Raw genomic sequence first — 71,360 nt, 5'->3', positions numbered from 1 at the left:
GTATTATTTATTTGAGCATGTATATGTGCACACGCATGCACACACACACACACACACGGAGAGAGAGAGAGAGAGAGAAGGGAGACACAGAGAATGGGCACTATGACCTCCAACCACTGCAAATGAACTCATGAGCCACTTTGTGCATCTGGCTTTGCATGTGTTCTAGAGAATCGAACCTGAGTTGTTAGACTTTGCAGGCAAGTGCCTTACTACTGAGTCATCGCTCCAGGACCCCTGACCCCCATAAATAAATATGTTTTTATTAAGGGTATGCTTTGTATGGATACCTTGTGTGTTGGTACCATCTTTTCTCTCTTCCCTGCCTCCATTCCACTAGGGGCCCTCCTCAGTGGGGTTGTGGGTTATGTGTTGTGAGAACAGCATTCAGTTTTTTTAGGAGTGGGGGAGAAATGCCTCTGGGTATAATGTTCCCAACCTGTGGCTCTTAAAATTTTTTCCACCCCCCTCTTCTGCAAAATGTCCTGATTCTTAGTAGGTGTGGTTTAATGGTTTAAGTCGGCTTCAGTGATTTCTGCTTTGGTATGTGTTGAGTATCCTCAGCGTTTGTCTCTTGCACCCTGGCGCTGAATGTCAGGCTCACTATGGATGCTCCTCTCCCCAGTTCCTCTGTGGTTTCTCACCTGGGCCTTGGCTGCAGTGTGAGGGGGTGGTTTATCTCCTTGGGCCTTGCTATCATCTGAAGAAGAAAAATAGATTCCCAGGAGCTGAAGCGTGGTTAGGAGGCTGCCATCTTGACTGGTCCCCCAAAATAGATATTTTAAAAGGAATAATGTAACTTGAACTTTTTTGGCCAAGCATGGTGATGTATGCCTGTAATGCCAGCTATTCAGGAGGATAAGGCAGGAAGATCTCAGGTTCAAGACCAACTTGTGAAACCTAATGAGACCCTGCCTTAAAATAAAAACAATAAAATAAGAACTGGGATGTAGCTTAGTGGTAAAGCACTTCCCTGGCAGACACGAAGCCCTGGGCTCAGTCCCTAGCATTGCAAAAATGAAAACAAAAGTTTAAAGACCTTGTTTCTTCCTTGCAAGATTAAAAACAAGCAGAGTAGAGAATCTGAATGTTCTTATATTCAGATGTTAAGGGCTTTATCACTATTCAGTTCTCAGAGAATAAGCTCGTGGGGTGGATGTCGGCTGTGTCTCCAGGAGGTGAAGTGTGATCTGAGAGCAGGTTCAGTTCTTAATAGAAATGTGAGTGTCTAAACATTAAAATATCTGTGAATCTTGAGTACCTGAGTTCAGATCCTCAGTTCCCACATAAAAGCCTTGTGCCTATGGAGAGAAGTGAGGCAAAGGCAAGAGAATTTCTTGGAAGCTTGCAAATGGACTGGTGAATATCAAATGAAGTAGAAAGCAAGGACTGACCTGAACATTGTTCTCCGACTTCCACACGGACACCTGCACTCACACACACAATAACAACATAGGCACATACATTCATCCATACTTACCCCAACATGCTCTAACATACACATTCCATAATAAATAAATAGTATTAAAAGAAAAAAAGGTATACATCAACACTGGGAAGGATTGAGTCAATCAGAGGACTGGGGTAGAGTGAGGTTCCACATGTCAGGTGTGTTGAGAGAAGACTGGTAGCTTTGTCTAGAAGTCTTAAAACAGTTTAACTTTTGGAGTAAGAAAACAGGAGTTTGACACCTGGCCCATTCAGAGTCATCTCGAAAACACTTAGCATGTGGGAGAAGTCTGATGAGCTTTGAAATGGGAAACATAGCCTTCTATGAAGGGTCCTGGTTTGCTGCCACCATCTCAACATGTTCCTTTGTTCTCTCCTGTGAAGCCTAATAAAATTACACATGGCTGGGCATGGTGGCGCATGCCTTTAATCCCAGCACTCGAGAGGCAGAGGTAGGAGGATCACCGTGAGTTCGAGGCCACCCTGAAACTACATAGAGAATTCCAGGTCAACCTGAGCTAAAATGAGACACTACCTTGAAAAAACAAATAAAACATTACACAAATGTTTGTGTTTTCTTTCATACTTCCTCCAGGGTACTCAGTCCTGCTCCATATCAGGATAATTTTATGCACTTGTTCAGTTCTGCACAGAGTAGCAGGATGTGCTTAGCATCACTGATGTGAGATCCCCCCACCCCCACCCCCGTGTCACTGATGGCCTCTGTTAGCGGGAAGCAGGCACCCGGAGTAATGTGCTTGCCTGGTAGTCAGTGCCAGTGGATACTCAGAACAAAAGGCACCAAGTAGAGCGCTTCATGCCTCAGAACCCTCGCTGCTCCGAACAAGCTAACACACTTGGAGCTGCTTAGGTCAAGAAAGCTCTCACCAAAGGAAAAGCAAAATCCAGTTTCATTTATTCGATGGGATTTTAACTGGAACATTAGGGCATGGGTTAAATTACTTGAGGGTTAGCTAAGAAAGTCATTCCAGTAAAGTGAAGATAAGGTCGCTGCTGTTTGATTTCAGGCGTTTTGTAAAATGTTAAACTCAGCAAGACCGAGGGAAATCGCACCAGAAGTGATGAAGATCTCAGCTCTGAGGGGTGACTTTGGTCGTCCCAGCATCCTCAGTGTTTCATGACATGCACTCTACAAATAGAGACATCATAGTGGGCATGCTTAGAAACTAAGCCGGGTGCTGGGGGTGCAGCCACTTGGAGGCTCCGTGTGACTTTGAGCACAAGCACAAAGTGTCAACACAGTGGGACTCCCTGCTGGGGACTAGAGGGCGTGGAGAAGCAAGCCTGGGGAGATGGGCCTGTTTCTTCTGCAAATGGAGAGGCCAGCAATGGGGAAAGTGAGAGCAAATCAGCCCAAACAGTCCTACGTGCTTAATGACAAAAGAAAACACTGCTGCCTGTTAACTTTCCAGTTCATATGGGAAAATCAAGATTAAAACATCTCTAATCCTACAACCCCATTTTTTTCCAGCTAGAGTCTTATATAAGTAGGACTAGTCACTTGTTAAAGTTCCCCTCCCAAGTGCTGCTTTGTAATCCATAGTTTTTCATCAATAGGTTGTGAACAACAACTTCTATCATAAAAAGAGTATTCTTAAGTACTGGACATAATGGCACACGCCTTTAATCCCAGCACTGGGGAGGCAGAGGTAGGAGAATCATCATGAGTTCAAGGCCACCCTGAGACTACATAGTGAATTCCAGGTCAGCCTGAGCTAGAGTGAGACCCTACCTCAAAAAAAAAAAAAAAAAAAACCCAAAATGCATGTTTAAAACTTCTCAAATTTTTAATTTACTTACTAGAGAAAGAGAGAGAGAGAATGGATGTGCCAAGACCTCCAGCTGCTGCAAATGAGCTCCAGATGCGTGTGCCACCTTGTACATCTGGTTTACGTGGGTCCTAGGGAATTGAACCTCAGTTCTTTGCCTTTTCAGGGAAGTGCCTTAACCACTAAGCCATCCCTCCCAGCCCATACACATTGCATTTTAACCTATGTACTGCACATTACATCCCTTGCCTTACTGCACTTATCACTTCTCATTGCTGCTCCTCCCCTTAACTCCTAAGCCCCCCTTCTTTATCCATAACATATTAAACATATATCCCTAACTGTTGAGTGACTCCATCATTTTTGTATTTTTTTCTGTAATTGTGGACAGCCCTATGTGAACATACACATTACTAAATATTTTTTAAATATTTATTTATGACAGAGATTGAGAGAGAGAGAGAATGAGCATGCCAGGGTCTCTGGCCACTGCTTAAAACTCCAGATACATGCACCACCATGTGCATCTGGCTTATGTGGGACCTGGAGAACTGAACCTGGGTCCTTAGGCTTCACAGACAAGTGCCTTAACTGCTGAGTCACCTCTCCAGTCTTACCATATCTTTTCTAACTTCCTCAGGATAAGTGTCATATTAATAATTAGCATGTATTATGCATTGTGCTATTAGTATTTAATGAAAATACATGTTTAATATGTTTAATATTAAATGTTTAATATGTAATAATTACGCAGTAATATATACATATTTTCTATAAACACAAATACTATGATTTTATTGCTCTTTATAATAAATTTTCTTCAATTGGAGTCACATGAGTTAGTGTCTGAATTTTCTTTTTTTTTTTTTAATTTTTATTAACATTTTCCATGATTATAAAATATATCCCATGGTAATTCCCTCCCTCCCCACACCCACACTTTCCCATTTGAAATTCCATTCTCCATCATATTACCTCCCCATTACAATCATTGTAATTACATATATACAATATCAACCTATTAAGTATCCTCCTCCCTTCCTTTCTCCACCCTTTATGTCTCCTTTTCAACTTACTGGCCTCTGCTACTAAGTATTTTCCTTCTCATGCAGAAGCCCAGTCATCTGTAGCTAGGATCCACATATGAGAGAGAACATGTGGCGCTTGGCTTTCTGGGCCTGGGTTACCTGACTTAGTATAATACTTTCCAGGTCCATCCATTTTTCTGCAAATTTCATAACTTCATTTTTCTTTACCGCTGAGTAGAACTCCATTGTATAAATGTGCCACATCTTCATTATCCACTCGTCTGTTGAGGGACATCTAGGCTGGTTCCATTTCCCAGCTATTATAAATTGAGCAGCAATAAACATGGTTGAGCATGTACTTCTAAGGAAATGAGATGAGTCCTCTGGATATATGCCTAGGAGTGCTATAGCTGGGTCATATGGTAGATCAATCTCTAGCTGTTTTAGGAACCTCCACACTGTTTTCCACAATGGCTGGACCAGATTGCATTCCCACCAGCAGTGCAGAAGGGTTCCTTTTTTTCCACATCCCCGCCAACATTTATGATCATTTGTTTTCATGATGGTGGCCAATCTGACAGGAGTGAGATGGAATCTCAATGTAGTTTTAATCTACATTTCCCTGATGACTAGTGACGTAGAACATTTTTTTAGATGCTTATATGCCATTCATATTTCTTCCTTTGAGAACTCTCTATTTAGCTCCATAGCCCATTTTTTGATTGGCTTGTTTGATTCCTTATTATTTAACTTTTTGAGTTCTTTGTATATCCTAGATATTAATCCTCTATCAGATATATAGCTGGCGAAGATTTTTTTCCCATTCTGTAGGTTGCCTCTTTGCTTTTTTCACTGTGTCCTTTGCGGTGCAAAATCTTTGTAATTTCATTAGGTCCCAGTGGTTAATCTGTGGTTTTATTGCCTGAGCAATTGGGGTTGTATTCAGAAAGTCTTTGCCAAGACCAATATGTTGAAGGGTTTCCCCTACTTTTTCCTCTAGCAGTTTCAAAGTTTCCGGTCTGATGTTAAGGTCTTTAATCCATTTGGACTTAATTCTTGTGCATGGCGAGAGAGAAGAATCTATTTTCATCCTTCTGCAGATATATATCCAGTTTTCAAAACACCATTTGCTGAAGAGGCTGTCTCTTCTCCAATGAGTATTTTGGGCATTTTTATCGAATATCAGGTGGCTATAGCTACTTGGGCTTATATCTGGGTCCTCTATTCTGTTCGACTGATCTACATGTCTGTTTTTGTGCCAGTACCATGCTGTTTTTGTTACTATGGCTCTGTAGTATAGGTTAAAATCAGGTATGGTGATACCACCAGCCTCTTTTTTGTTGCTCAGTATTATTTTAGATATTCGAGGTTTTTGTGATTCCAAATGAGTTTTTGGATTGTTTTTTCTCTTTCCATGAAGAAAGCCTTTGGAATTTTGATAGGGATTGCATTAAATGTGTAGATTGCTTTAGGTAAGATTGCCATTTTCACGATATTGATTCTTCCAATCCAGGAACAAGGGATGTTTCTCCACTTTCTAGTGTCTTCTGCAATTTCTCGCTTGAGTGTTTTAAAGTTCTCATTGTATAGATTCTTTACTTCCTTGGTTAGGTTTATTCCAAGGTATTTTATTTTTTTTGATGCAATTGTGAATGGGAGTGATTCTCTGATTTCATCCTCTGTGTGTTTGTTGTTAGCATATATGAAGGCTACTGATTTCTGTGTATTTATTTTGTATCCTGCTACATTGCTGTAGGGTTTGATCAGCTCTAACAGCTTGCTAGTAGAGTCTTTAGGGTCCTTTATGTATAGAATCATGTCATCTGCAAATAATGATAACTTGATTTCTTCCTTTCCAATTTGTATCCCTTTTATGTGTGTCTCTTGCCTTATTGCTATGGCTAAGACTTCCAAAACTATATTAAATAAAAGTGGGGACAGTGGACACCCTTGTCTTGTTCCTGATTTTAGTGGAAAAGCTTCCAGTTTTTCCCCATTTAGTAATATGTTGGCTGTAGGCTTGTCATAAATAGCCTTTATTATATTGAGATATGTTCCTTCTATTCCCAGTCTCTGTAGGACTTTCATCATGAAGGGATGTTGGATTTTGTCAAATGCTTTCTCTGCGTCTAATGAGATGATCATGTGATTTTTGTCCTTCAACCCGTTTATGTAATGTATTACATTTATAGATTTGCGTATGTTGAACCATCCCTGCATCTCTGGGATAAAGCCTACTTGGTCAGGGTGAATGATCTTTTTGATATACTCTTGTATTCTGTTTGCCAGTATTTTGTTGAGAATTTTTGCATCTATGTTCATGAGGGAGATTGGTCTGTAATTTTCTTTTTTTGTTCTATCTTTGCCTGGTTTTGGTATCAGGGTGATGCTGGCCTCATAGAAGGAGTTTGGTAGAATTCCTTCTTTTTCTATTTCCTGGAAAAGCTTAAGAAGCAATGGTGTTAGCTCTTCCTTAAAAGTCTGGTAAAATTCAGCAGTGAATCCATCTGGGCCTGGGCTTTTTTTAGTTGGCAGATTATTGATAACTGTTCGGATCTCCATGTTTGTTATCGATCTATTTAAGTGATTAATCTCATTTTGATTTAATTTAGGTAGGTCATATAGATCAAGGAAATCATCCATTTCTTTCAGATTTTCATACTTTGTGGAGTATATGCTTTTATAGTATGTCCCTATAATTTTTTGAATTTCTCTGGAATCTGTTGTGATGTTGCCTTGTTCATCTCTGATTTTATTAATATGTGTCTCTTCCCTCTTTCTTTTGGTCAGATTTGCTAAGGGTTTATCAATCTTGTTTATCCTTTCAAAGAACCAAGTCTTTGTTTCATTAATTCTTTGGATTGTTCTTTTTGTTTCTATTTCATTAATTTCTGCCCTAATCTTTATTATTTCTTCCCATCTACTGATTTTTGGTTTGCCTTGTTCTTCTTTTTCCAAGGCTTTAAGGCAAAGCATTAGGTCGTTTACTTGCGACCTTTCTAATTTCTTAATATAGGCACTTAACGCTATAAATTTACCTCTTAGAACTGCCTTCATTGTGTCCCAGAGATTTTGGTATGTTGTGTTCTCATTATCATTTGACTCTATAAATTTTTTGATTTCCTTTTTGATTTCTTCATTGACCCACTCATCATTTAGTAGTGTATTGTTTAGTTTCCATGATTTTGTGTATGCTCTATAGCCTTTCTTGCTACTGATTTGTAGTTTAATTCCATTGTGGTCAGATAGAATGCAAGGAATTATTTCAATTTTCCTGAATTTGTTAAGATTTGCTTTGTGTCCTAATATATGGTCTATTTTAGAGAATGTTCCATGTGCTGCTGAAAAGAATGTATATTCTGCAGCCTTTGGATGAAATGTCCTGTATATATCTGTTAGGTCCATTCCTTCTATGACCTCATTTAGTCCAGATGCCTCTCTGTTTATTCTTTCCCTGGATGACCTGTCAATTGATGAAAGTGGGGTGTTAATGTCACCCACCACCACTGTGTTTGGTGTTATCTGTGACCTTAGTTCTAATAGTGTTTGTTTGACGAATTTGGGAGCCCCCATGTTAGGTGCATATATGTTTAGGATTGTAATGTCCTCCTGTTGGAGTGTGTCCTTAATCAATATAAAGTGACCTTCCTTATCTTTCTTGACTAACGTCGGACTAAAGTCTACCATCTGATATTAGGATAGCAACCCCTGCTTGTTTTCTAGGCCCATTTGCTTGAAACATCATCTTCCAACCTTTCACCCTAAGATAATGTCTATCCTTTGTAGAAAGGTGAGTTTCTTGGAGACAACAAATTGTAGGATCCTGCTTTTTAACCCAGTCTGCAAATCTATGTCTTTTCGTTGGGGCATTGAGACTGTTGATATTAAGAGATATTATTGAAAGGTGTGTATTTATGTTTGCCATTTTTTTTGTGTGTGTGTGTTTCTGGTTCTACCTGTGCTCTCTTCTGTTAACTGGTATTTGAGTATAGCTTGTTTTTTCTAGGTTCCTTATATGTGTGCTTTTCCTTTTGTTCAGCATGGAGGATTCTATCAAGTATTTTCTGTAGAGCTGGTTTTGTCTTCAAATACTCCTTTAACCTGCTTTTTTCATGGAATGTCTTTATTTCTCCATCTATTTGAATGGATAACTTTGCAGGATAAAGTAACCTTGGTTGACAGTTGTTATCTTTCAGAACTTGGAATATATCACTCCAAGCCCTTCTGGCTTTAAAAGTTTGTGTTGAATAATCTGCTGTAATCCTGATGGGCTTGCTTTTGTAGGTAACTTGATTTTTCTCTCTAACTGCTTTCAATATTTTTTCTTTGGTGTGTGTGTTTGGAAGTTTGATTATAATATGGCGAGGAGAGGATCTTTCTGGGTTTTGTCTGGCTGGGGTTCTAAAGGCTTCCTGTATCTGTATTGGCACCTCTTTCCCAATTTGGGGGAAATTTTCCTCTATGATTTTGTTGAAGATGCATACTATGCCTCTGGAGTGGAGTTCTTCTGCTTCTACTATGTCCTGAATTCTAATATTGGATCTTTTCATAGTGTCCCGAATATCTTGAAATTCCCACTCATACTTTTCTATAAGTTTGTCTTTCTCTTTGTTGGACTGCATTAGGTCTGCCACCTGGTCTTCTAGCTTAGATATTCTGTCCTCTCCCTCATCCATCCTACTGGTGAGTTTTTCTACAGTTTTTTATTTCATTAACTGTGTTCTTCATTGCTAGTAATTCTGACTGGTTTTTCTTTATTATTTCTATTTCCCTATTTATGTCTTGTATTGCCTTCTTTATTTCATTAAATTGGTGTCCTGCCTCTTCTTTGATTCCTTTGATTTCCTCTTTGATTGTTTTCATGTGTTCTTTGACCTCTTTGAACATATTTATAATTATTCTTTTGAACTCTTTCTCAGGCATTTCCTCTAACTCTTTCTCACTGGAGGACATTTCTGATGCATTAATACTTTTAGGTGGATTTATATCGTCTTGCTTTTTAGTGTTTCTTGTGTTATAATGTATATATTTTTGCATCTTGGATTAAGTTAATGCTTGGATTTTCTAGCTAGCTGTGTATTCTTAGCTGTATCAATTGATTTGATGTAATATATTTTCAGGGTAGGACCTTAAGGTGTTAGGTGTGGCTCTTAAGACTCTCAGAGTATCTACAAAGATGTTCTTAGGGGTTGAGTTTCCCTGCTATAGGAGTATTCAAGCAGGCAGAGTGGAATAAAATACAGGTAGATTCTAAAATTTAACTAAACACTGTACACATTCAATCAAAAACAGCCCCGAGTATGTATGCAAGAGTAGTTATTATAATGACCAGATCCTCTATCAACAAAGAGGTTTAGATTTCTGGTCTGTTGAGGGATCCAAGTCAGCTTGTGACCAAGTGAGACCCTTCCCTGGTGCAATCCCAGTTACCTTGGGTGATTTTGGTCTCAGTCAAGTTGCTGCCTGGGTTGTCGGGCTGCTGTTCTGATTTCTAGAGCTGGGCACTTGCTTTTCCTATGGGGCAAACTGAGCCGCTGCTGCTTGCTGCCTCTGCTGCTGCTGTAGCTGCCACTGCTGGAGCCACCACTGCTGCTGAAGCTGCTGCTGCTGTGTCCACTACCGCTTCTCCCCCTGAAGCTGCTGCTGCCGAGTCTGCCGCTGCTGCCACTCCTGGGTCTGCTGCTGCTGGGGCCGCTGTTACCAGTGCTGGAGCTGCTGATGTTGCTGCCGAACTCTGCTCCTGCTTGGGTCCCGTTGTCAGCCCAAGTTGGCGTGGCCGGGTCCCGGGCCGCTGCTGAGTTTGCTGGAGCTGGGCTCAGGTGGTGGGGGAGGGGAGGGAGCCGCAGCTGCTCTGGTTCTCTCGCTGCTCCATGTATTCTTCTACCTCGCGGTCTGCTCCTCCGCTGCTCACTGCCGCTCTTCCCTCACGTTTCCCGAGCTGCAGAGAGCGCGGTGTGAGGGGAAAATCCCGCACCTGGCTTTTCCTGCGGCTTGAGCCGAGTCTTGCGGCTTTCTGCCGAGCTGCCGGAGCCGCTTTTCCCGCCTGTGCAGGCTCTGGATGCTCTGGAACTCTTCTACTTCTCTGCTGCCACTTCAATTTCCTATACACCTCACTTTTTAGTAAGAGTGTGTATTTTGCTGAGTTTTTTGGTCTTTTTCCCCCCTAGGCTGCTTTGGCATGGTACCTACGCCGCCATCTTAACTGGAAGTCCTGAATTTTCTTCCAAGAAGAGCAACTGAAGTAGGTGTGGGAACCAAACAAGAAGACCACACATGGATGCAATTTAGACTCACTAACAAATGAAGGACCATCTCCATCTGGTAGGATGGGTTTCATAGTTAAACTGGCTTCTGGGTTGTGACTGATGCATTGAACATTGGCATCATCTGGGCCAAGTCTCCCCACCCTTCCCTATGGGTAGCCTACCGTGGGATCTGGAGAGATGAGAGACACGACTGATGTCCTCTAGAGCTCTTGGAGAGGATTTTCTTTCCTTTTCAAAAATCAGGATAGGGTTGGGGAAATGTTTCAGTGGTTAAAGGCAGTTGCTTGCAAAGCATGCTGGCCTGGGTTCAATTCCTCAGCACCCACATCAAGCCAGATGCACAAAGTGGTGCATATAACTGGAATTTGCTTGCAGTGGCAAGAGGCCCTGGTGTGTCCATTGTCTTCCTCCTCCCTCTCTTTCAAACGAATAATACCTTAAAAACAAAAACAAAAACATAAGAGGCTGGAAGGAACTCATGTCTAGTACTGAAAACCTAGTCAAAAAGCATATGGCCGGAGAGCTCATAAGCCCTAGTGGGGAAACTACTACTGTTGTCTGTCTAAATGCATATATTCTGCCCACCAAACTACCCTCTAAACACTTAGGTTTGTGCCCATGTATTAATGTTACTCTCACTTTTGATGAGAGAAGCTTCTCTTTTCAGATGGTGGTAACCATTGGGTGACTAAAAACTCACCAAAGTGCTGAAAAGAAGTGACAGTGGTATGTTCAGTACGGAATGAGACATCTCTATCACACCCTCCAAGGCTCAGGGGCCATTGTGGAAGAGGTGGCAGAAAGATTTATGAGACAAAGGTGTTGGGCCTTGAGAGGCCTGGACGCGAGGCCTGGTGGAACTTCCTGATCTAGCTGAAGTTTGGCGACCTGTCTCTGGCCAGCTAGGACTCAGCAGGGCGCCAAATTGCCTCTGGCCTGCCACTTCTGCAAAAAAGTTAGAGTTCCCACGCAGGCTTAGAACCAATCACTTCAAAAGTCGCGATATGCTACTGGCCCTTACACCGCATCCTTTTCTGAGATCTCCGCCTTCGTTCTCAATGCTATATAAACACCCGCCTGTTACAATAAAGTGAGATCCTGCTTTGACAAGTCTCCCGCCTCGGTGTGTTTCTCTCTGGTGACTAGGAGGGGGTCTGGGTCGTGGACACTCACCGAGACCGGCGGGACCGGCTCTCCTACAGCCCTCCCTGCCGGAGGACCCGGCAAAAGGAAGGGTGGGACTGCTTACAATACCGTCTTCCAGACACAAAGTGGCCTTGATCCTTGTAACCTCACAGTTGCTGATGCTACTACACAAGACTTGCATAATAGGAGGGGAAAATGATGACATCAAAAAGAAGAGAGATGGTTTAGTGGTTAAGGTACTTGCCTACAAAGCCAAAGAACCTCAGTCCAATACCCCAGTACTCACGTAAGCCAGATGCACAAGGGGGCACAGCATCTGGAGTTAGTTTGCAGTGGCTGGAAGCCCTGCCATGCCCATTCTCTCTCTGCCTCTTTTCATTCTCTCAAAATAAATAAAATAGGGCTGGAGAGATGGCTTAGCGGTTAAGCGCTTGCCTGTGAAGCCTAAGGATCCTGGTTCGAGGCTCGGTTCCCCAGGTCCCACGTTAGCCAGATGCACAAGGGGGCACACGCATCTGGAGTTCGTTTGCAGAGGCTGGAAGCCCTGGCGTGCCCATTCTCTCTCTCTCCCTCTATCTGTCTTTCTCTCTGTGTCTGTCGCTCTCAAATAAATAAATAAAAAATTTAAAAATAAATAAGTAAATAAAATAAAAATAAAATCGCCGGGCATGGTGGCCCATGCCTTTAATTCCAGCATTGGGGAGGCAGAGGTAGGAGGATCGCTGTGAGTTCGAGGCCACCCTGAGACTACATAGTGAATTCCAGGTCAGCCTGAGCTAGAGTGAAACCCTACCTCAAACAACCAAATAAAATAAAATAACATAAAATAAATAAGTAACCAAAATAAAATAAAGAAGAGAGACTAGTTGGGAAGATGAGATTCAGTGGAAGGGGAGCGTGGAAATGGGGAAAAGGAAGGCTGGTGGGAGGAGAGTATCATCAGCATATATCAGCATATATTGCCTATATGTATTAAGGTTGTCAATAAAAAGTTAAAAATAATCAGGGGCTGTGGAAAGATAGCTAAGGGGTTTAAGGCACTTGCTTAAAAACCCTGATGGTCCAGGTTCAATTCCCCAGTATATATAAAGCCACATGCACAAAGTGGCCCATGCATCTGGAGTTCATTAGCAGTGGCAAGAGGCCTGGGCACACCCATTCTCTTTCTCTCTCTCTCTCCCTCTCCCTCCCTCCCTCCCTCCCTCCCTCCCTCCCTCTCTCTCTCTCTCTCTTCTCTCTCTCTCTCTCTCTCTCGCTCCCCCCCCCTCTTGCCCTTACAAATATATAAAAATATTTTTTAAAAATCAGGATAAAGTGATCAGTACAATTCTGTTGCCCTTGCCATGGACTGGTTACCGATAAGGCTATTATTAGGGGCTGGTCTCCTGGTTGAGTTTCATCTTGTCTCCCCGAATAAGGAAAGCAGAGAACTCCAAGTGTTGAGTCCCAGCCTTGCGATACCGTAGCGCCAGTCCAGCCTCCCTGCAGTCTGCCCCACTGCTGGGCTTTGAGTTTACCTGCACCTTCTAGTTACTGCTTGTACCAGGAGTTTGGTTTGGTTTTGGTGCTGGGGATCAATCCAGGGCTCTGTAAACCCCTCTACCTCTGAGCTACTCTGTTGCTAGAGTAACATCACCTACCACATTATTGTTTTTCAAATTGACAGTCAATTTTTTTTACTTTGTATACTTCACCTATCTTATGATGTCAGAATAACAGCCTTTCACCAGGCCTGGATTAGTCCCATCCCACTCAAGATTACTGTCCTGGCCTGGGCATGAGGTTCCAAAGTGTTTGCTCAGGGCCTGATTTCTTCACCTTCCCACTCCAGCTGCCTGTTGGCCATGGCAGATAGATTCTCATGCCACACCTCCATCCTCATGCAGTCCCCTCTGAACTCTGCTCTGGTCTCTTTCCATCTCATACCTGCCTACCCCCCACCCATCAGACAGCATGTAGTTCTCTATTCTGAGTGTGCATGCTTTAGAGTCTCAAGGGTCACTTAGTGTTCTGGGGCATTAATAACCATTTCCTTCCCTTTCATTCTCCCAATCTTGTTTTTCTAAATTATCACCTTTGTTATAAGAATGAGGGTCCAGAGCTAGAGAGATTGCTCAGTGGTTAAGGTGCTTGCTTGCAGAGCCTTACAACCTGGGTTCAATACCCCAGTACCCATGTAATACCACATGTGCAAAGTGATGCATGCATCTGGTATTTATTTACAGTGGCAAGAGAGCCTGGCATGCCAATTCTCTCTCTCTTTGCAAACAAATTAAATATATTTAAATTTTTTCTGATTAATTTAATTTATTTATTTGAGGCAGAGAGAGAGAGAGGGTGAGAAAGAGAACGAGAATGGGCACACCAGGGCCTCTAGCCATTGCAAACGAACTCCAGATGCATGCACCACCATGTGCATCTGGCTTACGTGGGACATGGAGAATCAAACCTAGGTCCTTAGGCTTTGCAGACAAGTGCCTTAACTGATAAGCCATCTCTCCAGCCCACAAATAAAATATTTTTTAAGACTGAAGACCCTGCATAATCAGTGCACTTAAATTATGCTGTCACATTCTTCCCCTCCCAACCTCTGGCCTATAGCCTGGCTCTTCAAAAAGCAATCCTATTCCATCGAGGGAAGATGGCAGTGGTCTGAGCCAGCCAGGGGGTATGGTGAGGAACAGCCTAATAGCTAAAAACGTTATTTCTAGATTTTTTAAATGTTTTCTTCCAACACTAAGAAAAGTGTATGTAGAACATTGAATTACTTGGAGTCTATGTCCCATACCCCCACAGCAGTGAGTGTGCAGGTTTACACACATGTGCACGCGGTGTGTGTGTGTGCTGCTCTTGTCTTAGAAGCACAAATGAGCCAGTATAAGAGCATTTTCCTCAAGATGGTGAAGGCAGAGAAACACTAACAATCTGTTTGCTTCCCACACCCAACACTGATGACCTGCAGCCACCTAAGACTGTGGCTTCTTGCTCACATCTGTTCCTCCACACCTGTGCTGTGACACTCCATAGCAAATTCATACAGGTAGGTGCTTCTGTTCACTGTCCCACTATGTCTGCTGATGTCTCCATGGAAAGTTATTCACATGTTGTGCGGGGGAGGGGTTCATCTTCTAGAACAGTTTAGGAAAATGGCAACTTCTATAAGAACTCCTGGACACTTATCAGTCAGATGGCCCATTGTTACTGCCCCAAAGCATTAAGTGACATCTGAAAATGCATCTCGTGAGTGACAAAGGTTAAGTTTATTTTTGCCTTAGAGAAATTGAAGAATTTGAAAGATGTTTGCAGCAAAGACAACGGCAGCAAATGCCCACATCTGAGAGGAAGCAAGGCAGAAGAGGAAGCTGGCACAAACCAGCAAGTGACAGTAACTGACACCTGAGTGTTGTTGAATGAGTGTCTCCTTAGACACCTCAGGGACAAGATTGAGAGAGGAGGAAGAAGAGAAGAGAATGGGAAGACTGGAGCTTATTGAAAAGGAAAGACCCTGTTATGTCTTCCTCTTGTTTCTCTGATGAAAAAGAGATAGATGATGCTGTCATACAAATAGGGTTCAAGAGTCCCTAGATAATCTTATCACATTCCATTTGGTGGGGTCATAATGGTGGGTCCTGTTCTTGGCTGGACCTAGTGGCTCATGCCTGTTATCCTAGCATACAGGAGGCTAAAGCAAGAGGGCCACAAGTGGGCTGAAGAGATGGCTTAGCGGTTAAGCACTTGCCTGTGAAGCCTAAGAACCCCAGTTCGAAGCTCAATTCCCCAGGACCCACGTTAGCCAGATGCACAGGGGTGCATGCGTCTGGAGCTCGTTTGCAGTGGCTGGAAGCCCTGGTGCGCCCATTTTCTCTCTATCTGTCTCTTTCTCTCCCTCTCTCTGTCACTCTCAAATAAATAAATAAAAATGAACAAAGAATATTTAAAAGAAGAGGGTCAGAAGTTTGAGGCCATCTTGGACTACTTAGCAAGACCCTGTTTTGAAAACCCAAAGAAGAAATAAAAAAGATTATTTTTTTCTTTTCTAAGTATTTTATTTATATTTATTGATTTGATAGAGAAAGAGGGAGAGGGAGAAAGAGAGAGAGAGAGAGAAAGAATGGACATGCCAGGGCCCCCAGCCACTATAAATGAATTCCAGATGCATGTGCCCCCCACCACCTTGTGCATCTAGCTAATGTGGGTCCTGGGGAATTGAACCTGGGTCCTTTGGCTTTGCAGGCAAACTGCTAAGCCATCTCTCCAGCCCTTAAATGTGTTTTTTTCTAAAGGAGCTGCTAAATTCCATCACTTAGAATCTTGAGGCAGGAGGATCACAAGTTCAAAGCCATCTTGAGTTGCATAGCAAGACCTTGTCTCAAAAAATCAAAATAAGGGCTGGAGAGATGGCATAGCGGTTAAGTGCTTGCCTGTGAAGCCTGTGGACCCCGGTTCGAGGCTCGGTTCCCCAGGTCCCACATTAGCCAGATGCACAAGGGGGCGCTCGCGTCTGGAGTTCGTTTGCAGTGGCTGGAAGCCCTGGCGTGCCCGTTCTCTCTCTCACTCTCTTTCTGCCTCTTTCTCTCTCCGTCACTTTCACGTAAATAAATAAATAAAAATCTAAAAAAAAAATATCAAAATAAGGGCTGGAGAGATGGCTTAGCAGTTAAGGCACTTGCCTGCAAAGCCTAAGGACCCAGGTTTAATTCTCCAGGTCCCACATTAGCCAGATGCACAAGGGGCGCATGTGTCTGGAGTTCATTGGCAGTGGCTAGAGGCCCTGACATGCCCATTCTCTCTCTCTCTCTCTCTCTGTCCCTCTGTATCTAATAAATAAATAAATAAAATGATTTAAAAATCAAAATAAATAGAGCCAGACATAGTAGCACATACCTCTTATCCCTGCACTTGGGAGGCAATGGGAGAAGGATCACTATGAGTTCAAGGCCACCCTGAGAGTACATAGTAAATTCTAGGTCAGCCTGGGCTATAGAGATACCCTACCTCAAAAAAAAAAGTAAATAAATAAAAATAAATAAGGGAAACCAGATGGCACATGTGTGTATTCCCAGCTTTTGGGGAGGCAGAAGCAGGAGGATCAGGAATTTAAGGCCAGTCTCAGCTATATAGTGAGTTTGAGGCCAGCCTAGGCTACAGGAGATCCTGACATAAAAAGCAAACAAATAAGCATCAGATGGGCTCTGATTTATGAGTCATTTGCTAGGCTAGGAGGCTTCTGGGGAAAGACTACTACAAGAGTTTTTGTGGCTCACATTATTTTTTAACCTAAAGAACTACAAGTTAAATTAACCCTGTGTGAGCCCACACCCCCTTTTACTGTGGGGGGGGGGGTGGGCTGTTGTAAGTTGTAAGGTGCTCATTTCAGTGGGGTAAAGAATCACAGTATTTGGGCTGGAGAGATGGCTTAGCAGTTAAGCGTTTGCCTGTCAAGCCTAAGGACCCCGGTTCGAGGCTCAATTCCCCAGGACCCACATTAGCCAGATGCACAAGGGGCACACGCGTCTGGAGCTCCTTTGCAGTGGCTAGAAGCCCTGGCGTGCCCATTCTCTATTTATCTGCCTCTTTCTCTGTCTACTGCTCTCAAATAAATAAATAAAAAACAAAAAAAAAATTAAAAATAAAAAAAAAGAATCACAGTATTTATTATTTGCCTATGCCAGTGAAGTTTTAAGAAGCTTCTATTTTACTTCAACTTTGCCTGCAAACAGAATTACCTAGAGAATTTTTGAAAATGCTGGGTCCCATTTGGTATCACTTGTCTTTTTTTCTTTTTTAAGTGTGTGTGTGGGAGAGAGAGAGAGAGAGAGAGAGAGAGAGAGAGGGAGAGAGACGTGGCGGGGGGGGGGAGAGAGAATGGGCACACCAGGGTCTGTAGCCACTGCAAATGTACTCCTGATATTGCGCCACCATGTGCATCTGATTTAGGTGGATTTTGGGGAACTGAACCTGGGTCCTTCGGCTTCACAGGCAAGCACCTTTTCCGCTAAGCCATCTCTCCAGCACAATTGTCTTTTTTTCTTTCTCTTTCTCTTTCTCTCCCCTCACCCTCTCTTTTTCAAGGTAGAGTCTCACTCTAGCGCTGGCTGACCTAGAATTCACTATATAGTATCAGGCTAGCCTTGAACTCACAGAGATCCTCCTACCTCTTCCTCCCGATTGTTGGGATTAAAGGTGTGGGCCACCATGCCTGGCTTCTCCTCCTCCTTCTTCCTTTTTAATATTTTATTTATTGGCAAGGAGGGAGAGAAAATGAAAGGGTGTGCCAGGACCTCCAGCCATTACAAAAGAACTGCAGATGCATGCACCACTTTGTGCATCTGACTTTAGGTGGGTACTGGGGAATCAAACCCTGGTGTTCAGGCTTTGCAGGCAAACACCTTAACCGCTGAGCCATCTCTTTAGCCCCCATTTTTTTTTTTCTTTTTTCTTTTTCGAAGTAGGGTCTTGCTGTAGCCCAGGCTGACCTGGAATTCACTATATAGTCCCAGGCTGGCCTCGAACTCACAGCGATCCTCCTACCTCTGTCTCCCTCGTGCTGGGATCAAACGTGTGCACCACCACGCTCGGCTCCTCAATTGGTCTTTTCATCGTTCTGGGACAATTACTTGTACAGGGAGGCTTTTTCACAATTCTGCTAAGCAAACCAGGGCTCAGAGCTACCAAGAGGCTGTCAAGGGAGGCTCCAGCTCTTTGCCCACAGCTGTGGATTTCTGGGGACACGGGAAAGACCGGCCAGCAGCCCACACATCAGCGTGAACATTTTACCCAAGGATGTTGTACAGATGCTCACCCATTGGCTCCCCACCTGTTCCGTGCCGCGCAGCCCGCCTCCCAAGAGCTTCTCACCACGCCCCCGCGCCTCTCCGGCCCCGCCCCACTCCCATCCGGCCCCGCCCCCACTCTCATCTGGCCCCCGCCCCGCGCTCCTCCGGCCCCGCCCTGCGCTCCTCCGGCCCCGCCCCGCGCCTCTCCGGCCCCGCCCCCGCGCCTCTCCGGCCCCGCCCCGCGCGCCGCCCCCTTCCTCTCGCGAGGACGCCCTGGCCTGGGCGCCGGAAGTTTCGGGAGCGCGCGGGGCGGGAGCGCGGGGAACGCCTGGGCCTGGCCGGGACCGTGGCTGCTGGGACCGGGGTGGGCTGGGCTCGTTGCCGCAGGCTGTGGGCCCGGGATCGGCGACCTCCGACGAGGCTGTGGTTGCAGGGCCGCCCCTATGTTGCGTTTTCCGACCTGCTTCCCATCCTTCCGGGTGGTGGGAGAGAAGCAGCTGCCGCAGGAGATCATCTTCCTGGTCTGGTCCCCCAAGCGGGACCTCATTGCTTTGGCCAACACAGCGGGCGAGGTAAGTGAGCCGGCAGTCTGGCTGGGCTGCGGTCCTCGAGCCTCAGTTTCCCCTTCTGCAGGCCTGGCGGACCACTCGTCTGCCCCGCCCCTACCTCTCAGCTTGGCTATGAACTTGAAAGTGCAAAGGACCGTGCCTGTCAGTTTCCTAAGTCCATTTCCTGTGGTGCCTAAGCAGTGTCCACACGCTTGACACAGCCATACAATCCTGCGCCCTCCACTCTCCATCAAATCAATTTGTTTTCTTTAAAAGCCCAGGGTGTGGGCTGGAGAGATGGCTTAGCGGTTAAGGGGTTTGCCCACAAAGCGAAAGGATCCAGGTTTGATTCCCCAGGACTCACATAAGCCAGATGCATAAGGTGGTGCATGCGCCTGGAGCTCGCTTGCAGAGGCTGAAGGCCCTGGCGCACCAATCAATTAATCTCTCTCTCCCCCTGTCTCTCTTTCAAATAAATTAATTTTTTTTTAAAGGCTGGAGAGATGGCTTAGCGGTTAAGGTGCTTGCCTGCAAAGTCAAAGGACCTCGGTTCGATTCCCCAGGACTCATGTAAGCCAGATGCACAGGGTGGCACATGACTGGAAGCCCAGGCGCTCCCATCCTCTTTCTCACTCTCTGCCTCTTTCCCTCTCTTAAGTAAATAAATAAAATATATAAAAAAATAAAGCCCAGGGTGTGACATCTTAGCTGACCCACAGACTCTGTCCCAAGTTGGTTTTCAGTTTAGTAGCAGAATAAAGATGGATTATTGTCAAGCCCCACTGGAAGTGTGCTACTGGAGAGGTTAAAGACTTAAATCCTGTTGTCTATGTCGTCTCAGGCTGGCCTCGAACTCACAGCGATCCTCCTACCTTAGTCTCTTGTTGTATACGTTTTTATACCTGCCTGCACTAGAGAGCCTTTAAATTGAGAGAGTGACGCCTCACTGGATTCCTGGTTGTAAGTGCGAACATTGTCAATTAGCACTTCTATCTCAAGCTTCATCAGGTTTAACCAGATAGTACCCAGCTTTCTGCTGGGAGGTAGTACCTGGCAGCCATCTTGTAAGGGATCCTTTGCTAATGCGTCTTTCCTCCCCCGGCAGGTTGGTAGTTTTCCTGGTAGTGACCTGATAGAGCGTGTGTCTGCAGGCACATATGGAAAACTAGATGGTAAGGAAATCTTAGCACCCAGGGAAACTTAGCAGCCTGCAGAACTGCGTTACTATGTTGTCTCCATGGAGCAACCTCAAGAATATTGATAGGCAGTTTCTCAGGGGCCTCCATCAGTATTCTAATCTTCATCCTCTACCCCGATGCTCTGGAACTCCGGCACGGCTCTAGAAGACAGAACGAGCAGTGTGGCTGTGGCTGGGGGACGAGGGGGGAAGGAAGGAAAGGTGGCTAGGGAGATGGCTCAGTGGGTGAAAAGAGTGCTTGCTGGGCAGCCTCTACTCACTCACTGTCTCTTTGTCTCTCCCTCAAATAAATAAATAAATACCAGGCATGACAGAGTTCCAGGTCAGCCCAGGCTAGAGTAAAACCCAAGACACCCACCTGTAACTCCTGTGTGAAGGGAGGCAGAGACGGGAGGGTCACTAGGGCACTCTGATTAGCCAATCACTGAAAACTGAGCAGTTAAGCGCTTGCCTGTGAAGCCTAAGGACCCCAGTTCGAGGCTCCATTCCCCAGGACCCACGTTAGCCAGATGCACAAGGGGGTGCACGTGTCTGGAGTTCGTTTGCAGACCCTCCAAGGCTCAGGGTCCATTGTGGAAGAGGTGGCAGAAAGAATGTGAGAGCTAAAGGAAGGTACCAGTTCTTACATACAACTGTCCAGACAGAATGTGGCCTTGATATCCAAGACCTCGCAGTGCCTAGCAATCCCCACACAAGACCCTCATAATAGGTGAAAAAGATGATGACATTAAATTAAAAGAGAGACTAATGGAGAGAGGGAGGGGATATGACAGAGAGCAGAGTTATGAAGGGGAAAGTAGGGGAGAGGAAGGGAAGGAAATATCATGGTTGGTTGTCTGTAAGTATAGAAGTTGTCAATAAAAATATGTTTTAAAAACTTCATTACATAGAGCCGGGCATGGTGGTGCACACCTTTAATCCCAACAATTGGGAGGCAGAGGTAGGAGGATCGCCATGATTTTTGTGTTTATTTTTATTTATTTATTTGAGAGCGACGGGGGTGGGGGGGGTGGGGGTGGGGCAGAGAGAGAGAGAATGAGAATGGGCGCACCAGGGCCTCCAGCCCCTGCAAACGAACTCCAGATGCGTGCCCCCCCTTGTGCATCTGGCTAATGTGGATCCTGGGGAATCAAGCCTCGAACCGGGGTTCTTAGGCTTCACAGGCCAGTGCTTAACCGCAAAGCCATCTCTCCAGCCCCAGGATTGCCATGATTTTGAGGCCACCCTGAGACTACGTAGTGAATTCCAGGTCAGCCTGAGCTAGAGTGAGACCTTACCTTGAACACCAAAAACAACAACAACAAAAAAATTCATTATGTATATTTACTGAGTACATGGGACTGTGTGACATAAGGATATTTTCTTTTTTTATTTTTTTATTTTGTTTTTCGAGGTAGGGTCTCATTCAAGCCAAGGCTTACCTGGAATTCACTCTAGTCCCAGGCTGGCCTTGAACCCAGTGATCCACCTACCTATGCCTCCCAAGTGCTGGGATTAAAGGTGTGCGTCATCATACGTGGCTCATTTTTTCTTTTTTTTTATTTACATTTTTATGTATTAGAGAGAGATAGATAGAAAAACAGAAAGAGAGTGAATATGGACTTGCCAGGGCCTCTCTGCTGCTGTAAACAAACTCCAGATGAATACACCACTCTGTGCATCTACCTTTATGTGGAAAGTAGTGAATTGAAACTGGGCCACCAGCTTTGCAAGCAAGCACATTTAACTACTGAGTCATCTCCCCAGCCTCATAGGAGCATTCTTATTCAAATGTATAGTGTATGTTGAGCATATTACTCCCCTCCACCCTTTTATTGCTGGTCACTATTAAGAGCCACGTGATGCTGCGTTCGTGTAATTTTGTAGAAACCAGTGAGTGGTGGTCCATCTTTCTCATTCTGGTGGACTGTGTGGGTGCAGGCATGGTGTGGTTTAGCTCGGATTGTTTGACAAGTATGACAAAGCAAGAGAGATGCAAGGGAGTTACAGTCACGTGCAAGAAGAGTGACTGTAACAAAGAACCTAATATTGTGGCCTCATCAAGGAGGGAAGTGAAGGCATGTGGGAGGGGTGTGACAATGAGCCAGTGGTAGAGTCAGTGGACCAATGTCCTGGGAAGGTTATGTTGTAGAGATGAACTGGAACACATTGGATGGAAAGTGGGAATGGTCATTTTGAAAAGCTTGGCAGCATTGGAATTGTCACTCATGAGCTGGCTGAGGGTGTGACCCTGGGAGTGGTTGAGGTGAGATTGAAGATGTGGTTATTGGGCTGAAGAGATGGCTTAGCGGTTAAGACATTTATTTGCCTCCAAAGCCAAAGGATCCTGGTTCAATTCTCCAGGACCCACATCAACCAGGTGCACAAGGGGGTGCACACATCTGGAGTTGGTTTGCAGTGGCTGGAGGCCCTGGTGCGCCCATTCTCTCTCTCTGCCTCTTCCTCTCCAGTAAATAAATTAAAATAAAAGATGTAGTCGTTGGAGGAGAGATAGTAGAGAACTGTCACCAGGAATGACAGTGGGGAGTGTTGGGAAGCACGGGTGAGGGAGGGGAATGCCCAGGGCTGTCCGGCTGTGTGAGGTTCAGTCGGGGGAGGGCAGAGAAGAGAAGGCTTCCAGAAATGGCATCGAGAATGGAGGAGGACATCTGCTTTGTCTCTTAGCCTGCTAGCAATAGTGTGGGTCATGGAGTGGCCAAGTGCCACCATCTGCAGGTGCTGCAAGGAAGCACGCCCTCAGTGAGAGGCCTGTCCAGCTTGGAGGCCTGGTGATGAACAGTATAGAACAAAGAATGAAGTAAGGATGGTGGCTCGTGACCGTGAATGCCTGAGCGCAGAGGGTGAAGGCTTTGGAAGTAAGGTCATAGGCATGCAAAGAGGTCATAGCAAAGGTCATAAGGTCATAGGTCATAGCAAAGAGAGTCAAGTCCAGGAGATGTGCAGCTCTTGGGAGGCCTGAATTCCTGTGGTGAGCAGTGTCACCAGGAGTGGAGGGCTGTCTGTGAGGTGAGGCAGCAGGCTGTGGTGCAGACACATCTTTTAGGACCAGGAAGGTGATGGGGAGGTCTTCTTCGGAGCACATGCTGGTCTGAAGCTGGCCTTCCTTGTTTGCAGTGGTTGGATTGAAGCTGGGGTGAGGGCCATTGTTTACAAGCCCATGGAGCCCTGGGACCTCAAGGTGGACATTATTGTTCTAAGACTCCTGGCTAGAAAGTGACACAGCTGAAATTAAGTGCTAAGATGTCTGATGGCAAATCCAGGGATTTTTGACTATGTCACACTTTCTTAGTGCTATTTCTTTCTTTGTCTTAGCCTTTTTATTCCTTTCTAAAAGGTAAGTCTGTTGACAAATGATAGGAAAACTTTTAGGGCGTGGGGTTAAACTGGACCTTCTCATTTCACCCACTTCTTTGAAAAATACCTGATGCTTATTCAAAAACTGCTCTTGTGTTCTTCAGATAAGTATTTATTCAAGGGTTAATTAAAATTATGTTGTAGTAGAGATTTAAGCTCACTTTGTTTCTGGAAGTGGGTTAATTTTCTGCCACTCTGTCTGTTTTATTGTAGGTTTTGCTTCATCGACTTGCAAGTTTCCATCGTGTTTGGAGTTTCCCACCAAATGAAAATACAGGAAAGGAAGTGACCTGTCTAGCTTGGAGACCCGATGGAAAACGTAATGATAATATTAAAAACTTTTTTTTTTTTTCATTTCTGAAAGAGTATTCTACAAAGAAAGTTTGTTTTCAGCAGGAAACAATTTTTCTTGGTATATATTCAAATTATAGCTGTCCCCATGGGACTTTAAAAAAACATTTTTTGGGGGGAGCCAGGTGTGGTGGTGCATGCCTTTAATCCTAGCATTTGGGAGGCAGAGGTAGGTGGATTGCCATGAGTTCAAGGCCACCCTGAGACTACAGGGTGAGAGTGAATTCCAGGTCAGCTTGGGTTAGAGCAAGACCCTATCTCAAAAAAAAAAAAAAAAAAAAAAAATTGGGGTTTTTCTAGGTAAGGTCTCACTGTAGCCCAGTCTGACCTGGAATCCACTCTGTAGTCTTCCAGGTAGCCTTGAACTCACAAAGATCCTCCTACCTCTGCCTCCCCAGTTTTGGCATTAAAGGCATGTGCCACCATGCCGGGCCTGAATTTTTTTGTATGCTTTAGAATGTTTTCATATAACTCTCATGTTGGAAGGATGGCACTTAAATGAGCTCTGGCTTCTTGCCACAGATAACTGAAGCAACTTCTAACAACATACAAACTGCTTTTGTTCTTCCTGTGCTCTCTTCTTCTCATCCCACATCGTTTGATGCTCCTCACAGTGTACAATGCCACCCTGGCCCCTCTCCTCACAGTGGGTTAACTAAATGCAAGGCTCATGTGTCTTCTGTGGGCATGCATAGCTGCCACATCTGGAGACCAATCAGCTGTGACTGTTTCTTCCATTGCTGTGTGGTCTTTCTCCTCCTGCAACATTTTATATGTAGCTTGGTGTGGCTCTGATCACGGAGCTCTTCCTCCTGTGTTTTTCTACACTGGTGGGCCCAACTGGGCTACATACAGTCAGTACAATAAAATGTGGTCACTCGTGGGATTGTGAGAAAATTTTTTTTTGTAAAATGAGTATGTACTTTTTTTTTCCTTTTCAATTTTTTTTTTTTAATTAACAACTTCCATGCTTGTAAAGATATCCCATGGTAATGCTCTCCCTCCACCCACTTTCCCCTTTGAAACTCCAATCTCCATCATATTTCCTCTCCCTCTCAATCAGTCTCTCTTTTATTTTGATGTCATAATCTTGTCCTCCTATTATGATGATCTTGTGTAGGTATTGTCAGGCACTGTGAGGTCATGGATATCCAGGCCATTTTGTGTTTGGGGGGAACACTTTGTTTTTTTTAAATTTTATTTATTTATTTGAGAGTGACAGACAGAGCGAGAAAGAGGCAGAGAGGGCGAGAGAGGAGAGAATGGGTGTGCCAGGGCCTCTGGCCACTGCAAACGAACTCCAGACGCGTGCGCCTCCTTATGCATCTGGCTAACGTGGGTCCTGGGGAATCGAGCCTTGAACTGGGGTCCTTAGGCTTCACAGGCAAGCGTTTAACCACTAAGCCATCTCTCCATCCCTGGGGGAAGCACTTTGTAAGGAGTCCTACCCTTCCTTTGGCTCTTACATTCTTTCCGCCACCTCCTCCGCAATAGACCCTGAGCCTTGGAAGGTTTGATAGAGATATTGCAGTACTGAGCACTCCTGTCACTTCTTTCCAGCACCATGATGCCTTCTGAGTCATCCCAAGGTCACTGCCATCTGAAAAGAGGAGACTCTCTACCAAAAGTGAGAGTAGCATTAATATAAGGGTATGAACATTAAGAGAAGTGCTTACTGGGCAGTTTGCTAAACATAATATATACATTTATCCAGACAGCAGCAGATGTTACACCCCTAGGGCTCATGGCTACCCTGTTTTGAGTTTTCAGTATCAGGGATCTGTTCCCTCCCATGGAGCGGGCCTCCAGTCCAATTAGAGGGCAGTTGGTTTCCACCATGACAGACATGCCAGTATTGCACCCGTTGGCTCATTTGGCCTAGCTGGCCACTTAAAGGCTTGCAGTGTCCACTGTTGAGGATCTTCACTGGTGATTTCTCTTCCTTCCATTGAGCTGCATGCAGAATGGCTTCTTCCAGCATTCTGTCAGCTGGTCTACATGGAGGAGGTTATCAGCTCAGTTCCAGCAGGATTTCTCAGTGGACTTGCAGCCCAAGTATGTAGAGTCTTCAGCAATAGGGTCTTACCATCTATTCCTGCTGGGAAACAAAAGGCCTGTAAAGTTTTGGGGGTATCAGGGACCTCCCTGGCCAACAACTCACTGGAAGGTGTCCCATCCCTGGCACTGAAAATATTCTAGCAACAATCCACGGCTCCTGAGTGTTCCATTGTCCAAAAAAGTAGGTTTCCATATGATTTATTTGTAGCCTTTTAGATTTTCATTAGCCCTCCTTCCACCTTTCCTTTATTCACTCTCTTCCCCTGATATCACTTGGGCCTTTTCAACCCCATTAATCTATTCTTCTACTTGCATATATACCACACCATCCTATGAAGTACCCCTCCCTTCCTTTCTCTTCCTTTTATATCTCTTCTCTAGCTTACTGGCCTTTGCTACGGAGTTTTCTTCCTACTCACACAGAAGTCCACTTATGAGAGAGAACATGTGATGTTTGGCTTTCTGGGCCTGGGCTACCTCACTTAGTATAATCCTTTCCAGATCCATCCATTTTCCTGCAAATTTCATAACTTCATTTTTCTTTATTGCTGAGTAGAACTCTGTTGTATAAATGTGCCATATCTTTATTAAAGTATGTACTCTTATAGTAAAAAAAAAAAATCAGGCTAGGTTCTTCCTCTATTCCAAGCTCACCTGGAATTCACTCTGTACTTCCAGGCTAGCCTTAAACTCACCAGCAATTATCCTATCTCTGCCTCTCAAGTGCTGGGATTAAAGGCATGCAGCATCACGCCTGGTGTACTCTTCATTTTTAATTAATTAATTTTTAACTATTTTATTTTATTTATTTGAGAGAGAGAGGCAGATAGAGAAAGAGGCAGATAGAGGATGGGTGTGTCAGGGCCTCCAACCACTGCAAACGGATTTCAGATGGATACACCACCTTGTGTACCTGGCTTATGTGGATATTGGGAAATTGAACCTGGATCCTTAGGCTCCAGTCTAGAGACTTGGTATAAGGCAGGATATATAGTCCATGAGAAATAGTATACTGCTGCTGGGTGTGGTGGCGCATGTCTTTAAACCCAGCGCTTGGAAGGTCGAGGCATGATGACTGCCGGTAGTTCGAGGACACCCTGACACATAGTGAATTCCAGGTCAGCTTGGGTTTGCATGGAACCCTACCTTGGACAAAACAAACAAACAACAACAAAAAAGAAATAGATTGCTCATGTTGTGTGAACACTTGAAACTATTTAAAGAAAGGAGTTTTAAGATTGATATGGTGGTACACGCTGTGACTTCCAGGCTAGCCTGGGCTGCAGAGTGAGTTGTAGTTCAGTCTGGGCTAGAGGTGAAATCCTACCTTGAAAAAAATAGTTGTGGCTAAATGATTGCTGTGATTAAAATGTGTTTGGTATAGTAAAACTGAACAGTAAGTGAAATGCTCATTTATTTTTCTCCAATATTTTACGAAATTTATTCTAACATTTCCTTATCTAATTTCAGTTTTGGCCTTTGCACTTGCTGACACCAAGAAAATTATTTTGTGCGATGTAGAAAAACCTGAAAGCTTGCACTCTTTCTCTGTGGAGGCCCCAGTTTCTTGTATGCATTGGATGGAAGTGACTGTGGAAAGCAGGTAGAGTAACCAGAAAACACCAGGAGTCACAAGGGATACTTGGGACATTTTTAGGGATATCACCACCTCTCCCATCTCTAGATGGGGTCTTGTAGTATAGCTTAGGCTGTCCTTGAACTTGTGATTCTCTTGACTGAAATTTTTAATTTTTACAATGAAAATAAATATCTGTAGTAAGTGTGTATACCTTGTAGTCTTAAGTTTATGAAGATGAAGTAGAGCCTCAGCTGTCCTTGAACTTACATAGTAGCTGAGAATAGCCTTTAACTCCTGATCCTTTTTTGTCATTGTTGTTTTGTGGTAGGTCTCACTCTAGCCCTGGTTGACCTAGAACTAACTCTGTAGTCCCAGCCTGGCCTTGGATTCACAGTGCTCCTCCCAAAGTGCTGGGATTAAAATCATGCACCACCATGTCCAACTTGATTTTTTCATTTATGATTATTTTTTAAAATTTTATTATTTATTTGATAGAAAAAGAGCGGTGGGGGGAAAATGAGAATGAATGGGCACAGGATCTCCAGCCCCTGCAGACAAACTCCAGATGCATGTGCCCCCTTGTGTATCTGGCTCACGTGGGGTACTGGGGAATCAAACCTAGGTCCTTTGGTTTTGCAGGTAATTACCTTAACTGCTGAGTCATCCCTCCAGCCCTCATTTTTTTTTTTTTTATTGTTTATTGTAGCAATAATGTCTGAAGAACCAAGGTTTTCTCCTCTTTTTTGCTGATTAGGTAGTAATTCTCTTGACTGAAATTTTTAATTTTTACAATGAAAGTAAATATCTATAGTAAGTGTGTGTACCTGGTAGTTTTAAGTTTATGAAGAGGAAGTAGAGCCTCAGCTGTCCTTGGGATTTTTCTGTTTTTGTACTGGCTTTATGAAGAGTTTTTTTTTTCTTTTTGTTTTTTTCGAGGTAGGGTGCACTACCATGCCTGGCTAAGAGTTTTTCTTTTGTATATTAGTAAACATTCGTGGAATATGACCAGTGCTACAAGGAGCATGTTGTCCTGACGTTGAACAGGTGCTTCTGTGTCCCTGGTCCCCATCGCTTTCTTGTTTCATGAAACAATTTAACTTAATCACATAGGTGAGGTATGAGAATTGAGTGAAAATGGATCAAGGCATCAGTGATTTGGCTATTGTTGAGAAAAAAAAAAAACAACAACTTTAAATATATATAGTACTCTTCTTTCCCCTTCTTTACTTGCATACCCATTTATTTCCAGCTATGTTTGGAGGTAGAGTTGAAGAAGAAAGGGAAATAAACCATTTCTGAGCCAGGCACAGTGGTCTGCAGCTATTATCCCAGCTCCCATGAGTATTTCAGACCTGTGACACAGCCTCCTTTTCTGCTGGGCTGTGCAGCCCCCAAATGCCTGTCAGCCATAGAGCCAGGAGCCATGCCATACAGTAACTGCAGGGTTCCCCAAAGTTATTCTTAGCACGTGTATGTTTGCTGTGGATTCTTGGATGAGGATTAAGAAATCATAAATTCTCAGTCTGTCAGAATACTCAATATGTATTTCATATGCCGAGAAAATTGTTTATGGTTTATTCTCATTCCTCTGTATGTATAGTGGATAGGCTAATTTGATTTGTAAGAAACACATTTCGGGTTGGGGAGATGGCTCAATGGATAAAGAGCTTGCCATGAAAACGTGAGGACCAGAGATTGGATCCCAGGGCTCACATAAATGCTGGCTGAGTGCAGCAGCAGCTTGTAATCCAGGTGCACGGGAGGTAGACACACACACACAGTAGATTTTGCACCAAAAGTATTATAAAAACAGAAAAAAGGGCTGGGGAGATTGCTCAGTGGTTAATGTGCTAGCCTGAAAAGCCAAAGGACCTTGATTCAATTCCCCAGGACCCACATAAACCAGATGCACGAAGTTGCGCATGTGTTTGGAGTTAGTTTGCAGTGGCTGGGGACCCTGGTGCACCTGTTCTCTCTCTCTTCCTCTTTCTGTCTCTCAAATAAAAATACCCTCTTCCTCCCAAAATTCTTCTTTGCTATTTCTTATATGTAACTGTTACAGTGAGATAAAAATATAACTGTGAGTCCTTTTTTAAGAACTAGCATTTTTCATGGGAAAAGAAGGAAAACCTTTGCCATTGATGTCATGGTTGGTTTTTCCTTTTAGTGTCCTAACATCCTTTTACAATGCAGAGGATGAATCCAACCTTCTTTTGCCTAAGCTGCCTACATTGCCAAAAAAGTAAGTGTCACCATTTTATTCCTTTAATTTAATCTTGGAGATTTCTTTTTTTTCTACTTTCAACACTATGGCAATTTTCTCATGCATTTGAAACATATTTCTTTCAAGAATATACCTTTATTTCTGTTTTCTCCTAGTTATAGCAACACCTCAAAAATATTTAGGTAAGTTATACCTTTTTGATTTTCAAAGAAGGAAATCTTTTACTATTTGAAAGATATTGAAAGATGACCTAACTTATTTTTATATTCTAGTGAAGAAAATTCTGATGAAATCATTAAGCTCTTGGGAGATGTCAGGTAAATCATATAGCTATCTTAAGGCGAATTTTTTTATGCTGATATTTCGTATATGAGGCGATTCTCAGAAATTTCAAGAGCAAATTCTTTGGCATGTTATGTTATTGGCAATGTTAATATCTCGTATGTTAACATATCAATATCATACAGATATCAGTGCCTTTTATTTTTATTATGTGGTCTTTGATTACTTTAAACTTATTTAATGTGTTTTCCAACCTATCCATGACATAGCTTGATGGCACTGTGAACTATCTGACAAAAGGGTGGTTTCATTATTGATTTATAAATACAATTGTTAGTGTGTAATTTTTATGTAAACTGATTTTTTTTAGGCCATGGGAAACTTACATTGTCCTGTTGTCACAAAAGGAAAGGAAGATGACAGGGCCGTAGCTGTAGGGCAGTAGTGGGCAGCTCCTGATTGGTAGGAGCACAGGCATGATGCCAAGGGTGGCTCTCAGCTTACTGCATTGTTTTTAATCAGGCTTAACATTCTTGTCCTTGGAGGAAACTCTGGATTTATTGAGCTTTATGCTTATGGGATGTTCAAAATTGCTCGAGTCACAGGGGTAAGTTTTTTTTGAAAAATCTTTCATATTATTTCTCTTAGAATAGCTAATTTACTTAGGAATGAGACTAAAACTAAGTTTGTGTTTCAGTTGGAGTTCATTCTTGAATATCCAGAGGATAATTTTCTTACTAAGATAAAATGGTAGTGGTGGGGTGTTTGTACTGATAGGCACTATTGGTGAAAGGAGACTGATGAGTTTTTCTAGAATTTGCCATTGGAATGCAAAGAGCATCACCAGGAGCAGTCCTGAGCTCAGTGCTGTCTGCCAGGGTGGCGAGTCTCAGTCTCTTCAGTGCTCTTTGTTCTTACTCCTTGAAAGGGGGTGACCAATATCATGGGTTCTGGACTGTGTGTGTTCTCCAACACTTTCTGTGGGACCTTTGGTAGGAAGGGGCAGAAATCAGGGTGTCTGTGTGTCTTTACAATCAGGAAGGGCAATCTAGCAGGATACTTCGTCTCACCTACTCCAGAGGTATGGTAGGAACCAGGGACATGTGTGTTTACTTTGTGAAGGGCTGTGTGAATTTTGGCTTCCAGTACATAAGCAAATGCAGCCTGTCAGTAATACCGCACGTAACTACCTTGCAGATTGCCGGCACTTGTCTTGCTTTATGTTTATCAAGTGACCTGAAGTCATTGTCAGTGGTCACGGAGGTTTCGGCTGGCGGTGCTTCCGAAGTGTCATACTTCCAGGCAAGTACTAACGCAGCAGCAGTAGAGCATATATGTGTTGTAGGTTTTATGTTAAGTTTTATAGGTGGGTCTTTTTAAGTTTTGGTGCTGGGAATTGAACTCAAAGCCTTGCACATACTAAGCATCTGTGGCAGACAGCTTCAGGCTGCTGAGATGAACTTGTAGACCAGGCATAGATATAGAGGAAGGAATGTTTATTGAAGCTTACAGATCCAAGGGAAGTTCTATAATGGCAGAAGAAGCTGGCTTGCTAAACCCTAAGCCAAAAAATCCAAAAGCCACATCACACAGCACACTTGAGAATTCCAGGCAGAACTCAGGCACTTGGCATATCTTTAGACTGGAATTCCCAATCCACCACCACACCTTAGGGTTGGACCCTAAGATCCACCCAGTGACACCTTCTCTAGCCAGGTGGCTGGAAATCCAAGATGCTTTAATGAAACTCCTAAATCTATTGGGGTTGGGGGGATCCATTCACACTGCTACAGCATCTCTACCCCTGAGCTGAATCCAGTGCTTACAGGTTTTTATAACTCTTACTGCTGGAGTCTTAAAATGAACAAGCAAAACAAAAGTCTATTTGGGGTTTCTAGCTCTTACATATTGAATGCTATTATAGTGGATATCATGTTCTACTTACTGCAGTGTTTTCATAAAACTGTGTGTGTGTGTGTGTGTGTGTGTGTGTGTGTGTGTGTGTGTGTGTGTGTGTTGTGTGTGTGGACACACCATATGCAAGTGTATTGCAGTCAGCTTCTTTTTGCTGGTGGAAAAACACCCAACTAAGAGCAGCTTGTGTTAGGAAAGGGTTTATTTTGGCTTACAGACTTGAGGGGAAGCTCCGTGATGGCAGAGGGAAATGATGGCATGGGCAGAGGGTGGACATCACCTCCTGCCTAACAGCAGCAGGAGAGTGTTCCAAACACTGGCAAGGGGAAACTGGCTATTATGCCCGTAAGCCCACTCCCAACAGTACACTGTCTCCAGGAGTCTCCAATGCCCAAATTGCCTCCAGCTGGACACCTAGCATTCAGAACACCTAAGTTTATGGGAGTCTCCTGAATCAGACCACCACCATGTGCCATGGTAGCCTGTGGAGATCCGAGGAGAACTCAAGTCGTCCGTCCTCATCCTGCACCTTTAGGGGCCAGGGTTTCTGCTGGTTGGTTTTGCTGCTGTGAAGGCCACACTAGCAAGCCTCAGAGCTTCAGGGCTCTCCTGATGCACTTCTCATTGCGGTAGGCGCGTTGGGATTACACACATGTGCACCTCACATGGGTTTTGGGGATCTGAACGCCAGAGTAGTGTTCTGATGGTCTCTCATGGCCATGCTCGTTGTTTGCGCTTAACTCTACTGTACTTGTTAAGGACTCTGTCCCTAGTAATAATGAAGGCCAATATTATTGACCACTCAGTGTGCATCAAGTAGTGCTTCAAACACAGCAATACAGATAAGAGATACTAATTGTTAACCTCATTTATAGGTGAGGACATGGGCAGAACTTAAGCGATGTCACAGAGTTGGGAAGTGATGCCAGGCAGTCTGGCTCCAGGCTCTGCGCTCTCAGCCAGCAGCCAGCACATTGCCTTTTGTATAAAATGATTATTTAGTATTGGGGAAAAGCTTCTTTTTTAAAAATTGATATAAATCACATATGACTTACATTGTAGACTAGGATACTCTTTGACTGGGCCTAGTCATATGTAGGTGAGAAAATTCTGAAGTGGTCTGTTTATCTCTGAGCTGTCTTATGCTCAAAGAGGCAGAATTCTGACATAATCTTTCTCATACATTCTTCTCCAAGTTACTGTTTTTGAGATGGGCATATTTGTCTCTAAAATGCAAGTACATTGGGTGGTGACTCACTGTATTCTTCTTATTTTGTAGCTTGAAACCAACCTGTTGTATTCCTTCTTACCTGAAGTAACACGGATGGCCAGGAAGTTCACTCACATTTCAGCTCTCTTACAGGCATGTATTCATAACCTGCTTTATGCTAGTATTTTACCATAAGCTCCTAAGCTTCCATAAAGAAAACTCTTTATTTTGTAGAGCTACCTGTAATATTCTTATAATATTTAGAAAGTGTTAAAAAACAAAGGAAATTTAATCGATAATCTTCTCTTATCCAATCGTATTTATGCCTTCCCAAAAATCAAGAAAAATATTTAAATCTTTTTAAATATTTTCATACTTAGAAACACATATTTTATTAGAGGTCAAATATTATGGAAAAATAGTTGATGTGATCTGGCTTTTGTTCATAATAATCCCACCTTAGGTTAGCTTATGATTTTGCAGGTGAGAGTTTGGGCTGGGGACTCATTCAGAAGGTTCTGGGGATGTGAGCCTAGTGTAGCTCCCCTTGATGAGACTGGTCATGGAAGCCGATGTGTGTCCCGAGGCTGGAATGGCTTTGTCTCTGCTCCACATCCCTCGGGCAGCCCAGGCTCTTTCACATGGTAGTGGCTGGAGTATGGAGGATGCAAGAGGAAGTGGGGTGCGACTCTGGAGGCCCTGGACTCAGCAGCGCCTCTCTGTCGTGCGCTGTTACAGTGAGACAGGCCAGCCCACATTCAAGGGCTGGAGCCTATCTGCGTGGAGGGCCTATAGAGAACTGCAGATATTTTGTTTATTTTACTGTGGTCTTTACTTGAGGTTAAAGGTTTCTAGGGATGGCTGTCTTTTTCAGGGTCCTCTGAAAGCCGAGCATGCAAGCACGCCAGCATTTTGACAGTACGTGTAAAGCATACTCAAACAGCCAGCCCAAGTCTACTTTTTTTACCAGACAAATTTAAGTTCTAAGTCAGAGTTTTAAGTATCACTGGACATTTGATAGATTCAGAGCCAAGTGATTGCCAAAGCTTAGCCACAGTCTTCTTTTCTTCTAGGGCTCCACTGAGTTAAAGGAGTGATTGAAAGTACATTCTGGATTTCCTCGTAGTTAATGTGTTGATTTTAATATTTTTTACTGTTTTATTCTTTTTTCTTCTTTTTGCTGACAGTATATAAATCTGTCATTAACGTGTATGTGTGAAGCATGGGAAGAAATACTAATGCAGATGGATTCTCGTCTCACTAAGTTTGTACAGGTAATAAAACTGAAATTTCCTGTGAAGATAGATGTCTCTGTTTAGTACATGAGATACATGAGGAGCAGAGCCAGGCATTCCCGCATTAGAGAGGGTGAGGCAGGAGAATTACCGTGAGATTCAAAACATGTCTGAGCTATATAGAGTGAGACACTGTCTCAAAAGACTTAAACACATAAAAGGAAAAAGAAAAAAAGTTTGTTTTGTAAAAGACTAAGACCACTATTTTTCCTAGGTGGCTTGTTCTAACTTCACTGTTTTTTCAGGGAGACGTATTAAAGAAACCACGTTAGTCAGTTGTCTGTTGTAATCACACAGTGTTGAGAAAGGTTCATTCTAGTTGCAGATGCTGGACGTTCAGGAGCGTGTAGTCCCACTTGGTCTTCCTCTGCTGAGGAGGGCCTCCTGGCACATGGCATCTTGACAGGGGCATGTGTGACAGGCATCGTGTGTTGACACAGGCAGCCAGACAGTGTGGAGGGCCACCCCTGCTCTTGTACAACAGCCTATTCTTGGAAGAACTACCCAGGGTCCCATGAGATTCCCTTAATTTCTTCCCAGGGCAGTGGCCCCACTTACCTAACCAGCTTTCCCTGTGACATACCTCTTAAAGATTCCACCACTTAAACATCACCACACTGAGGACAAGCCTCCAGCATATGCGTCCTTGTGGAGAAAAATTAACCTCCAAACCGTAGCCAACTCTCTTCCCCGGTGTGACTCAGGTAGAGCTGGGGTTATGAAGAAGGACAGGTATTGAATAGGTACTCAGGTGATCAGTTCACATAAAGATTTGAAGTAAGATAGACGTGAAGAGAGAATTTTATTCCTGTAATTTTGAATAAATATGCATCTAAATCATAAAATACGTGTCATGAGAACGTTTCCTTTTTGTCTAGGAAAAGAATACCACCACATCAGTGCAGGATGAGTTCATGCACCTGCTCTTGTGGGGGAAAGCCAGGTAAGAAACTGGGGTTAGGTGCTCTTTCTTTTGAAACATGAATTATTTCAAGAGTAATTATTATCATTATTATTATTATTGTTATTGGTTTTCAAGGTAGGGTCTCACTCTAGCCCAGGCTGACCTGGAATCCACTTTGGAGTCTCAGGGTGGCCTCAAACTCATGGCAATCCTCCTACCTCTGCCTCCCGAGTGCTGGGATTAAAGGTGTGTGCCACCACGCCCGGCAAGAGTAATTATGTTCATTATCACAAAAGAACTATGAGTCTATGGAGGGTTTTCTGTAAACTTTTTAATGTAAATAGGGTCATTGTGACATGTATAAAAGTTCAGCATGTTTATGCAGCCAAGCTCGTCTTCTGGCTTCCGCGCTGTGGGTGTCGACTTCCAGTGTCGTCTTCTCCCTCCTGGTCTGAAACATGCTTCATTTAGCCTGTTCCTGGCCTTTCCTGCTTCCTGTTTCTGTCTGTGCCTTGTGAATATAATTCCTTATTTTTGCGGGGTTATTTCTTTGTGTTAGTTTTGTTTCAGTGTCTTGTTTGTCCTTAGAAACTCGAGCTTGAAGTGGTGTATTCAGAGTTGAATGGAGCAGTGACCAGAGCACTTTCTTCTTCCTTGTAGTGCCGAGCTTCAGACCCTCTTGATGAACCAGCTGACAGTGAAGGTGCTGTTTAAACATGTTTCTAACTGGCTGCGCACACGTCGACTTTTTTCTTTTTTTTGAATGGCATATAGTATCCTAGTTGTATGCTAAATATATTTTCTTCTCTTAATTAGGGCTTAAAAAAGCTTGGCCAGTCTATAGAGTCATCATATTCCAGTATACAAAAATTGGTTATAAGTCACTTGCAGAGGTATGGAGGTGATGTAGAATTTTTTGGTATTGCATCCGCACGTACATGCCACTGGTCCTCTATCTGCAACCTTCTCTCCATTGTCTAGCAGTTTCAAAGCCTTCTCTAGCTATTTGCATTGGCATTTGAAGGGAATCTCCGCACACCCAAGAATTAGTCAATAATGATGCTTCGTTATGGGATAAATTTTCACCGTCTTTTCACCTGGCTACATGTAAACCTAAGGTATATTTTGAAATAGGTCATATACCCTTTTTGTGAACAATGAAATCTGAATTTTTATGATTTTATAACTAATATATTATGCATTTTTTCATTTAATGTCTTGACAGTTCTGAAATTCCTCACTGCACAGACAGAAAGTGGAGTTTAGTCAGTTGTGCAGGTAGTCCATAGTTACAGACTGTCCAAGCTGAGACTTGCTCAGGCTCTCCCAGGTCCCATGCAGTCCTGTCCACAACTTCTGGAGTGGAGCATTTGCAAGTGGATGCTGAGAATGCAGCTCGGTCTCTCTGAGTACCTAGTTCCTCCCCCTCTTTTCAGGTCCCTGAATTCCTTTTTCATTAGCTTATTCTTCCAGGCCACACTGTTTCCCTTGACTGTATTTTCCCTAATGAACGTAATGATGTGAGCAGTCTTCTTTTTGCTCTTAAAACCAAGGCTTTTGCATGGCCTTTAGCATACTACCTCTGCTTTCCTATATCATAGTAGTCTTTTGCTTTTCTAAAGTTGATATTGTGTTTTCCACCCACGACTATTTTTTCTTTAATGTTGCTTCTTCCATCAGTTAGCTAGTTATAATGGTGCTGGAATTGAACGGAGGGCCTTAGGCAGGCTAGGTAAATACTTCCCCTGAGATACATCCTCAGCTCCACCCAGGGCTTTTGTACATCTTCTGCCTTTGGGGAACACTCCCACCTGCTCTGGTCTTAAGTCCTTAGCTCTGGGCTCGGTCCTGTCCTTCAGAGAAGCAGGTGGCAGCTCCTGGGGTCAGTTAGTGAGCTGCTTCCATTTCTCCCTCACCCGCTGTGTGTGCGCCCATGGGGTTGTGACCATCTCCCCATTGCATCAGAGGCCAGAAGGACCGCACTGTTGATGACCATTGTGTCCCAGTGTCTACCACAGTGCCTGACCTAAAGGCAGAGCCCAATAAATGTTGAATTTGTGTAGGTAGCTGTTTGGTGAACAGACATACGGCTGACTTTAAAGTGTAGAATTGGGGCTGGAGGAGTAGCTTAGTGGTGAAGTGTTTGCCCAGCATGCAGAAGACCCTGGGTTTGATCTAAGCACTGCAAAAACAAACAAAAACCACCACCCAAAACTGGACTACCTAGAACATAATCTGAGCATTTTACAAGATAAAATCTTGCTTTTATTCATGTCTAAATTCAATACCCATGATGGCCACTTGATTCTTCTAGTTTTTAGAAATAGTTTGGGGAAATTATTCTTTCTTATAGAAAGAAAATTACAATTATGTTCAGTTTTCATTTCTGAAAACTTAGCATGGCTCAGCAAGCTCGGTGCAGACCATCACCTTGGAGGTAGTAATGACGCTGGTTTCTGTTGCTCTGCCAGTGGCTCCGAGTCATTACTGTATCATTTGAGTGAATTGAAAGGAATGGCTTCGTGGAAGCAAAAATATGAACCTCTTGGACTAGATGCTGCGGGCATTGAAGGTAGTGATTTAATTTCTCAATAGAATGCATTAGTTTCTGTTTACATAGTCAAGTGACTTATTTATTTGTCTCTTTCTTCTTAGATGCTATTACTGCTGTGGGTTCCTTCATACTGAAGGCCAATGAGCTTCTTCAGTAAGTAGTGGTAATGTAGGATTATTGATCTGAGAGTTTTCACTTTTTACTTGTGTAAGAATGTAGCAAGTTGTCTTGGTTCTCATAATATGAATTTTTATTTTATTATTTATTAGAAAGAGGAAATAAAGGGCTGGAGAGATGGCTTAGCAGTTAAGGCGCATGCCTGTGAAGCCTAAGGACCCAGGTTCGATTCCCCAGGTCCTATGTAAGCCAGATGCAGAGGGTGGCACATGTATCTGGAGTTTGATTACAGTGGCTAGAGGCCATGGCACACCCATTCTCTCTCTCTTTCTCTGCCTGTCTCTAATAAATAAATAAAAATATATATTTTTTTAAAGGCAATAAGGGAGAGAGGAGAGAATGGGCACAGCAGGGCTTCACAGTCAAATGCCTTAACTAAGCCACCTTTCCAGCCCAAATTTTTATTTTATTTTTAGTTTATTTTTTAAATTTAATTTAATTTTGGTTTTTCAAGGTAGGGTTTCATTCTAGCCCATGCTGACCTGGAATTCACTATGTAGTCTCAGGGTGGCCTCAAACTCACTGCAATCCTACCTCTGCCACCACGCCTGTCCAGCCCAAATTTTTAATGTTTATCAAAAGTACACATGATTAAAGTAAGCTAATGATTGCATCGAGATCGTGTGAAGATTTTGTAGCCCTACCTGTCACCTCTCTGGGCTTCTTCCCAGAGGGAGTCACTTTAACTCTTCTTTCTCAAGTTCTTTCATAGGTTACTTTCACTTTTTCTCTAAACCATGACTATTTTGTATTTCTTGCACTTACCAGTTTTTTAGAAGTTGCCCTTTCTGTCTTGATTTTCCTGTAATCTTTTGGCTTTATTTTCACTGTAGTCTGCTGACTTTCTTGCTTTTTCGCATTCTTTCCTTGACTACTTATTTTTTTCTGAAATATTTGAGAATGTATGGTGTAGATTCTGTGCCTTTTTTTCTGAGACAGTAGGCCATATTTTTTTTAAATATGGTTATTTCCTGTAGGGGCATCAGCTATCAAGTTTATTCTTCTAACACTTGATATAGGACTAACTAGTAGTTGAGTTTGAATTTTGCGGGTTCCCAGTCACGTCCAGTGCAGTAGCGCGGGCTTGGGTCATACTGTGAGCTGCTGTCTTTCTAAGCCTAGTCACGCCTGACCTGCTTGCCATGGCTGTCCTGGCGGCCAGCTCCACCTCCCGCTCCGTCTGCACCAAGTGTTCTCTTTGGAGCTTCTGCCATCACTAGTCCGCAGCATTTCTGAAATTTGCTTTCTTTTCTTTGCAGATTTTAAAAATCTTTTTTGAATTTATTATTATTATTAATATATTTCGTATGGATCATCATGTGTTGGTACCCTCTTTTCCCTCGTCCCTGCCCCCATTCCACTGGGGACCCTCCTCAGTGGGGTTATAGGTATTCCCTGTGGGGTTGTGGGAGCAGCAGTCAGTTGTTTTGCGGGGCTGGGGGCGTGGGAATGCCTCTGGGCATGATGTCTCAACCTGTAGCTCTTACAATCTTTCCACAATATTCCCTGAGCTGTGGTTGTGACTTGATAACATACACACCCTCCTCATCCACTGTCCCTTTGTGGAGGTAATACCTGTAGACTCTTGTGCTCAGAAGACAGAATGTGAGGAGAAATGATACTGCTTTTTCTGTTGATTGAAATGTTTTTTAAAATTTTAGTTAAATATTTTTTATTAATTCATTTGCATACATGTGCATACACATTTATTGTCAGAACCAAAAGTCAACTTGTGCCTATTGATATAGAGGTAGTGACATCATTCAAACCTGTAATAATGATTTCCTATTGGAGTTGATGTTTTTTGCTTTACTGACCACTGAGAATTTACTTTTTTTAAACTGAGAATAGTGCTGAAAACTGTTTTTTTTTCCCTGAATTTTTGCTGAATGCTGGGAAAGACTTTTGTACAGTTTGTAGCACACAGTTATAACCAGTTATAATCTGAGTTATTTGCTTTATTTTTGAAAAGAATCAGAGTTTGCTGTTTTTAAATTTTATTTTTAGGGATATGCTCGATTTGTAAAATCTGCTGTCCTTGGGGCTGAAATGTCATCTAGAGAGGGTGAAGTAGAGCAGGGAAGCTTACATTTCTCATCACAGTTGACCTATATAATACAAGAATGCCACATGGTAGTTTTTGTTTCTGATTTATTTTTATCTTTTTAGAGTCATAGATAGTAGTATGAAAAACTTCAAGGCTTTTTTCCGGTGGCTGTATGTTGGTAAGTTAATTGAGAAAAACATTGTTGTTATTGCTTTAAAAAAATAGAAATATTATCATAGACTTTGAGTTACTCTAGTAAAGTTTCAAATAACTGGCAAAAGTAGATAAAGGGTGTGATGGGCCTCCCTGGTAGGTGTGTACTTGTGTGTGTGTGTGTGTGTGTGTGTGTGTGTGTGTGTGTATTTATGTTTTTCAAGGTAGGGTCTTGCTCTAGCCCAGGCTGATCTTGAATTCACCATGTAGTCTCAGGCTGGCCTTGAACTCATAGCCATCCTCCTGCCTTGGCCTCCCAAGTGCTGGGATTAAAGATATGTGCCACCACACCTGTCCTCCCTGGTATCTTAGAGGGTGTGATGGGCCTCCTTGATATCTTAGAGGGTGCGAGGAGCCTCCCTGGAATCCTTCACCCACTTCAGTTGTCAGCTCATGGCCAGTCTTACTTCATTCTCCATCATAGAATATCAAAGCCAACTTGTAGTACCTGCCACTTGCTGACAAGTCACCCTTTATAAAAACAAAACAAACAAAACAAAACACGGGTTAGAGGGATTGCTTAGTGGTTAAGGTGCTTGCCTGAAAAGCCAAAGGACCCAAGTTTAATTCCTCAGGACCCACGTAAGCCAGGTACATAAGGTGGCATATGCATCTGGAGTTCATTTGCAGTGGCTGAAGGCCTTGGCATGCCAATTCTCCCCCCTCCAAATTAAATAAATAAAAATTTTAAAAACCAGTATTTCTTTAGGTTAAAGCAGAATTTTTGAATCTCTGCTATGTATTAGACACTGTTGAGTCACAATATTTGACAAGCCCCTGAGTAATTTCTCTCCTGATTTGTACTTTGATCTTCTGTTTCTATACCATGCATGGTAGTAGCCACCAGCCAGCCAAATGCGCCTTTTAAATTTATTAAAATGATCTCACATTGCATATCTACTTAGTCATTCTGGCCTCTTTAAAGTTCCCAGGGTTTTCAGGGGCATTGAAGGAATTGGAGCACGGCTGCTGTCTTCAGGCAGTGAGCCCCTGGCTGAGGGACATGCAGACCACTGTGACCCTTCTTCATGTCTCCACAGGTCTTTGCACTTGGCATGTCAATTAACTGATCCCTATTGAGATGACACTAGATGGTTTGATATTCACTTTGTAATATCTGCATTATTTTAAATTTAGGTCCATTTATACTGGTATTTTTGTGAGCTCTTAGTAGCCTGGAAATAACCTAACATACATTTCTCACATAGCAGTATTTTTCTAAAGAAGCTGAATGACCTCTGCTGTTTTAAGATCTTTTTAAAAGCTTTTAACCTGATAAAAGTAGACTTTATGTTTGTCAGTCTGAGTTGCTTTTGTTCAGAAACCAAATGATTTCTGATGTTGACACTTAAGTTCTTAGCCATGTCCTTGGAACAGTACCGGTACTATCAGGAATGAGCAGCCAGAGCGTTTCTCAGGCCAGCCTGCTTAGGATCGGAGTGGTAGTTAGACTGAATGACAACAGTGAACTGAACCGGACCTTAGAAGTGCTCTTGGCGAGGAAGCTGCAGCAGTTACCTTCTCGTTGCCGGGATGAAACACTTGGCCAGATGCAGCTTAGGGCAGGCAGGGTTGGTTTCCGCATACACTTTCAAGGGGAGCTTCGTCTTGGCAGGGAAAGCACGGCACGGGAGACGACAGGGCATCACACCTACATAGATCAGAGCCACTCCCAGAGACAGCCCTTCCTTCCAGTAAGGCTTCACAGCGTCTCTGCACTGCCAAGTGTTCAAACCACTTGTGCCTGTGGGGACACCTCATTAAAGCCACCATGGAAGTTGTGGTTTGGTTTTACTTAGAATTGTTGGAGGATAATTGGGGAGTTTATATGTATATTGCAAAAATCCTGACAGAAATAAGAGTTGCAGGAGGTGGAGAGATGGCTCAGTGGTTAAGGGGCGTGCCTGCAAAGCCTAAGGACCCTGGTTCGATTCTCTGGTACCTATGTAAAGCCAGATGCACAAAGTGGCACATGCAGCTGGAGTTCATTTGCAGTGACAGTTTGAAGTCCTGGAGTGCCCATTCTCTCTCTCTCTCTGTACTGTATCTAGCTGCTCTTTTTCTATTATAAATAGAGACTTGGAACTAGAGGAGAAACGAGTTACTGCTCATTAGAGCCTGGCACTGAGGAAGACATGCTGGACCAGAAAGCTGTCCTCTGGCTCGGAGCCAGCAGTAGCTGGGCCGCCTTTCCTCTTGTGTGTAAAATGGGATCTCTATGAAGGAGAGGACGTCCTTTGTAACTGTTCTCTAGAACCTACAGTGAATCAATATGTACCAGGGATGAATGAGTAGACTAGATTTTGTTTTTCACATAGCTTACAAGTTTCAATTTAAAGGTTGCTAAGACAGTGTGTGTGTAGGAGGAATGTGTGACCCATGTGTCATTGACTGCACACACTTCCGATGCTACTCAGTCAGAGACTGCGCAGAAGGAAACACAGTGCCCTCGTCATGCCCTCAGGTGCGTCGCACAGAGAACACTGCTGGCAAGGGCGGCCTGTGAGGGACAGACAAGAGAAGCGTCAGTATTTCATATATGGAGGTGTGTACGCGCACATAAATACTAGTGCAAATGCATTTGACAAAACAGGATCAAAGGAAATAAACACATTTCTTAAAGCTTCAGAAGCCCAGGTGGGCTGGCGCACGACTTTAATCTCAGCACTCAGGAGGCAGAGATAGGAGAATTGCTGTGAGTTCGAGGCTACCCTGAGACTACATAGTGAATTCCAGGTCAGCCCGGGCTAAAGTGAGATCTTATCTTTGAAAAGAAAAAAAAAAGCTTTGGAAGAAAGATTCTCTTACAGGTGGAGTCGGTGCATAATGGCAGTTAAATTTGCTTGTCTTGAGTGGAATCAGGTCTGTGTTGAAGAGAAAAAAGGAAAAATAATAGTTTAGTCAAACCAATAGCTTTGATCCCGAAAATGTAAGTCAGATTTAAGTTGTGTACAGTTTTGGGGAAGAACTTTATAGTTTTGGGAAGAAAAATGTTTCTTAGTGAAAAGAAGCTGTTCATAATGGAAGATTTAACCTAGTAAAGTCTTTGAAATCTGTCTTTTTATTTGTGTCTAGTTTTCCTTTAAAGGTGATTTTTAACTTTTATTCCCAGCAATGTTGAGAATGACAGAGGACCACGTGCTTCCTGAGCTGAATAAGGTATATACAGGTGTTTTTAGCCCTGTGTGTCCATGTTTGCAAATTCACCCAAACACACACACAGAACATAACTTTGAATATATGCAGACTTTTTTTCCTGTCACTGTTGCCTAGACTTTACTGTACAACAACTGTTTACACAGTATTTCCATTATGTTAAATTTTATAAGCAATCTAGAGATGACTAAAGCAGAGTCTGGGCCATGTTGGATGAAGAATTGCTTTGGACCGTACATTAGGAGGCTGTGCCTGGGTTAGATACTATGCCGTCTTATGTGAGGGACTTGAGCATCTTTGGATTTTTGGTATCTGTGAAGGTCTTAGAACCACTCTTACATGGATACCTAAGGATGTATGTTACTTATGTAATGTATCAATATTTTCCTGGTTGAGATCAGTTTTGCTGATTTTTTTTGGTACTCTTACATAGCTAACAGGATGTCAGGCAATAGACTTTTAAAGAGGATTTTTTTAAAGGTTTATTTTTATTTATTTATTTATTAGAGACAGAGAGAGGGGTGGTGGAGCGAGAGTGAGAATGGGCACGTCAGGGCCTCTAGCCACTGCATGAACTCCACCTTGTGCATCTGGCTTATGTGGGACCTGGAGACTCGAACCTGGGCCCTTAAGCTTTGCAGCAAAGTGCCTTAACCACTAAGCCATCTCTCCAGCCTGATTTTTATGTTTTATACATTTGTTTCATTTCCCAAAATGCTATGATTATTGCTAAATTTATAATTTCCATGTTTCCTGGAGGATTTTATAACATGTGGCATAGTATCTCTTATGTTCCCTACTTTAAGTCCTTAATTTTTTTTTTCTTTTTTTGGTTTTCTGAGGTAGGGTTCCACTCTAGCTCAGACTGACCTGGAATTCACTATGGAATCTTAGGGTGGCCTCAAACTCATGGTGATCCTCCTACCTCTGCCTCCCGAGTGCTGGGATTAGAGGCATGTGCCACCACGCCCGGCTTAACTCCTTAAGTTTTTTTTTTATTTTTTTAAATATTTTATTTATTTATTTATTTGAGAGTGACAGACACAGAGAGAAAGACAGATAGAGGGAGAGAGAGAGAATAGGCGCTCCAGGGCTTCCAGCCTCTGCAAACGAACTCCAGACACGTGTGCCCCCTTGTGTATCTGGCTAACGTGGGACCTGGGGAACCGAGCCTCGAACCGGGGTCCTTAGGCTTCACAGGCAAGTGCTTAACTGCTAAGCCATCTCTCCAGCCCAACTCCTTAAGTTTTAAATGTATGTTTATTATCTTGAAAATTGAGTATATAAATTTTATCATCTAAGTTGAAGCCTACTAAGCAGCATTTCCTCTGTAATGTCAGGATTGTGACAAGGGGTGATGGGATTCATCTTTGAGGGGGTCGTTCAGAACACAGCATTTCTCCTTTCAAGTCCTGTAGCTCACTCACTCCCACCCCACCCCGTCCTGTCCTTCCCCCAACATTGTTCAGGTAAATTAAGCTCTTATTGGGAAACTTTCTTGTTTGTTTGTTTGTTTGTTTGTTTATTTATTTACCCTTTTTGTTGATAGATGACTCAGAAAGATATCACATTCGTTGCAGAATTTCTTACTGAACATTTCAATGAGGTAAGAAATTGGTATTCTATAAATTACTTTTAGAAATAATTTCAGTAAGCCTTAGTAGTGGTAAGATGTAAATTTAACCCAGTTTGGTTGAAGCCTTTACTAATTACTTAAAAAAAAAACAAACTATTGAGCTAATTAACAGCAATACTTATTACAATTCATCAATTGAGCTTCTGCTTGTATCTGTTTTACAGTGTATAAAAATAACTGCAAGTAACAGCTTTCTTATAAAATAGGACTTTTGGGTTAAATTTCATATTTTTAAAATTTATTGTGAGCTGACTTTAGAACTAAAGTGTATTTATTCTCTTTAGGCTCCAGACCTTTATAACAGGAAAGGAAAATACTTCAACGTTGAGAAAGTTGGACAGGTATGGGATTTGGATTTAATTTGGGTTTGATTAATAAGAATTAACTTGGAAGCTGCAGTAGTATTAATCTATATTATCCAAAGCTTGGGGAGTTTAATACTGATTATATTTGTAGTCCTGTCATCTTAATAATCAAACGATATTAAACTATTTGGTCTGAGAACCTTTCTACATTCCTAACAATTATTGAGGACCTCAAAGCACTTTAAGTGAATTGTTTTTTGTCCATTTTGAATATTTACTGGGTATTAAAGTAAGAAATTACTTTTTTCCTGAATCTGTTAAAAATAAAATAGCTATCCTTAACTGTCCTTGGAAAGGAGAGAGCTCTGTAACAACCACCAGGTGCTGCAGGATTGTCTGATAGGATGCCAATCTTGAGAGATTGCGTCTTAGAGGACCATTTCAGTGTGGAATAAACTTGCGTCAGTGAGCTCTTCAGACTCTAACCTGAAAGTCCCTGCCTTTTCCTTGCACTTGGAGTGGGTCTTTTACCCTCAACTTGGTGTATAACTCCATGTTGTCGTCATATTGGTCATGGGTACACTGAGTTATGCATGGACAGACACCTGACATCAAACAACGGTCACGCTTCATTGCCATCACCAGTTTAGGCGGTGGCTTCTCCTGAGTGCTGCACAGCTGTCAAACCCAGTGGCTGGGGTAGATTCCGAGGGGCTTTTTGCTTAGTAGTTTCTTTTTGAGAAAGGGTCTCACTGGGCACACTAGACTGGCCTTGAATCTGTAATCTCATTGGAATTTCAGGCATGAGCCACCACACCCAGCTGGAAGTTTAAAATTATCATTGGCTTGTTTTGCTATGACGGGCTTATTTTATTTTCAAGAAAATATCTGCCAAATATCGAAATCTGAACGAACAATCATAGTTTGTCTCTCACTCATTTTTTTTCTAGTAAAAATAGGAGTCTCTTTTATTCTTTTTAAAATTTTTTTGTTTATTTTTATTTATTTGTTTGAGAGCGACAGAGAGAGAAAGAGGAAGAAAGACAGAGAGAGAGAGAGAGAGAGAGAAGGGGTGCGCCAGGGCCTCCAGCCACTGCAAACAAATTCCAGACACGTGCGCCCCCTTGTACATCTGGCTAACGTGGGTCCTGGGGAATCGAGCCTCGAACCGGGGTCCTTAGGCTTCACAGGCAAGCACTTAACCACTAAGCCATCTCTCAGAAGTCTCTCTTAAATAAAACTAAACAACTTCACAAGTATTTTTCCTTAAGTTTGTGCTTGGGTATGTGGCAAACGTGCCATACGTATTTTTCCCAGTTTTGTTACACTGTCTATGAAGGAATTGTATTTAAGGATTGAGATTGAATAAAAGCTCTTTCAGATATGCATAAAGCTATGAGCATGTGGCAGAAAGAGAATGCAGGAACAGCCTGTCTACTTCGGTCCACAACCTTGACTTTTGCTGAAGTCACTAGCGGTTTTCCCAACATTAATGCAAATATAGAACAGTGAAAAGGGCAAATGACACCTTGGGTTGTTACAGAGCGGTGTTGACCTGGCGCAGGCTTGAACATGTCTTGAGGACTCCCAGCGTCTGTGGTCACCTAGCAACTGCTGCCAATGAGTAGTTGACTGACTGTTGGTGCTTCATTTATAACTTGCACATGTGAGGTTAAAATATGCTTATCAGAAGCCGGGATGTGGTAGCGCATGCCTTTAATCCCAGCACTTGGGAGGCAGAGGTAGGAGGATCACTGTAAGTTCAAGGTCACCCTGAGACTACGTGGTGAATTCCAGATTAGCCTGAGCTAGTGTGAGACCCTTCTTTGAAAAACCAAAACAAACAAACCAACAAACAAACTATATATATGCTCATAAGAGATAGAGAGATGGCTTGGTGGTTAAGGCATTGCCTGTGAAGCCTAAGGGACCCAGGTCCAGCTCCCCAGGATCCATGTAAGCCAGGTGCACAAGGTGATGCATGTGCACAAGGTCACGCATGCGCAGAAGATGGCGCAGGGTCTGGAGTCCGATTGCAGTGCTAGAGGCCCTGGTGTGCGTTTTCTGTCTCATAAATAAAATCCATTTAAAAAATATGCTTGTGAAGTGAGCCCTGAGATTCAAGCTCAGTTTGTAGTCTCTACACCTATCTGGTGTTTCTGACCACTTGTAGTTTGTCTTTTTGCTTGGCATTTAGCAGATTTTGGTTCCTTTACTTAGAATAATAGTGTTTCAGAGAGCTTGATAATAATACAGAATAACTAATTAAATAGAAAAAACAGCTCAGGGAGCTTCCTTAATTCGTTGTTGAACTTCTGCTTTGAACTCTGTGTTTTAGTATTTGAAAGACGAAGACGACGATCTCGTGTCACCCCCTAACACGGAAGGAAACCAGTGGTATGACTTTCTCCAGAACAGCAGCCACCTTAAAGGTATTTCATGAACCATGCAGCTTCAGCCCTGCTGGAAGTTATTTGAGGCCAGGTAGATCAGCTGACATTTTGGCCAAACCCCTGCTAAATGCTCACCTGCCTTCTTTAGAATTATATGTCTTTTATTAGAGAAACAATAAAATAACAAATAGGTAAGAGTTTTTGAAATTTTTATTTTTATTTATTTATTATTTACCAAAGAGAGAGACAGACAGACAGACCGACAGAGGGAATGAGAAAGGGCACACCAGGGCCTGTAGACCCATGTGCCACCATGTGCATCTGGCTTATGTGGTTCTGGGGAGTTGAACCTGGGTCCTTAGGCTTCGCAGGGAAGTACCTCAACCACTAAGCCATCTCTCCAGCCCCCAAATAGGTAGATTTTACATGATAGAAAACACTCGAACACACTGTGCTGTGGAAAATCACTTTGGCTGATACCAAGCCTTGATTCCCCTCATGCCCCAACCCATCGTGATTCCAGCTGAGTATGACACTAGCTGCTAGGGTTAGTACCAGAGACCCACCGCAGGGAAGGGTGAGGGCGCCACCAGACTGCCTGGACTTCAGCCTTGAGCTAAAAGGCCAGGTCCCCAGGTTACTCATGTCTTGGACTGATGGCCTCCAGGGAGTTGCTCCCTTACCTTCAGCTTTGAATACCTTGCTTGGAAGGCCCACAGAGTTTGGGAAACTCCAGATTCCTGGTTTGCTTCCTGTGTAGAGTGCGGCTCCGGGGCGGCCAAGCAGGAGACGCACAGGGCGGGTGTGGAGGGAGATCCGGCCACAGCTTCTAGGCCCGTCCAGTATTCAGTGCGTTCACCAGCCAGCAAGCTGTCCAATCCCCAGGGCTGGAGGGTTTTGTGGAGGCGGCATCATGTAGATGCCATTGATTAAATCATTGACAATTGGTGGTTGAACTCAACCTCCAGCCCCCTTTGCTTCACTGAAGTTGGCCAGTAGAGTTGAAAACATAGCTTTTGGTCAAGGTCCATCTTTCTGGCAGCCAGCCCCATCCTGAGGCCATCCAGGAGCCTGCCAGTGTTCCCTCAGTAAAGCCCACCCCTCCTTCCACGCCACTCACGTGGGAGTCCCAAGAGTTGGAAGAGCTTTGCTCTAGGAACTGGGACAAAGACCACTTGTTCTGCTCTGTTACCATAGTCGGTTGGGAGCCTGAAAGGGGAGTATGATCGGTTCATTGTACCTAGCCCAGCCGGGTACGAGGTGGTGTGTGTAGGGCCCACCTGCAGAGCCGTGGAGAGGGTGGACTTCAGAGTCGGAACCACTCCGGTTTGTAGCTCTAGAGAGTCGTTTTCATGCCGGTCAGCTCTCTAAGCTGCCAAGTCTCCTTTGTTTTATTATGTTCTGATTTTTAAACCTGTGAGTTGGAGGATGTGGTGTTGACAGCATATTGCCAGCAACAGAAATAACATAAAAAGAGTAACAAAGCAGAGAACAGAAAATGTTACCTGGCATATCACATTCTTCTGATAAAGTAGCCTTTTACAAAAAAGTAACCAGGTGATTTTCATGGAGCTAGTTTCTTGTCTCGTTTTACTGTCATACCACACCTCCAGTTTAACAGTGGATGGCCACGGTCACTGGCCACTGCCTTGTGGCAGAGAACAGAGCAGAGTGATCACATTTCATTCCACACCGTCTAAGTCCCCAGCCCATTCCTTTTTTTAAAGTCAGCAGAAACATCCTGTCGGGTTTCAGTGGGACCAGACTTGCCTGCGGGCGGGCTGGCAGGGGTGGGGGGGCGTCTTGCTCCTCTCTGCTGAGGTAAGTGGAGTATAAGAACCCCGCCGTGAGATGAACCATGGCTGCCTCTAGCAATTGATTGTTTTCTCCTAATCATTACCTTGCTGTAGCTTTTTTGGTTTTGTTTCTCTTTTTTTGAACCAGAAAGTCCTTTGCTGTTTCCTTATTATCCTCGAAAATCATTGCATTTTGTAAAAAGGCGGATGGAGAACATTATCGATCAGTGCTTGCAAAAGCCAGCAGTAAGTCTGACAGAAATGCATGTTTTTTGTGCAGGAGCAAGGAGGTCACTTAGTTCAGTGTCCGTGATTATTAGGATGAACTATGTGGAAGGACACAAATTTAGTTGATCTTGACTATCAGAATGGGCAACTTTCCCCCCAAGAAGTTTGTACTTTTTTGTAACATTTTATTGACCATCCCTGTACATATAGACAGTACACGGTGATCATAATCCTCTCCCACCACTCCCCCAGTTCCTTCTCCCCTATCCCCCCTTCTTTCTAACTATTCTCTCTTCTACTTTGATGACACTATTTTTCCCCCTCCTACTAGGCGGGTCATGTGGAGGAAGCATCAGCCTCTGTGAGGTCATGAGTGCCATGACCACTTTGTGTCTGGAAGACAGTGTAGTAAGCACCCCACGCCTTCCTTTGGCGCTTACATTCTTTCCTCCAGCTAGTCCACAGTGGTCTTTGAGCCTTGGAGGGTGGGATAGCACTGTCTCAGCTGAACACACCCCTGAATCTTCTCAGCACCTTGATGAGTTTTGAGTCTCCAAAAGGAGAAGTTTTTGTGGCTTAGTCTTATCCATTTTGTTCTTACATAAATTTTAAGAACAAGCTATTGAAGGTGTTGCCACTTTAGTATTTTATCTGCTCCCAGAACAAAGTCAGTAAAACACTGTTACAGTGCTGGTACCTCGGGTTAACTGCTGCGCGACAGGAGGCTTGTGCCAGCTCCCGCTTCACCCGCCACGTGCTTATCTGGAAGCTCCTGGTTCAGCTCCGAAGTGTCTTCCTTGTTTCCTCACGGTTTTAACTGTCATTATGGTTTCTTGTGTATAAGGTTTAGTGATAGGAGTTTTTTACAACTAGCCAAATTTAACAGTGACATCACACTTTCTGTATAATAGCTCTATGTATGTAATATCTAAATTGTGTTCTTATATATTTTTTCTCCTCCTCCTCCTCCTCCTCCTCCTCTTCCTTCTTCCTCCCTCCCTCCCTCCCTTTCTCCCTCTCTCTCTCTCTCTGTTTGTGTGGAGGTATTGGTGTTATACTCAGGGTCTCATAGATGCTAGAAACTGCATCCCCAGCCACTCTAATTGTGTTTTTAATCTGATTCTATGTAGGATGTAATTGGAAAGTCGATGAATCAAGCCATCTGTATTCCGTTATATAGAGATGCTAGAAGGTAATTCCTTTTACCTGTTGTTGCAGTGAGCTTTGCATTGCTGGCAGAATATACTCAACCAAGAGCAGCCTGGGGGAAGAAAGGGTTTATCTTGGCTTGCATACTCAAGGGGAAGCTCCATGATGGCAGGGGGAAATGATGACATGAGCGGAGGGTGGACATCACCTCCTGGCCAACATCAGGTCGACAACTGCAGCTTGAGTGTGCTAAACACTGGCAAGGGGAAGCTGGCTGTAGCACCTGAAACCTGCCCCCAATGATACATCACCTCCAGGAGGATCCGGTTCCCAGATTGCCACCAGCTGGTGGCCTAGCATTCAGAATACAAGTTTATGGGGGACATCTGAATCAACCCACCATGCTGATCGATGTGAATTTAGCAGAGAATTTACATTTTTCTCATTTTGTTTTCCTTTTGTTTTAGTGCGGATTCTGCACGTAGATTGTTCAAATTTCCATTTTTGTAAGTGTTTCTTCCCATCTTGTGTTAACCATACAATTTTGTTCTACCCTTACATATCTAAATACCATATTATAACATTGAATTTATCTTCCTTAGGTGGAACAATAAAACTTCAAATCTACATTATCTTCTCTTTACTGTTTTAGAAGATTCACTTCATAAAATGTGTATCTTAAGGAGACATACTGATATTTCCCAGTAAGTATTAATTTGAAGTTTGAATTGAAGAGATGAAATTGTATTACTTTCAGTATAGCTTCCCTTCCAGCACTTGGGGTTTGAGTTAAGCTTTCTCATGACTTTACACTTGTCACCCAACTTTTCTCAGTCATCGTTTCACAGTATGAGATGGGACTACTGAAACTAGAAACCATGTGCTCCATTCTTGTTCTAGATTACTTTATACTGTCATATAAACATTATATGTTGACTTTGTTTAGCGTCAAGATTCTGGCTTGCAGACTGTTGAGAAGTTCAAAGCCGTATTATTGTGCACTTTATGGAAAGGCACACTAGTTTTTCCTTGTTTCGTCAAACAGGAGGCCTTAGCCAGGTGTAGTGGCATACACCTTTAGTCCTAGCACTAGGGAGGCAGAGAGGTAGGAAGATCACTGTGAGTTTGAGGTTTGAGGCCAGCCTGGGTTTACATAGTGGATTTTAGGTAGCCTGGGCTAGAGTGAGATCCCGCTTTTAAAAAAAGCCAAAAAACTATATAGGGCTAGAGAAATGGCTCAGCAGATAAGGTGCTTTCTTGCAAAGCCTAAAATCCCAGGTTTGATTCCCCACTATCCACGTAAAGCCAGATACACAAAGTGGCACATGCGTCTGGAGTTCTTTTGCAGGGACTGGGTGCCTTAGCATGCCCATTCTCAGTCTGTGTCTCTCTTTCTCTGCCTCTTTCTCTCTCTCAAGTAAATAAATAAATAAATATTTTGAAAAAGTAATTCTCACCTGGGTGCTTAACTCAGATACCAGTATTCTAGAGCAGGTGCTGTGACATTTGGGGTGGAGATTTGGCTGTTAGATAAGTGTACTAATACTGCCAATTATATTCTTCCAAGAATGATTATTGGATATCCAGCTTGTTCTGTAATCTCTTTTTTCTTCAAGGTCTGTAAGTAATGGACTAATTGCTGTTAAATTTGGGAGCTTTACCTATGCCACAACTGAAAAGGTCAGGAGGAGGTAAGTCTTGAGCGTGGGTGGATGGCAGGTACAGGTGGTGTGTGCGCATGCGTGCACGTGTGCAGTGCTGCTTGCTGCAGTTCTGGTGTAGGGGAAGGAGGTGGTCAGACTCGGGCCTCTCACTCCCAGCAGAGGGCGGCTGCTTCCCCTAGTGCATACACAGAGCATGTTTTCACATGTGGCTGATTACAGCTTCACTGTTCTCTAGGGATTCATGTGTTGTATTTTTCTAATTCTTCTGAGTCCCCAGTCTCTAAGAAAGTGATGTGGTTCCAGGAGACAGATGGCCTACAGAGCTGAAGTCTGAAGTCTTTCTGTTCGTCCTTTCTTCCTTCTTTCCTTTCATTCCTTCCTTCCTTCCTTTCCTTTCAAAGTAGGATCTCACTGTAGCCCAGGCTGACCTGGAATTTACTCTGTAGTCTCAGGCTGGCCTCAAACTCACAGTGATCCTCCTGCCCTTGCCTCCTGAGTGCTGGGATTAAAGGTGTGTGCCACCACGTTCAGTGGGCTGAAGTTTTTAAGCAGTGATGTTGTCACACTCTGGGATTTTCTTAGCGTCCAGCAGGTGCAGTGGTAAAGAACCCATCCCCGAGGTCTGAGAGGGAGAGAACACAGCTAGTCACTAACCTTTGCTCACGGTTTGCCTTACTGACAGGAAGGTTTGTTAGTGATGAAGATTTTGGAGCTGTGTCTTTGTTTCGTGTATGGCATCGTACTTTTCACTTCCAGTCAGTTATTAGCTCTGTTCACTGTGGCATGTATCAAGTGTCACTCATGAAAGTTTCACAGGCTTAAGGCCTAGCCCTTAGTGTCAAGCGTTCCACAACTGTGAGCCAACTTCACGGAGTTCCCTTTTCTCATGATTACTGCAGGGGACGGAGGGTGGGCACACATTTGCCCTGGCAGGTATGTGGAGTCAGAGCACAACCTCAGGGAATTGGTTCACCTTCTACCTTGTTCAAGGCAGGGTTTCTTGTCTTGCCGCTGGGCTTTAGAGACCAGCTGGCCCATAAGCAGTGGGCTTCTCCTCACTCCGCCTCCCGTGCTGCCGGTACTTGGACATGACTGACGCCTGCACGTTGCTTCCAGTTTGACGTGGGTTCTGGGGATCTGAACTCCAGTTGTCGGGCTGGTGCAGTAAGACTTTAACCAAGTAACCATCCCCCAGCCCTCTAGTTTTAAGATTCTACTTATGTGTATGAAAAATCAGTACAAAAGGTAACTGGTTTTTAACATAAACTGATGGGCTATTTTAATTGTCATTGTAGAGAATATCAGTATTTAAAATTTTTTTTCTGCTTGGCCAGGATAAGGTTATATATACACTATTTTCTTAGTGGTCATGTTCATTGTTGATGTAACAAACATACATTTCCCTTCCAGCACCTACAGTTGTTTAGATGCCCAGTTTTACGATGACGAGACCGTGACAGTTGTTCTTAAAGACACGATAGGCCGGGAGGGAAGAGACAGGCTCTTGGTCCAGTTGCCATTGTCTTCAGTGTACGGTGGTGAAGATACCGCAGAGTACCAGTTCACAGGGACTTACTCTACAAGGTAACTAAGACTGTCTGTGTCCGAGAACATTTTGCTTTCTTTTTTTTTGGACATAGTTTCACCCAGATTGGCCTTGAACTCCAGATTCTCTTCTTAGCCTCCTAATTGCTGGAATTACAGATTCTACCTAGCTCAGAATGAACTGTTTTTGAGTATACATAGATCAAAGATTCTGGATTATTTTTAGGCATGCCAGGTAATGGGATTTTTTTATTTATTTATTTTTTTTTGTATTTTGTACTTTTTGTACTTAATTTATTTGAGAGAGAGAGAATGGGTATACCAGGGCCTCTAGACACTGCAAACCAGTTCCAGATGCATACACCACCTTGTACATCTGGCCTTATGTGGGTACTGGGGAATCGAACTTAGGCCCTTGGTCTTTGCAGGCAAGTGCCTAGCTGCCAATTCCTTTCTCCAGCCCTAGATAATGTTTTTCTCGTTACTAGGGATCACTTTGTAACCCAGTAACATGGGAGGGTCTTGAACTCGAGATCCTCCTGCCTTACATCTTTCTAAGTAGCTAGAACTCATCTTACTTTATAATTCTAAAATGTAAACTTTAATAATTCTCTTGTTCTCTTGTTTCACAATAAATGGAGCATTTGTTGAAAGAAGATAAGGAATTATTTGGAGAGGAGAATGGGACTGCCTTGGTCACATTTTCAGTGGTAGTATTAATCTTAGTTTGTAGTGGAATTAATTAATTTAGATTTGTATAGTGTTTTGCAGCATTGTGCCTTTAGTGCCCATGTGAGCATATATAGCCTAGAAGTGATGAATTTAATTGTACTGAATTGTGGTTGACTGTTTTTTAAGTAAGTAGGTCCTGCTTCTAATTTAAAATTTGAAAGGGAATCTAAATCCTACTAAAATGATGTTTTTCTGCCTGTTTCCAAGTGCAGTGTTTTGTGCCAGTATCTTACTTAGCCTTTTATGTGGTGGCTACTGGAGTTGCATTGGGGACATGGGTGGGGGTAAGAGTGGGGGCCGTTGTGACCCGGTAACATGGGAGGAGAAACTCCTCTTTGATTTGTGGGTTGGGCTCTCCCTCCAGGCTAGATGAGCAGTGTAGCATCATTCCCACACGGACTATGCATTTTGAGAAGCACTGGAGGCTGCTGGAAAGTATGAAGGCACAGTATGTTGCCGGCAATGGTTTTCGAAAAGTGTCCTGTGTGGTAAGTATTGCAGATTGTTCACAAGGAGTGTGGTGGGATGGTGGGACCAGGCTCTGTGGACCTCCCTCAGATACGTGGTGCACACGGCCCTTCCTGTGCAGTGCTGTGATGCAGTTTCTCTTGACAAGGAACATTAGTGGCCTTGTCTAATTAGTTTCTTGTTCTGCACAAGCTTGCTAGGTAGGGACGTAATTCTGGGTTATTATAATCTTGTGAACTGCCACTGCTGCATGTGGAGATCCTTTTCCATAGTGAGAAAGCTGAGCTGTAGAACTATAACTTTCCTGTAAATCATTCTTTGATTCCAGCTTCTAATCTTATGTCCTTGTATTTGTTAAGCCATTAATTTAAAAAGTCTTCACTTGGCCTTGTCTCTTTTAGCTAAGTTCAAACCTCCGTCATGTGAGGGTCTTTGAGATGGACATTGATGACGAATGGGAGCTCGACGAGTCCTCGGATGAAGAGGAGGAGGAGGCCGGCGGGAAGCCTGTGAAGATCAAGGAGGAGGTGTTGTCGGAGTCCGAGACCGAGAGCCGCCAGGCCGCTGCCGCCCTCACCCCGGAGACAGTCATCAAAGTGGAGAAACTCGACCCCGAGCTTGACCCGTGAGCCCGCGCGACAGGGTCAGGTGCTGCTGGCCAGAAAGGACACAGCATGGACCGAGGTGTCTTGGACCACATTAAATTTTCTTTGTGTAACAAAGAAACAGTAAATCTTATTTTTTCATACTCTGTTTCATTTTTCTTAGTAAGATGGTCACCAGGACAGACTTTCTCTTGGCTGCGATTTCTTTGTAACACTTGCAGAGCTAGTGGTTAAGAAAACACAAATTGAATGGGAAGAAAAAGGCCATGCTTTTTAGTCAAAAGGTAATTATTCCTGAATGAGGGAATAGTTAAGTTTAAGGAGTCAGGTGGTACACTCCCGTTTGTTGTCCGAGTACTCAGGAGGCTGAGACAGGAGGATTGAGAGTCTGAGGCCAGCATAAACTAAAGTAGTCTTTCATCCCTGGAAACTTTGATGCATTTACTATTTTAAAAACTTAGTATTTGGTTGAGCATGGTGGTGCACACCTTTAATCCCAGCACTTAGGAGGCAGAGGTAGAAGGATTGCTGTAAGTTTGAGATCACCCTGAGACTACGTAGTGAATTCCAGGTCAGCCTGAGCTAGAGTGAGACTCTACCTCGAAAAATTAAAAAAAAAAAAAAAAAGGAAAGAAAAAACCTTAATATTTATTCCTGTTGTTCATTTTCCCTTGTTCATTTTAGGTCTCTAAAATACTTTCAAAATTCAGTTTTAAAGTAAATGGTTGATTTACTTTAAATTTAAGCCAAAACATCAGCCCTGCCTTTGAATTATTTCAAGAGCACAGCACTGCTTGATGTCTGTCTGTCTTTCCTTAGGAGGTTGTGTGTGCGCATGCGCATGCACGCTCAGCTCTGACCTAACTGTGCTGAGAGGCGTCCTTTTCCTGTGCAGACTTGGCCAGGGACACACGGTCTCTAACCGTTTGATTGGCTGCCTGGCAGCACAAGAGGTTTAGATCAACCAAACGTGACCTTGAAGTGGAAATGAGCTCCTGCCGCAGGTAGCGCTCTCATCTGGCTTTCAAGAAGATTGTGGCTATATAGGAATTTTGTCAAGCTTTAAATACCTTTAGTCCAGAAGCTGTGCATTGCCAGGAGAGTTTCTGTGTACTTTGATTAATAGACCAGTAGTACAGTTGGGTACTAAGAAAAAGCATGAGAGCCCATTGTTTTGCACTAGGCTTTTGCTCTGGGCCCCCACAAAGTAACATAGTCACTCTTGTCACCAAAATGAAAACAAAGTCTTCTCTGACCTTTAGAGAAGCCAAAATTCCCACATGCCAGTTTCAGTCAGTACAGTGAAACTCCCGCTGCCTCTGTCCATGAATTGCGTGTCCAGTGCTGTCCCCTGACCTGGAAGTGGCCTTTGCATCCTTGTTTCTGTCCTTAGCAGCTCTGCTTGGTTTATGAGCCAGTCTCCCCCTCAGCCCATGGAACCCTTGCCGTTCTATGGAATGAGGTAATGCCAAGTCTAGAATCACAAAATAAAGCCAGCTGAACTGTTACCTGCTGTGGTTTTTCTACATCAGGGTGCTTCCATGGGTCTGATCTTGGTAGGTTTTGAAAGGGAAACTGAATGGAAGGCACTGTTTGTGTGCAGTGAGGACGCTTCAGACAGACCTGGCGCCCCACTCTGCCAGCCTATAACCTTGCACATAGTAGTGCGTAAAGTTGGTTAATTTACATGTCTTGATACCTGGTCAGTGTTCATGGTATAATGCAAAGTGCCTTAAATCGGCTTTTATGAGCAACAAAGGTCAGCTGTTAGACGACAAGGACAAGTAACAGGTAGTAAGCATGTTTAAGACATTTTTGAGAGGCTGGAGAGAGGGCTCTACAGTTAAAGGTACTTGCTTGCAAATACTGTTGGCTTGGGCTTGATTCCCCTGTGCCCACATGAAGTCAGATACACAAGGTAGCACATGCTCTTTGATGGCAAGAGGCCCTAGTTTGCACATATATTCTCTCTTATCTCTGTCTCTCTAAAATAAATAAAAATATTCTTTTAAAAATTTCAGAGTGGATATATTACACAAGTTTACCAAAGTGATGAATTTGAGAAACAAATAATCATGATTTGATATTAGAATGAATTACAGTTCCAAATAAGCAACCCATTCTTGACAAGGCAGTAATCTGCCTCGTGGGGCTTCCACGTTAGAGTTGTCTTGGCACGTGTACATTTGCTTCCTGTGGCTCCAGCGGAGGCTTCAGTTGGAACCGAAACTCCCAGACCCCTTGAGCCCTGCAGGATCAGTGCTATTTACAGATAGATGTGCCAGCTGTCTCCGCGCGAGTTAAATTAGTCATTCCAGCCGTTCCTCCTCCATGGTGAGCAGCCTCTTTGTGAATGTTTTTTTCTACATGTGACATATTGAAGATTGGTTTCATAGTTTATACAAGTGGACAAGTTTAAACCGAGAACCAAACCTTGTTTTATATTTTAATAGGCTGGGGAGATGGCTCAGTGGATAAAGTGTGTATCCCCAGCACCCATGCCAATGTCAGGTGGGTTGTGGCAGCCTGCCAGTAGCAATGCCAGTGCTGGGGAATCCCTGGGGGAAACTGCTTAGCTAGACTATCTGAATGGATGAGCTCTGGGCTTCAATAAAGTAAAGAGCGGAACAGGTGAAGAAGAAACCAAAGTCACCCCCCCCATACCCACATGTGCACCCCCTACCCATACGCAAAGTTTTAATAAGATGGGCAGAACAAGTAATTTGCTGCTTATTTTTAGTTGTGTACTATAATTGTTTATACCAATATGCACTTGACTTCTTGAAATTTTTCTTGGTTGTGAGGCCTTGCACAAGGTGTTCTACCACTGAGCTGCCTAACGTCCCCCGTCCACGTACTTTGCTTTTAATACGTAGAAAGGCTGTGGCCATGAGACTGTCGCTTCTTCAGCACGTCTAGTTGGACGTGTCAAATTTGCGACTGCAGTGCAGTGCATGGCAAGTTAAGTGTGAGGACAGGGAGGAGCCTGACATGGGGACACACGGGGCCTGGCTGTGTGGAAGATACTTGGTGCACAGTGGGTCCTTGCAGTGCCTGTCTGGTCCTGTTGGGTGTGTTGCCAGAAGCACTTGCAAAATGCCTGCTGACAAGACTGGCACTTCCTGTTTTCATTATTCTGTGTTGCTCTTCTCAAGATCAAATGTGGTGAAGCTTTAGAAATCAACGTAGCTCACATCTTCATTTTCTTTTAATAGACAATAGAACTGTGTTGTCTAATTCTTTGGCTTTGTAGTTTTATTTTTCATTGTATTCTTCATTTTTTTTTCCCCAAAATAAAAAGTTTATATTGAGCAAAGTGTTAAAACAGCCTGCCCTTTTTTGTTTTTGTTTTGTTTGTGGTAGGGTCTCATTCTAACCCGGGTTGACCTGGAATCCACTATGTAGTCTCAGGGTGGCCTCGAACTCACTGTGATCCTCCTACCACTGCCTGCCGAGTGCAGGGATTAAAGGCGTGCACCACCACGCCCGGCCATCCGGCCTTTTTAATGGAGACTGTTTGAATATAAGCACATGTACAGGCAGATAACGTGGTGTAGCTTTGGTTTCTGACAACTTGAGCCTGTACCCGCTGGTTTCTAGAAGATGGTGGCACTGAGACTGGGCTTCATGATTCCCTAGGAGCTGACCAGCGACTTTACATCTACCAGCGTCTACTCTTGACCGTCCACGCATCACGTTCTTAGTTCTCACCGAGAGACGGGGTTCTGGACCTGGGATTTTACTGTAAAGGTCATCAGAGTCTTGTAATGGCGGCACAGCAAGGAATATAATATAAACGATCTCTTAGGAAGAATGTCCTACTCAGGGATTTCTTTTTTATTTCATTAACTGTGTTCTTCATTGCTAGTAATTCTGACTGGTTTTTCTTTATTATTTCTATTTCCTTATTTATGTCTTGTATTGCCTTCTTTATTTCATGAAATTGGTGTCCTGCGTCTTCTTTGATTCCTTTGATTTCCTCTTTGAGTTCCTCTTTGACTCCTTTGATTTGTTCTCTGACTTCTTTGAACATATTTACAATCATTCTTTTGAAATCTTTCTCAGGCATTTCCTCTAACTCGTTCTCCCTGGGGGTCTTTTCTGATTCATTAATACTGTTAGGTGGATTTATATTGTCTTGCTTTTTAGTGTTTCTTGTGTTAACAATGTATATATTTTTGCATCTTGGATTAAGTTAATGCTTGGATTTTCTATCTTGCTGGGTATTCTTAGCTGTATCAATTGATTTGATGTTATATATCTTCAGGGTATGAGCTTAAGGTGTTAGGTGTGGCTCTTAAGACTCTCAGAGTATCTACAAAGGTGTTCCTAGGGGTTGAGTTTCCCTGCTATGGGAGTATTCAAGTAGGCTGAGTGGAATAAAATACAGGTAGATTCTAAAATTTAACTAAACACTGTATTCATTCAATCAAAATCAGCACCGAATATTTATGCAAGAGTAGTTATTATAACAACCAGATCCTCTATCAACAAAGAGGTTAAGATTTCTGATCTGTTGAGGGATCCAAGTCAGCTTGTGACCAAGTGAGACCCTTCCCTGGTACAATCAATCCCAGTTACCTTTTTGGATGATTTTGGTCTCAGTCAAGTTGCTGGCTGGGTCGTTGGGCTGCTGTCCTGATTTCTGGAGCTGGGCACTGGGTTTTCTTGAGCCTGGCAACTGTGGCCCTGCAGATCGGCACCCCCGCTGCTGGAACCGCTGCTGCTGCTGCTGCTGCTGAAGCTGCCGCTGCTGGATCTCTCACTGCTGCTGCTGAAGCTGCTGCTGCTGTAGCTGCCACTGCTGGTTCTGCCACTGCTGCCTCTGAAGCTGCCACTATTGGATCCGCCACTGCTGGAGCCACTATTGCCAGTGCCATAGCCGCTGATGTTGCTGCTGGACTTGCTTGGGTCCCGCTGTTGGCTCAAGTTGGCGTGGCCGGTCCCGGGCCGCTGCTCTGTTCGCTGGAGCTGGGCTCAGGCGGTGGGGGAGGGGAGGGAGCCGCAGCTGCTCTGGTTGTCTCGCTCTTCCACGTGTTCTTCTACCTCGCAGTCTGCTCCTCCGCTGCTCACTGCCGCTCTCCCTTCCCGTTTCCTGAGTTGCGGAGAGCGCGGTGTGAGTGGAAAATCCCCACACCTGGCTTTTCCTGCGGCTGGAGCCGAGCCTGGCCGCTTTCTGGTGCGCCACTGCCATGGTTGGCGGAGCTGCCGGGGCCGCTATTGCCAGGCTGTGCGGGCTCTGGATGCTCTGGATCTCTCCTACTTCTCTCCTGCCATTTCAATTTCCTATACACCTCACTTTTTTTAAAAAAATTTTTTTATTTTTTATTTATTTATTTGACAGTGACAGAGAGAGAAAGAGGCAGAGAGTGAGAAAGAGAGAGAATGGGCGCGCCAGGGCCTCCAGCCACTGCAAATGAACTCCAGACACGTGTGTCTCCTTGTGTATCTGGCTAATGTGGGTCCTGGGGAACTGAGCCTCGAACTGGGGTCCTTAGGCTTCACAGGCAAGCGCTTAATCACTAAGCCATCTCTCCAGCCCTACACCTCACTTTTTAGTAAAAGTGTGTATTTTGCTGAGTTTTTTTGGTCTTTTCCTCCTCAGTCTGCTTTGGCGTGGTACCTACGCCACCATCTTAACCAGAAGAGGGATTTCTTTTTTGAGATGGGTTTCAGTGTGTACCCCAGTCTGACCTCAGATTTGCTATCCTCCAGCCTGAGCCTCCCCAGTGTTGAGGTGACAACATACACCATTACACCCAGTGGATTAGTTCCTTTCCTTGTCACTGTGACAGAATACCTGATGGGAGAAACTTAATGGAGAGCTTTATTTTCGTGCACCGTTCAGAGGGGACAAATGATGCATCCTGGCAGGGAAGGTGTGGCAGGACTGGCTCCTGTCCGCAGTGTGGAAGTGGAGGTGTGAGGTGGCTGGTTATAGTGCAGTGACTGGCAAGAGGCAGCTGGGGTTGGAAATGGACTGAGCTGTAATCTGCAGGCCACCCACAACGGCCCACCCCTACCAACCATGCCTTCCGCTCCAAAGGTTCCAGAGCCTGCCCAAACAGTACCCAGTTGGGGACCAAATTTTTTTTTGGGGGGGGAACTAAATGTTTAACCTATGAGCCTAAAGGGGATATTTTACATTCAGACCACAACAGCCCGCCAGAAACTTGTCAAAATGGTCCTAGGAAATGAATTAATATGGTAGGTTAATATGGTAGCAAATAGATGCATACCTTCCACTTTTTTTTTTTCTTATTTCTGAGCAAACCAGTTTCTAGAGTAGGATTCCCCATGAAGCACACACTGCTAATCTCAGATTGCCCAGGACTGATTAAAACTATAATTCATGGACTCTGGTTCTGTCATGATGAGACCTGGCCCGGGGCTGTGTTTTTAACCACCTTTTCTGATTAGTCTCATGTCTTCTAAAGTTGAAAACTGTTTTGTAGAGAAGTTGTTTTCTTAAGCATTAGATGTTCCTCATTGTTTAGTTGTAAGGTCATAAACTGCTCTGTTACATACATGGAAAATTTATCATTTTTTTGTTCTTGAAAAATGATCCTAACGGGTAGTTAATTACACATGCAAGATGCTCACACATCTGTAAATCTGTTGAAATGATGGAGGCCTAATTGTCCCCAACTCTCTTTATGCACTGCAGCATGTAGAAATGAATTCTTTGGGGCCACATTTCAGTCCTGACAAGATTATGTTCTGCTGAGTGGAAGATGTGAGTTGGATCTGTATGGCCATGCTGGTAATAAGCCATTATAGTTCATAAATGTCACCTCTCCTCTGGTGTGTGCAGTCACACTGAACTCGGTTCCCCAAGACACAAAGTAATGTGTTCCCCTTGCCGTGTGGTTGATAAATCTGCCCCATGACAGGGCTTCAGATAAAACTTGTGTTTCCTGACTTCTTCTATTTGAAACATTAAGACAAGAAGTCGGTTGTTCATACTGCCTGCCATCAAATTCAGTGTTCTCCAATGAGGCTGAAAACTTCAGGGACTGCTTTACTTCATTTCTGCAGTCCTGACTCCCAGTGCTGAGTGAATACTAGATTATATTTCTCTTCACAGTGTAGATGGTAAGACTGGCCACTTAGGAGCCCAAATGAGATGAGTGGCCAGCCGCTACAAGGTCCACTCATTATAGTTGACATTTAGTGGTGCTGCAAAACTACTAAGGCCAGATATGGTGGCACACACCCTCCCCCCCCTTTTCTTTTTGAGAGAATGGACAGTCCAGGGCCTTTCAGCTGATAATAAACTCCAGACACGCGTGCTCCCTTGTGGGCATGCGTGGCATTGCACGCTTTTGTTACTGTTGTGTCTGGCTATATGTGGGATCTGGAGGATTTGAACAGGAGTTCTTAGGCTTCACAGGCAAGCGCCTTAACTGCTAAGCCACCTCTTTAGCCATGCACACACCTATAATCCCAGCACGCAGGAGGCAGAGAAGTAGGATCAATGGGAGTTTGAGGCCAGACTCAGACTACAGGGTTAGTTCCAGGTAAACCTGGGCTAGAGTGAGACTCTACCAACCAACAACAGCAACAAAACCAAAGTCCACTCCTAACTAAACATGGGGTCTTCTTTTCTCATCTTCACATCCCATCTTGCTCATTGGTTGCAGGAGGAGGTGAAGGGCCAAATGTCTTACAGAAAATCTGTTCTCATGGCAGCGAAGCTCGCTCTCCGTGGCAGAGTGAGGAGAGGAGAGGTTCTGCAGAGTGTGGGGGGCCTTTCCCTGTGCTGGAGGGGCTGTCAGAGACCTGCAAGGAGCCCACATGAAGTGACTGATAAATGGAAGCCGTCAGGCAAGGGAATGCTTCTGGGAAGTAGAGAAGGGGGTGACAAAATCGGCTTTCTCTCCAGAAAGTTGTTCATGAATGGTGATATTTGATAGAAATTTCTGCAGCAGGACCAGGTGTGGCTCAGATGTGTAAGGGAATAGGACCAAGCATGGGCACCTCTTGCTATGGGAGGCAGAGAAGAGTGGTGGCCAGAGAAGGACATGGTGCTAGGGAGCTTTGTCTTTAAAGATATTTATTCATTTGAGAAAGAGAGAGAGAGAGAATGGGCATGCCGGCGCCTCCAGGCACTGCAAATGAACTCCAGATGCATGCAATACCTTGTGCATCTGACTTTATTTGGGTATTGGGGAATCGAACCTGGGTCCTTTGGCTTTGCCAGCAAACACCTTAACCACTAAGCCATCTCTCCAACCTGGATCTTTTTCTTCAAAGTTAGATGGGTCCACAAGAAGGGGAGAAACTTCCAGAGACCAGGGGGAAATGTGAGAGTGAAATCCTTGTCTTAAGGAAGGAGGATTAAGACTGAAAATGGAGGGGCCAACTCTGTGGCAAGGCATGAGGTCTCTTCCACCTAACAAGAAGGAGCACATGAGGAGAAGTGACAGAATTCTCTGAGGAGTGTTAAGTGTCCACTGAAGACAAGCAGTCTGCATATTTAGAGGGAGCCCGGTTAATTGGGATCCTCTCCAACAGCAGGCTGGTGTAGGTGGCAGGACCAAACAATTACCACAAGATGAAGACTGGGGGGGTGTTCTAGTCAGGTTCTCTGCTGGAGGAAATCACCCAACGAAGAGCAGCTTGTGGGAACAAAAGGTTTATTTTGAACCGGGTGTGGTGGCGCACGCCTTTAATCCCAGCACCAGGAGGCAGATGTAGGAGGATCACCATGAGTTCAAGTCCACCCTGAGACTACATAGTGAATTCCAGGTCAGCCTGAGCTAGAGTGAGACCCTACCTCAAAAGAAAAAAAAAAAAAAAAAAACAATAAAAGGTTTATTTTGACTTACAGACTTGATGGGATGGTTTATTTTGACTTAAAGACATGATGGCAGGGGGAAAAGATGGCGTGAGCAGAGGGTGGACATCACCCCCTGGCCAACATCAGATGGACAACAGTAACAGGAGAGTGTGACAAACACTGGCAAGGGGACACTGGCTATAACACCCATAAGCCCGCCCCCAACAACACACTGCCTCCAAGACACATTAATTCCCAAATTTCCATCAGCTGGGAACCTAGCATTCAGAATGCCTAAGTTTATGGGGGACACCACATGGGGGGAGGGGTCAGATTGCTGCTAGGACCCATGGATTAGAAGGTGGGAGAATTTGGAGTTCTAGAATGCTAGGGCACCTGGGTTCTAAAGCCAGGTTGAAATGCTCTTCCTTTTGACTGCCACCAATGCAGTTTTCAATCCAACTGTTTTCCAAACAAGTGCCCGTCTTACCGTCTCCGGGGAGAGCCCCACAGAAGTGTGGGCACAGGACAGGACAGCCCGTGGAGCGGCCTGGCTGGCCCTGCGCTCTCCATGGTCCTGCAGCCCGTGGCGCTGTGCGCAGTGCCCTGAACCAGCGCAGTTCTTATCCTCGCCCTTGCCCGGGTCCTCGGCCTCCCTCCTTCCAAACCAGCTTTCCTATGTGGGAGCACATTTTCCAGAAGCTCCATGAGAATAGCGCACGGGAGGTGAACGTGCATTCTGGAGATGTCTTGGTTCTGCATTACACGGTGGTCCCTTGGCTGGGAATACTCAACGGCTGGACATCCTCTCCCCTCGCAGGCGCGAAGGCTTTGCTGTGCCCATCTGCTGGGCTTGGGCCGGTTTGCGTTCCCCTCTCTCAGGGATTTAGGATATCCTTTCCCAGTGCGCTGAGGTTTCAAACAATGTGTCTTCAGGTGAGACTACTTCACTTCCAGGGCCTTACTGGATTTTCATCTAGAAAGTCAGGCTCACAACTTACACATGATCAAAAAAGGTACAACTACTTTCCTTTCTCCACTCCCTCCCTCCCTTTCTCTTCTTTCTTTCCTCCATTTCTTTTTCTTTCTCTCGTGCCTTTTTCCATTTTCTCTTCCTCCCTTTCTTTCTCTTCTCTCCCTTTCTTCATCCTTCCCTCCCTACCTTCCTTCCTTTCTTCTTTCTTCCTCCCCCTCCCTTCCTTCCTTCCTTCTCCCTCCCTCCCTTCCTTCTCCTTCCCTCCTTTCTTTCTTCCTCCTGCCCTTCCTTCTTCCCTTTTTTCTTCTTCCTTCCCTTCCTTCCTTTCTTCTCCCACCCTTCCTCCCTCTCTCCCTCCCTCCCTTTTTTTCCTCTTGCCCTTCCTTCCTTTCTTCTCTCTCCCTCCCCTCCCTCCCTCCCTTTTTTCCTCCCACCCTCCCTTCCTTCCTTCTCCTTCCCTCCCTTCCTTCCCCCTCCCTTCTTTCCTTCCTTTTTTCTTCCTCCTTCCATCCCTTCCTTCCTTCGGTCTTTCTTCTTCCCTCCCTCTCTTCTTCCTCCCTCCCTCCCTCCTTCCCTCCTTCCCTTCTTTTTTTCTTCCTCCCTTCCTTCCTCCTTTCTTCCTCCATCCCTTCCTTCCTTCTTCCTTCCTCCCTCCCTCCCTTCCTTCCTTTTTTCTTCCTTCCTCCCTTCCTCTTCTTACTCCTTCCCTTCCTTTTTTCTTCCTCCTTCCCTTCCTTCCTTCTTTCTTCTTCCCTCTGTCCTTTCCTTCCTTCTTTCTTCCTCCTTCCCTCCTTCCCTCCCTCCCTCCCTCCCTTCCTTCCTTCCTTCTTTCTCCCTCCCTCCCTCCCTCCCTCCATCCCTCCCTCCCTTTCCCCTTCTTTCTTTTTTAAAAATTTTTTTGTTTATTTTTTATTTATTTGAAAGCAATGGACACAAAGAGAAAGAGGGAGAGAGAGAGAGAGAATGGGCTCGCCAGGGCCTCCAGCCACTGAAAACGAGCTCCAGACGCGTGTGCCCCTTTTGTGCATCTGACTAACGTGGGTCCTGGGGAATCGAGCCTTGAACCGGGATCCTGAGGCTTCACAGGCAAGTGCTTAACCACTTAGCCATCTCTCCAGACCATTCCCCTTCTTTCTTACTCCCTCCCTTCTTTCGTTTGAACTAGGATCTCACCATGTAGCTGGGGCTGGCCTCAAGCTCCCTATCTTCCTGCCTTACCTTCAGACTCCAGGACGTAGGCCTATGCCACCATGCCCAGCATCACCAGACTCTTGTACTGTAACCAAGCCGAGACCGCAACCCCAGCATGATTGCACACAGCAAACTACAGAACACATGGTGGCTTATGATGCACTTCCTCATTGTGGCTTGTGTCGCTGATTATGCACTTCTGATATGGATATCAAATACAGGCGAAGACAACAAAAGCAATAGAAAGTTGCTTTGGGGCCTCACAGATGAAGTTGGCATAAGTAACTTCAAAAGCATGGATAATAGGAACATAAAATAAATTGTAGCCAAATAATTAGGAAGTTATGAGTGTATTTGAATTTAATATTATTTATTTTATATTTTATTATTTATTTGAGAGTGAGAGAAAGAGGCAGATGAGAGAGATAGAGAGAATGGGTGTGGCAGGACCGCCAGCCATTGCAAATGAACTCTAGACGCATGTACCACCTTGTACATCTGGCATCATGGGGGTACTGGAGAATTGAATTTTGGTCCTTAGGCTTTGCAGGCAAGCACCTTAACCACTTAGCTATCTGTTTAGCCCTGTTTATTTATTTTAAATATTGTTATTTATTTTGACAGAAAGTGAGGGAGGAGAAGAGAGAGAGAGTATGTGTGTGTATGAGTGCCAAGACTTCTTGCTGCTGCAAATGAAATCTAAACTGTGATTACTTTGTGCATCTGGTTTCCTGTGGGTACTGGGTAATCAAAACTGGACCAGTAGACTTGGCAAGCAAGCACATTTAACCATGGAGCCATCTCCCTAGCCCTAATATAATTTATTTAACTTTAAATTTATATATTTCTAAAAGAGTAGCTGTGTTTGAAAATCAGTTTAAAAAACTGAAAATTTGGCCTTGAGAGATGGTTTAGTGGTTAAAGTGCTTTCCCGAAAAGCCTAAGGACCCAGGTTAGATTCCCCAGGACCCGTGTAAGATGTACTTGGTGGCATATTCATATGAAGTTCATTTGCAGTGGCTGAAGGACCTGGCATGCCCATTTTCTCTCTCTCATAAATAAATAAACAAGTTTAAAAAGTAAAGTAAAAGGGAAAATTTTATTTATTTATTTTCTCAAGGTAGGGTCTCACTCTAGCCCAGGCTGACCTGGAATTCACTGTGTAGTCTCAGGGTGTTTTCAAACTCACTGCAATCTTCCTACCTTTGCTTCCCAAGTGCAGGGGTTAAAAGTGTATGCCACCATGCCTGGATTTTATTACTTATTTTATTTTATTTTGATTAAAAAACTGAAAATTTAAAAACTGGCTCTTAGACCAGGCAGGGTGATGCATACCTTCAATTCCAGCACTCCAAACAAAACAAAACATGACATGACATGACATGACATAACACAAAGTGGCACATGCATCTGGAGTTCATCTGCAGTGGCAGAAGGCCCAAGTGCACCCATTCTTGCTCCCCCTATGCAAATAAATAAATAAAAATAAAAAATTTCAAAATGGCTCATAAGCCAGAACAGAATATCCTAGTTCATGAGTGGGACTTGGAGTCTTTTATTTTTTTTATTTATTTATTTTTTGGTTTTTCGAGGTAGGGTCTCACTCTGGTCCAGGCTGACCTGGAATTAACTCTGTCATCTCAGGGTGGCCTTGAACTCATGGCAATCCTCCTCCCTCTGCCTCCCGAGTGCTGGGATTAAAGGCGTGCGCCACCATGCCCGGCTTAGGAGTCTTTTATTTTTAAAAAAATTATTTAACTGATACAAAAAAAAATCATTATGCAATGCTTAAATTAGGGTAACTGTATTCCTCAAGTATTTATCATTTTTGTGGTAAAAACATTCATAATCTCTCCTAGCTTTGGGGGATATTGGTGTTTCTTTCTCTACACTGCAGCAGCACACGCTTCTTAGTCTGTCCATCTGTGCTCAGTGTCCATTGGACAACCTTTCCTGTCCTCCCCGGTCTCTGCTCTGCTTAGCCCCGGTCCCCCCCATCCTCTGAGCTTCTGGAAGAGCGTGATCACGTGACGCTTATCCTTCTGTGCCTGGATGATTGCATTAAACAGAATGAAGTTCCACCCACATTGTTGCAAATGACAAGATTTTATACTTTCATGGCAGAAGATAATTTCATTGTGTATATGCACCATGCTTTTTTTTCTCCTTCTCTCCATTCCACCCTCTCTTCCCTTTCTTCCCTTTATTTTCCTTCCTTCCTTCTTTCCTTCCCTTTTACCCTTCCTGTTTTCTTCCTGTCTTGAGTTTTGGGTTTTATTTTATTTTATTTTATTTATTTTTTTCTAGACAGAGTCTCAGTCCAGCCCAGGCTGACCTGGAACTCACTGTATCTCCTTGAACTCATTGTGATCCTCCTACCTCAGATTTCAATATTTTAATAAGGTCATTTGTTAGTTTTTTGCTGCTGAGTTTGGGGGAATTTCTTATATATTTGGGATATTTACTCTGTTGATTATTTATTTTGCTGTCCAAAAGGCTTCAGTTTGACATAATTCCATTGTTTTTGCCTTTGCTTCCTGTGGTTCTGGGATCTCATTTAAGAAGTTCTTCCAAAAGAAAAAGAAAAAAAAGCCAGGCGTGGTGGTGCATGCCTTTAATCCCAGCACTTGGGAGGCAGAGGTAGGAGGATTGCCAAGAGTTCGAGGCCACCCTGAGATTACATAGTAAATTCTAGGTCAGCCTGAGCCAGAGTGAGACCCTACCTCGAAAAAAAAAAAAAAAAAAAAAAAAAAGTTCTTGCCCATCCCAATGTCCTGACATTTCCCCTGGGCTTTTTTTCTAGTGGCCTTAGCTTCAGGTCTGACAGTTAAACTTTTAATTTGCTTAGAGTTGATTATTTTTATTTTTATTTATTAATTTGCAAGCAGAAAGAGATGGGGCGCAGGGGAGAAAGGACATGCCATGGCCACTAGCCATTGCAAATGAGCTCCAGATGTATGCCCCACCTTGTGCATCTGGCTTTATGTGAGTACTAGGGAATGGCACCTGGATCATTAGACTTTGCAGGCAAGTGCCTTAACTGCTGAGCCATCTCTCCAGCCTCTGGAGTTTTTTGTTGTGTGTGTGTGTTTTGTTTTTTTGAGATAGGATAGCCTAGGGTGGTCTCAAACTCACAGCAATCCTCCTACCTCTGCTTCCCAAGTGCTGGGATTAAAGGTGTGTGCCACCATGCTAAGCTTGGAGTTGATTTTTTTTTTAAATTTTTATTTATTTATTTGAGAGCGACAGACACAGAGAGAAAGACAGATAGAGGGAAAGAGAGAGAATGGGCGCTCCAGGGCTTCCAGCCTCTGCAAACGAAATCCAGTGCATCTGGCTAACGTGGTTCCTGGAGAATCAAGCCTTGAACCAGGGTCCTTAGGCTTCACAGGCAAGCACTTAACCACTAAGCCATCTCTCCAGCCCCTGTGTTATGTTTTGAACTCAAGTAGTATAAAGCCTCCTCCTTTGCTACTTCTGTGCAGAGTTACATTGGCTATTCAAAGTTGTTTATGGTTCCATTTAAATTCATTTAGTGTTGAGAGGAATGTTATTGGTATTTTGACAGAGGTTGCATTAAATCTGTAGATTGCTTTGGGTCATAAGGACATGGTAACAATATTGCTTCTAGCATATACACATGGGCTACCTTTTCTTTTTGTGTGTATGTGATCTCTCTAATCTTGTTCATCAATGTTTTAAGTTTTCATTATAGAGCTCTTCCATCTCGCTGGTTAAATTTAGTCCTAGGTATTTCATTTTGAGAGGAGCTAATATCAATGGGATTGCCTTCTTTATTTCTATTTCAGACAATTCACTGTTGGTGTCCAGTACTGGTACGGATTTTTTCTTTTTAAAATTATCTTATTTATTTATTTGAGAGTGGGAAAGAGAAAGAGGGAGAGAGAGAGAGAGGAGGAGGAGGGAGAATAAGCATGCCATGTGCCATCTTGTGCATCTAGTTTTATATGGGCACTGGAGAATCAGACTCAAGCTCTTAGGCTTTGCAGGCAAGTGCCTTAACAGCTGAGCCATCTCTCCAGCCTCTGGGGCTAGTTTTTGTTTGTTGATTTTGTGCCTTATAGCTTTGCTGAATTTATTAGTCCAATATCCTCCCTTCCTCCCTCCCTTCCTTTCCTCTCTCTCCCCCTCCCTAACTTTCTCAATGGCACCTATATATTAGACTGTCATCTGCAAAAGTGACGATTTCACTTCTCCTTCTCCAGTTTGGATGTCCTTTATTTCTTTCTCTTTCTTAATTGCACAGGGTGGGCGTACCAGTGCTATACCAGCCACAGAAGTGGTGAAAGTAGGCACTGTCATTTTGCCTTGGTTCTTAAAGAGAAAGCACTCCGCTTTTCCCCCTTCAAT

The 71,360-nt window shown here is 43.7% G+C and overlaps 1 protein-coding gene across 1 annotated transcript; it reads left to right on the top strand.

Annotated features, from left to right (window-relative positions):
• The first annotated feature begins 18,792 nt into the window (after positions 1 to 18,792).
• Positions 18,793 to 57,548, top strand: Anapc4 (anaphase promoting complex subunit 4). The gene is made up of 28 exons (XM_004656154.2): positions 18,793 to 19,027; positions 23,769 to 23,874; positions 27,435 to 27,567; positions 29,711 to 29,785; positions 29,923 to 29,949; positions 30,040 to 30,084; positions 30,572 to 30,656; positions 31,247 to 31,351; positions 33,243 to 33,326; positions 34,361 to 34,447; positions 35,347 to 35,411; positions 36,033 to 36,075; positions 36,189 to 36,265; positions 37,844 to 37,944; positions 38,028 to 38,079; positions 40,273 to 40,328; positions 43,476 to 43,522; positions 45,069 to 45,125; positions 45,440 to 45,496; positions 47,799 to 47,892; positions 49,798 to 49,895; positions 51,008 to 51,069; positions 51,494 to 51,532; positions 51,629 to 51,730; positions 52,643 to 52,717; positions 54,101 to 54,274; positions 55,332 to 55,455; positions 55,837 to 57,548. The coding sequence occupies exons 1-28, from the start codon at positions 18,899 to 18,901 to the stop codon at positions 56,062 to 56,064; spliced, it is 2,427 nt and encodes an 808-aa protein (XP_004656211.1). The 5' UTR covers positions 18,793 to 18,898; the 3' UTR covers positions 56,065 to 57,548.
• The last annotated feature ends 13,812 nt before the right edge of the window (positions 57,549 to 71,360 follow it).

The sequence above is a fragment of the Jaculus jaculus genome, chromosome 11 (assembly GCF_020740685.1).
Source record: "Jaculus jaculus isolate mJacJac1 chromosome 11, mJacJac1.mat.Y.cur, whole genome shotgun sequence".
Lineage (NCBI taxonomy): Eukaryota > Metazoa > Chordata > Mammalia > Rodentia > Dipodidae > Jaculus > Jaculus jaculus.
This window is presented reverse-complemented; position numbering and strand designations above follow the sequence as displayed.

Coding starts and splice junctions, on each gene's coding strand:
- Anapc4 (XM_004656154.2), top strand. CDS start 18,899: ATGTTGCGTTTTCCGACCTGCTTCCCATCCTTCCGGGTGGTGGGAGAG. Junction 36,266..37,843: donor GTTATAAGTCACTTGCAGAG/GTATGGAGGTGA, acceptor TTGCTCTGCCAG/TGGCTCCGAGTCATTACTGT. Junction 54,275..55,331: donor ACAGGGACTTACTCTACAAG/GTAACTAAGACT, acceptor CTCTCCCTCCAG/GCTAGATGAGCAGTGTAGCA.